The sequence below is a fragment of the Papilio machaon genome, chromosome 11 (assembly GCF_912999745.1).
Source record: "Papilio machaon chromosome 11, ilPapMach1.1, whole genome shotgun sequence".
In the NCBI taxonomy this organism is placed as follows: Eukaryota; Metazoa; Arthropoda; class Insecta; order Lepidoptera; family Papilionidae; genus Papilio; species Papilio machaon.
In genome coordinates, this window is record NC_059996.1 from 6,262,484 (window position 1) to 6,334,572 (window position 72,089).

A 72,089-nucleotide genomic window follows, 5' to 3' on the forward strand; every position below is an offset into this window, starting at 1 on the left:
TTTACCTTTAATTAACGAAGGAAGGACGCACAAAAAGAGAATATTTTCTCTTCCTATGAGTCTCCTTCCTCAAATCCATATTTTTTTAAGAAAATGGTGGAAAGGGAACGAGAATTAAAATTAGGCCTCTGCGCCACGCACAGTCATCAGACGAAACGCAGGATTGCTTCCACTTTACTGCCCTGTATTTTGTGTGGTCGTGATATTTAACCGGGCGTGCCGGCCTATTCGTGCAACAGATGTTGTTGCTGGCGTCTAACACTGTCAAAACTGATGTAGACAAGTATATCGCAATTTTATAGTAGAACTAGCTGTCGCCCGCGACTCCGTCCGCGCGCAGTTAAAAAAACTAAATGGGGGGGGGGGTTATGAAAAATAGATGTTGGCCGATTCTCAGACCTACTCAATATGCTCACAAAGTTTCATGAGAATCGGTCAAGCCGCTTCGGAGGAGTTCAAGTTCGGACCCCGTGACACGAGAATTTTATATATAAGACTAGCTGTCGCCCGCGACTCCGTCCGCGCGCAGTTAAAAATGGGGGTGTATGAAAAATAGATGTTGGCCGATTCTCAAACCTACTGAATATGCTCACAAAATTTCATGAGAATCGGTCAAGCCGTTTCGGAGGAGTACGGGAACGAAAACTGTGACACGAGAATTTTATATATTAGATTTGTGTAAGTACCTTGTGGTCTATTATAACTCAGCAATAGTTTTATTTCGCTTACACCAATTAAGTAATTAATTAAAATTTTCAATCTCATGACACATCACATTTCTAGATGGGTTGACCCGTTGAACATCTGCTATTAGATTAGAGTAATTGCTAAAATATGTTTTCCTCTAGCAATACAAAACATTTCAAACGTAAACGCATTATCAAAACAAATCGAACAAGTCGAATATGTCAAGATAAATCACATCAGATGAATGTTGGTATTGATTTATACACATGGCGTGTTATTGGATGAAGTTTTGTGTTTGTTCCACTTAATGTAAATTTCGATTTCTACAATACTAAATCGTATTATTTATTCTGTTTGTTTTTTGTATCGTAATTGGGTATCGTAAGTGTATTGTATCGTATATCTATAAAATCTATATATATAAAAGAAAGTCGTGTTAGTTACACTATTTATAACTCGAGAACGGCTGAATCGATTTGACTGAAAATTGGTGGGCAGGTAGCTTAGAACCAGGAAAAGGACATAGAATAATTTTTACCCCGTTTTCTATTTTTTATTCCGCGCGGACGGAGTCGCGGGTAAAAGCTAGTCTTATATAAAAAACGTTTTTTCACGTCACAACGTAAGTTACCATACTGCTCCGATACGGCTAGACCGATTTTGATGAAATTTTATTTGCATCTTCAGTAGGTCTGAGAATCGGCTACTATCTATTTTTTATACCTCTATTAAGTTTTTTTAACTGCGCGCGGACGGAGTCGAGGTCAAAAACTAATTTATACATAAGTATACGCCCATTTACATGTCTTTACACCATAGGAATATTTTTCTAGAGGTTAAAATGTAAACAGTTTTGCTTACCTTGTTATAAGAATAACCGAAACTTAAGTATAATGCAGTAGTAAATTTTATTCTAATATATTTCAATAAGTGTATAACATTAATAGCAAATTACACAAATAGTATCTAAGGTCTTACTTAACGTTCTACTTTGTTACAATCCTTGCAGTAAATGTGGGCAAAAATGAGTAAAACCAGTCGTTTATCGCATACAATATGTCTACGTTTGGGTACATTGCCTCGTTCCAATTTGAGGGACTTACACAAAGGGACGGAATGCAGCCGGTACTCACTGATATTTTATGATCGAAAAGGGATAGGAATTCTTATTACTTTGCATCTTCTAGATTGAATTATTTATAAGCAATGCATTTTCACCATCAGAATACATCACGATCAGAGAAACTAATCCAAATATAAGTATATTAATATGTGAGTCAAAAACTTGGGATACAAAATTTTCGTTTCACGTTTTCATTTTAAAAGAAATTGCGAAATCACGAACGCCTTTACGAATTTAAAGGTAACGTGGAGAAGAGCACAAACCTATTTTTTTTTATTAAAAATTGAATAAATATGAATTATAGTCGAATTTAGACTAATGGGCGACCACTGGCTTGAATGGACATCTCACAAACAAAAATAATATTGATGAAAAATCATAGAATTTATATTAATTTTCTGTGCTTATCGTGTGTGTAATTCAAATCTTGGAAAATTAAAATATTTAATAGATATTTGCGACATTACTTATACGAGTAGTATCAACTGTAGATTGCTGCTTCATTATTCAACAGTTATAATATAATTCTATGAGTCCAACTATGGTGATGTTTCCTTTGCCATCAGTTTTCTGCCTTTTGAATATTGATTGGCGTCGCTTTTCTAAAAATTCTATAGTTTCCCAAACAATCTAACATTTACTATTATATTTATATGTTTACTAATTTTATAAATGCGAAATTTTACGAAAGTTTATATGGATGGATGGATGTTTGTTAGAAGGTATCTCCGAAACGGCTCAACGGATCTTGATGAAATTTGGCACAGATGTAGATCATAGTATGGAAGAACACATAGGCTAAAGTTATAAAGTTAATTTTTAATTTAAGTTAATTAAATAGTTTTTTTTTTAAGTTTTTTTAATTTTTTTATTAATTTCGCGGGACCGGAGTCGCGGTTATCAGCTTTTATTTATATAAATACTGAGACTTTGGAAATAAAACTAAAAGTTTTGTCCGTCGAGGCAGTATGATAAAGATTATTAAAAGAATAATCATTTCAAGGGAATCGAAATTAAAAGAAATATTGAATAATGTTCAGATAATATTTATTGTGTAAAGTAGTCTAGAAATTGAAATCTAATGCTGCAGAAACTCATCAATTGGCACTCTATTGAAGAAGACTTTGAGGGCATTGAAAAGGTTCTTGACAATGCTGCTCTCGATGGGCTCGCCGATTTGCAAGATAGTCGTCTTATCCTTGCTGAAGTCATTCATTAATGATTGAACTGAAAATTAAAGTTTTAACTGTAAATCATCATTATCCCCAGACAACAGTGAGTTGGTCTAAACCTCATAATTTTTTTAAAGGTTTCTTAGAAGGTCATCTTCCAAGTAGGGTTGGCGACAGGCAGGCGGCCCGCCGTAAAAACTTAAGCCAAAACTTTAAGGTTTATAGAACCTTGTGTTCCTGACCCCATGCGAGTAAGAAAAGGCCCAGGAGACGATGATGTATGACAACATAGAAATCGTAATTCTTTACGTTGTTCCTGTAGCTCACATTTAAATTAATGACAATTGAATTAAAATTATAATCAAAATTACTTTTCCACTATGGAGCTTTAGTAAAAGTATGTCATTGAAGAAAACATTATCTATACTTATTCATTAATATCTTTGTTTTATTTTAAACTAACTTTTACCCGCGACTCCGTCCGCGCGGAATAAAAAAAATGCACACAAGATAAAAAAGTTCCAATGTCCGTCTCCTAGTTCTAAGCTACCTCCCCATAAATTTTCGGCTAAATCAGTGCGACCGATCTTAAGTTATAAATAGTGTAACTAACACGACTTTCTTTTATATATATAAATTGAAATTGAAATAAATTGTACCGTTCTCAAGGTCGCCAGAAAAGAGACCACCCAAGTCGAATTTCATGGATTCAGTTGGCTCACTGAAAAATTCATAAGTCAAAAGTTTCCAGTAGTTCTTTCCATTTATACGGGTGTTATCAAATTTAGCTGTAATCGTTGTCCTCATAGAATCTGTAATTAAAGATTAATTATGTTTTAGTATGTTTTTTTTTTACATGATAAGGTGGCAATCGAGCAAGCAGACATCTGAATTCGACGAAGTGGCGAAGCGAGCACTGTCTATTAACAACCTCACTCTCAAATGCATTTCCTATTTTTAATCGACGGAGGAGGAGACGCACAGATCTATTTTCCCCTTCCTTTGCGTACCCTCCATCAAATCCCCTTCCCCTTTCCTTATAAGAAAATGGTGGAAAGGAAAAGACGACTAAAATTACACACTCACGTCTCGTTACACGTGTTACGATGTTACACGTCACAATTACATTACATTTTACGCCTGTCTTCTGGGTTCGTGGTATTGCACCGGGCGGGCTATGCCATTCGTGCAACAGATGTTGTTAATGCTGGCGTCTACAACTGTTAAATTCTTTCATTTAATAATTAATGTTAATAAAAGAAAACGTACTTGTCTGCATTCTGTAGTCACCTTCCTTATCAACATTGAATATTAGCATTTTTCCATTTAATTTGTATGTACCAGTTCCTAGCAATGGACAATCAACGATGAGTTTTAAAGCCGATTGATCGCGGAGTTGTCTGTGTATAAAAGTAAAGGAAGTTTTAGCACATTTGTTTTTCTTGTTGTTCTTAAGAGCCTTAGGTAGCTCTAAGCAAGCAATATACTCATACACAAAAGCTTTACGTATGTTATTGGTTTATCTAAATATTTACCTAAACTCAACGACTTTACACCTTCTTCCACCGCGTATTTGCAAATAGGGCAATGTGAGTCTGAAACTATTTTGTTCTGTCCACATTGTGATGTTTTCGAAATTCATGGGATCAGTTCGTGGGACACCGATCTCGGGAATCCCATCGGCAATATACGGGAAAGCGATTTGCATGTTAGCGGTCAGGAGACAATCTTCATCGATCAAGTTGCAAGCTTTGATGAAAGGCACTTGAAAAAAAGAGTACAAAATCTCACATTATACGATGAAAAAAAAAATGTTCCTACCTTATGCATTGTATTCATCGTTTATACTTAATTTTGTGCAACCCCGAAGTAAAATGTTAATTAATTTTTTTCTAATCAATTAAATCTAATGATTTTGGTTTTATAATTAAACTAGCTTTTACCCGCAACTCCGTCCGCGCTGAATAAAAAAAATGCACACAAGATAAAAAAGTTCCTATGTCCGTCTCCTAGTTCTAAGCTACCTCTTGATCTTGAGTTATAAATAGTGTAACTAACACGACTTTCTTTTATATATATAAGATATATAGATAGATAGATTAGCATAATACATATTATTCAAGAAATTATTACAATATAATTAAATACCAATTGAGTTGCAGGAACAGTGTAGTGCAAAACTCAAAATGACAAGAAAGATGTACATTTTTGTCATCTTCAAGTATTTTTACGTAAACAAATCTTTCGATGTTTCTTCAAATGACACCAGTAAGCGACTGATACTGATTTACAAAAAATCTTCAGTATATATACTTATAATTATGTTCTATTTCATTGAGTCAAATAACTTAAATTCTGCCTAAAATAGTGATAAATTAATAGATAATATTCACGTGTTCATAATTATTAAATAATTCAAGCATCGTAAAAAGTTAATGATATACACATTTTTTACCTTACTTCTTACTTCATACTAATATTATAAATGCGAATGTTATACAATACTAGCTGTCGCCCGCGACACCGTCCGCGCGCAGTTAAAAAAAAATGAAAAATAGATTTTGGCCGATTCTCAGACCTACTGAATATGCTCACAAAATTTCATGAGAATCGGTCAAGCCGTTTCGGAGGAGTACGGTGACGAAAACTGTGACACGAGAATTTTATATCTATATATATAAAAGAAAGTCGTGTTAGTTACACCATGTATAACTCAAGAACGGCTGAATCGATTTGACTGAAAATTGGTGGGCAGGTAGCTTAGAACCAGGAAACGGACATAGGATAATTTTTACCCCGTTTTCTATTTTTTATTCCGCGCGGACGGAGTCGCGGGTAAAGGCTAGTTTTATATATATGGGAGCTTCGGTGGCTCAGAGAGCGTCGGTTGATAGGTGGTTAAGCACTTAACTTGCAATCTGCAGGACCTGGTTTCGAATCCCGCCATGTACCAATTTTTACGATGTGTAAATTTATCCTACGTTCTTACGATGAAGGAAACATCGTGATGGACCAGTTTAGTTGACTATGGCCTAGTCACCTCTAACTTAAGGTAGGCTCACCCGCTCATTGGGGACGTATTATGTCGTTCCTAACTTTTATGATCTCTTATATTTTTCCGGAAGATTTGATAAAAGGGGTAGGGGCATTTTGTCGGTAGGACTTATTCTACGATGAGGAGAATTTTAAGGACGGAAATGGGAAGACGTATTTTTTGGGATACTTAAAGTGAAAACTGGGCCGCAAAAGATTATTATAAGATTTAAATATAATGGATAGAAAAGAGTGTTTTTTCCTCCACAACTTGTACGTATATGAAAGTTTATAAAATATCAAAAGTTAAAGAAATAAAACTTTTAATAGAAGAACAAAATTTTAACTAAGAAATAATACTGATGATAATCATAATCATCACACTCGTAAAACCAAAAGGTACATTGTAGTTATTAAGAACTTTATAGTTGGAGAAAAATATATAAAAGAAAGTTGTGTTAGTTACACCATTTATAACTCAAGAACGGCTGAATCGATTTGACTGAAAATTGGTGGGCAGATAGCTTAGAACCAGGAAACGGACATAGGATAATTTTTACCCCGTTTTCTTTTTTTTATTCCGCGCGGACGGAGTCGCGGGAAAAAGCTAGTAATATATAAAAGAAAGTCGTGATAGTTACACTATTTATAACTCAAGAACGGCTGAATCAATTTGACTGAAAATTGGTGGGCAGGTAGCTTAGAACCAGGAAACGGACATAGGATAATTTTTACCCCGCTTTCTTTTTTTTATTCCGCGCGGACGGAGTCGCGGGAAAAAGCTAGTAATATATAAAAGAAAGTCGTGATAGTTACACTATTTATAACTCAAGAACGGCTGAATCGATTTGACTGAAAATTGGTGGGCAGGTAGCTTAGAACCAGGAAATGGACATAGGATAATTTTTACCCCGCTTTCTTTTTTTTATTCCGCGCGGACGGAGTCGCGGGAAAAAGCTAGTAATATATAAAAGAAAGTCGTGATAGTTACACTATTTATAACTCAAGAACGGCTGAATCAATTTGACTGAAAATTGGTGGGCAGGTAGCTTAGAACCAGGAAACGGACATAGGATAATTTTTACCCCGCTTTCTTTTTTTTATTCCGCGCGGACGGAGTCGCGGGAAAAAGCTAGTAATATATAAAAGAAAGTCGTGATAGTTACACTATTTATAACTCAAGAACGGCTGAATCGATTTGACTGAAAATTGGTGGGCAGGTAGCTTAGAACCAGGAAACGGACATAGGATAATTTTTACCCCGTTTTCTATTTTTTATATGCCGCGCGGACGGAGTCGCGGGTAAAAGCTAGTATCATATATTTATTGCTAAAAACGAACCACTGTTACGTTATAATCTGCAACTCTAAATAGCCTAGATATCTAATCTTAATATTTTTTATATTTACTGCGCTTATATAATTTTAATGTGGAAACTAAATGAATAATATATGAATGTATAATGGTATATATTAATCTCGTTAATGATAATTAGCTAAATAAAAGATATTAGAAGGATAAATTAATTTTATTTTTTATGTTCGTTAAAAATATGTGATTTCCTCGCTAAGTTACGTGTTTGATAAATTAGTTCAAAACAAACTGTAGCATTCAATAACTCAATAGTAATAATATTACTGATAATTGAAGTAATTTTGTCGCATAAACCACCTGTGTTAAAGAATCTGCAATGTGGTTTATAAGTAATTTCTTGTATTTTGATATAATAAAAATTAACAAAGTATTTTTGAAAATAAGTTTGCGTAAAGTATTTTTTTGTTCTTATTCGAAAGTAATTTACGTCTAAACGACTTGAAGGATTTTAAAGAAGTATCGTTAGAGTGATTTTATTCTCAGGAGTGTATTAGACTGACTAACATACTCAGATTCATTAGTTACCATTAAAGGTGTCTCTTAGTAAAGATTTCCCGTACTTTATGTACACTAAGGGAGACCAGGACACTAGAGTGCAGCAGTTAGTATGAAAAATCTGCATTACGGTTCCGCCTTAGTAATAAACTAGCAGTTGCCCGCGACTTCGTCCGCGCGAAATAAAAAAAATCTATTAATAAATATAGCCTATGCCACATGGGCATAGTGTTGCTTCCCAGCAGTGAAAATTTTTCTAAACGATTCAGTAGTTTCGGTGTCTACTCAATGCAAACAAACAAACTATCAAATATTTTCTTTTTACACATCCTTTCTTCCTCTCGAAGAGACATAAAGCGAACACGTTCAGGGGTAGGTTTATGAATTACATTTACGGCTGCTTAGCTCCTTATCAATATGCAAAATAATGGCGTTGGCTTATTTAAAAAGTCTCGCATACTACTTTTACAACAAAATATATGTCGGCGAACTCAAAAAACAACAGTTAGATACGAACTTTAACGTCCCTTTTAGAACTTTACACGATACATATAAAAAAACTTGAATAACATAGTAAATTATCTGTTCTCAAAACTGTTAATGTCAATTTTCAGCTAATTCTGTTGAAAAATAACGTCTCTCAATACAAACTTTGGATCCTACCCACTTTAGAAATCTCTTATAGTGTTCAATAACGAAGTAATAGAAACCAATGTGCAAAATTTCAAGTCACTAGGCCGAGCGGTTTCGGCTGTGCGTTGATAGTTGAGTCAGTTAGTTAACATATATATAAACTAGCGACCCGCCCCGGCTTCGCACGGGTGCAATGCAAAATATACCTACTACAGAATAAATGCACAATTTATTTAAGGTACTTAAATGGATAAGGATTAATGCTGTATTGTTTAAAATCACTTCGTAAAAGAATAAAAATGGTTATGCTGGGTTATCCCTAAGAGATAGACATATACCATCGCGGACTTTTTTGTTGAACTTTTTAAGGTGAACAATACTGTAGTACATTATTTTGGTCTATCTCGTAGGGTTCAGCCAGCGTTTGCAATATAAGCGCAAAAAAACGTGCTTATTTACGACATCACATTAGAAAACTTTAAATTTATCAGTGTTTCTCTACTATATTATGCATTTATTATACATACAAACCTTCCTTAAGAATCACTCTATCTATTAAAAAAAACCGCGTCAAAATCCGTTGCGTAGTTTTAAAGATCTAAGCATACATACGGACATACAGCGAAAGCGACTTTGTTTTATACTATGTATGTATTGATATACAGTTTATATACAACGAGTAGCCGGATTGACATTACGATACGTTCTTCAATAAGGCGGCCCACGTTTAGCCACATCGTACTAATGCTTAATCTGTAGAGTTACCATACTTACAAAATGAAAAAATGTTTAATAATTAAAATCAATTTTATTAATCAGAAAATAAGGTAAATCTTAAGACTAGGAATAAGCAATTCGGCGGCTGCAACTTTATGACGAAAAGAGTTATATCTAAGGACTTACTAGCCAAAGTTAAAAGTTGCGAATGAGCAGTCCCTCCGCCTTAGCGTACTAAGGCGCGGGTGCCTATACTCGCCTCCGCAGCTGAGGATTTTTGACCGGCCTCAGCCGCTACGGCTCGCACGGGCACTCGCGCCTTGTTACAGCAGGTGAGGGCTGCTCATCCTCCGTGCCTCTGGCTTTTCATAAACACTCTAGGGGTAGGTAAAGTACCACGTGGAGTCGGGGTTTACTGATTCGGTTCTGTGACTTGCGTTTTGCGTTCCGTTTCTTCAAAATTTTTTAAAAATAAACAATATAAATGTCACATTTTTATTATTTTTTAATCAATTTAAAATAACATTTCTCTATAAAAACTATTTTTATTTTTTATTCAGCCGCATTCAATCCGGCTAATCGTTGAACCGCCGCATTTTAAAACGGCCCGGTTTTTGATGACAGCTAGCCGTAATGTAATACGGCGGATTATACAATATGACTGCGACATATATATGATTATCTTACTAATTTTATGAATGCGAAAGTTTACGAAAGTTTATATGGATGGGTGGATGTTTGTTAGAAGGGATCTCCAAAATGGTTAAACGGATCTTGTTGAAATTTGGCACAGATGTATATAATATGAAAGAACACATAGGTTACGTATTAATTTTTTTGCAATTTCGCGGGACCGGAGTCGCGGTTATCAGCTATTATTTATATAAATACTGAGACTTTGGAAATTAAACTAAAAGCTTTGTCCGTCAATGCACTATGATTACGATTACTGAAAGAATAATCATTTTAAGGGAATCGAAATTAAAAGAAATATTAAATAATGTTCAGATAATATTTATTCTGTAAAGTAGTGTAGAAATTGAAATCTAATGCTGCAGAAACTCATCAATTGGCACTCTATTAAAGAAGACTTTGAGGGCATTGAAGACGTTCTTGACGATGCTGCTCTCGATGGGCTCGCCGATTTGCAAGATAGTCGTCTTATCCTTGTTGAAGACATTCATTAATGGTTGAACTGAAAATTAAAATTGTAACTGTAAACCATCATTTTTATCATCATTATCCCCAGACAACTGTGAGTTGGACTAAACCTCATAAAATTTTTCAAAGGTCTTTTAGAAGGTCAACCAAGAAATCGTTATTCTTTACGATGTTCCTGTACCTCACATTTAAATTATTTACACTTGAATTAAAACACTATGGAGCTTTAGTATAAGTATATCATTGTAGAAAACAATATGTATTCTTATTCATTAATATATTTGATTTATTTTAAATTGAAACTGAATTAAATTGTACCGTTCTCAAGGTCGCCAGAAAAGAGACCACCCAAGTCAATTTTCATGGTTTCAGTTGGCTCACTGAAAAATTCATAAGTCAAAAGTTTCCAGTAGTTCTTTCCATTTATAACGGTCTTATCAAATTTAGCTGTAATCGTAGTCCTCATAGAATCTGTAATTATAGATTATCTAAGTTTTAGTATGTTTTTTTACATTATTATCGAGCAAGCGCACATCTCAATTCGACGAAGTGGCGAAGCGACCACTGTCCATGAACAACCTCACTTACAAATGCATTTCCTATCTTTAATCGATGGAGGAGGAAACGCACAGAAATATAACATGAAATCTCCATTCCAAAGTTTCCTTATAAGAAAACTGTGTAAAGGAAAAGACAGTTAAAATTAGGCCTCTGACACGCACACTCATCAGTTAAAACGCTTAATAACTTCGTGGTATTGCACCGAGCGGGCAGTGCCATTCGTGCAACAGATATTGTTAATGCTGGCGTCTACCACTGTTAAATTCTTTTATTTAATAATTAATATTAATAAAAGGAAACTTACTCGTCTGCATTCTGTAATCACCTTCCTTATCAATATCGAATATAAGCATTTTTCCATTTAATTTGTATGTACCAGTTCCTAGCAATGGACAATCAACGATGAGTTTTAAAGCCGATTGATCGCGGAGTTGTCTGTGAATAAAAGTAAAGGAAGTTTTAATACATTTATTTTCTTCTTGTTAATCTTAAGAGACTAAGCTCTTCCAATCTGCTCATACATAAGTTTTAAGTGTTTTATTCTTTTATTCCAAATATTTACCTAAACTCAACGACTTTACACCTTCTTCCACCGCGTATTTGCAAATATGGCAATGTTAATCTGAAACTATTTTGTTCTGTCCACATTGTGATGTTTTCAAAATTCATGGGATCAGTTCGTGGGACACCGATCTCGGAAATCCCATCGGCGATGTACGGGAAAGCGATTTGCATGTTAGCGGTCATGAGACAATCCTCATCGTTCAAGTTGCAAGCTTTGATGAAAGGCACTTGAAAAAAAGATTACAAAATCTTATATTATATGATGAAATTTAATTTTCTTAACCTTAGGTACTGTCTTCATTATTTCTCCTTAAATATTGTTTTGTTTATTTACATATTGAAAATGTTTGCGTATTTATATTTTAACATTTAAATCTAAATATTTTTGTTTCATAAATCAGTTAACATAATACAGATTATGAAAGTAATAATTACAAGATAATACAATACCAATTGAGTTGCAGGAACAGTGTAGTGCAAAACTCAAAATGACAAGAAAGATGTACATTTTTGTCATCTTCAAGTATTTTTAGGTAAACAAATCTTTCGATGTTTCTTCAAATGACACCAGTAAGCGACTGATACAGATTTACCAAAAGTCTTCAGTATATATACTTATAATTATGTTCTATTTCATTGGGTCAAATGACTTAAATTCTGCCTAAAATTGTGATAAATTAATAGATAATATTCACGTGTTCATAATTATTAAATAATTCAAGCATCGTAAAAAGTTAATGATATACACATTTTTTACCTTACTTCTTACTTCATACTAATATTATAAATGTGAAACTCTATCTGTCTGTCTCGCTTTTACGCCAATACTACTGAACCGATTTAAATGAAATTTGGTACACAGATAGTCTAGAGTCTGAAGAACGATATAGGCTACTTAGGCTATACTTCGAGAGTAAACGATGGTACAATTCGTTCATGATGAAATGCATTGAAATTCTTCTTTAGGCTGAGTTTCCAATGGTACAATGAAATATAGAAATTTAAATTCAAATTATTTCCAACTACAGTTTATTGTTCTTTGATAGCATGATTTTATTTGATAGTACTCGTAACATTGTTTTCAAGTTAAGAGTTTGATTGTTTACGTAAATATATTAAAAAGAATAACTAGAAACGAAACTTACTTCTGTTCTCTGTTCTGTTCTTAGTTCTGTTCTATTATCTGTTCTTTGTTCTGTTCTTTGTTCTGTTCTTTGTTCTGTTCTCTTCTGTTCTTCGTTCTATTCTCTGGTCTGTTCTCTTCTCTGTCCTCTGTTCTTTATTCTGTTCTCTTTTCTGTTCTTTGTTCTGTTCTGTTCTGTTCTTTGTTCTGTTCTGTTCTGTTCTTTATTATGTTCTGTTCTTTGTTCTGTTCTCTGTTCTGTTCTTTGTTCTATTCTCTGTTATCTGTTCTTGTTCTGTTCTGTTCTGTTCTCTGTTTTGTTGTTTTTTGAAGATATCTCCGGAACGGCGCAACAGATGATGTCATTTTGCACAGACGTAAAACATAGTTTAAAAGAAAATATAAGCTACTAATCAGTTTTTTTTAAATTCCGCGTAGGGGAGTCGCGGGCGACAGCTAGTAGAATATAAATGCGATGGATGGATGCATGTTTGTTTGAAGATATCTCCGAAACGGGTCAACGGATCTTAACGAAATTTGGCCCAGATGTAGAACATATTATGGAAGAAAACATAGGCTACTTATTACTTTATTAATTCCGCGCGGACGGAGACGTGGGCGCCAGCTAGTAAATAATACTTTCGTAAGTTTAGATGGATGAATGAATCGATGGATGTTTGTTCGAAGGTATCTTCGGAAAGGGTTAACAGATCTTGATGATATTTAGCACAGCAGTAGTAAATAGTCTGGAAGAACACATAGGCTACCTATTACGATTTTTTTTAATTCCGCGCGACAGTGTCGCGAGAGACATCTAGTATTTTATATAAATATATGCGTGAGCGTCGGTGGCTCAGAGAGCGTCGATGGATAAGTGGTTAAGCACTTAACTTGCAATCTGCAGGACCTGGGTTCGAATCCCGCCATGTACCAATTTTTACGATGTGTTAATTTATCCTACGTTCTTACGATGAAGGAAACATCGTGATGGACCAGTTTAGTTGACTATGGCCTAGTCACCTCTAACTTAAGGTAGGCTCACCCACTCATTGGGGACGTATTATGTCCGTTCCTAACTTTTATGATCTCTTATATTTTTCCGGAAGATTTGATAAAAGGGGTAGGGGCATTTTGTCGGTAGGACTTATTCTACGATGAGGAGAATTTTAAGGACGGAAATAGGAAGACGTATTTTTTGGGATACTTAAAGTGAGAACTGGGCCGCAAAAGATTATTATAAGAAATTACGATTTAAATAGAATGTATAGAAAATAGTGTTTTTTTCCTCCACAATTTGTTGTACGTACATGAAAGTTTATAAAATATCAAAAGTTTAAGAAATAAAACTATATTAATAGAAGAATACTAATAGAAGAACAAAATTTTAACTAAGAAATAATACTGATCATAATCATAATCATCACACTCGTAAAACCAAAAGGTACATCGTAGTTATTGAGAACTTTATAGTTGGAAAAAAAATATACCTAACAATATCATATATTTATTGCTAAAAACAAACCACTATTACGTTATAATCTGCAAATCTAAACAACTAGGTATCTTAATCTTAATATTTTTTTATATTTATTGAGCTTATATAATTTTAATATGGAAACTAAATGAATAATATATGAATGAATAATGGTATATTTTAATCTCGTTAATGATAATTAGCTTGTAACGTATGATACAAAAATTCAATATGCTGACATTTCTGAACAGACTGATTACTCTGTGGCACGTGCTGTCAGTTGATTTTGACGACTTGTTCCTGTCACTTTTTACCTTGACCTCGATGCGAAGGGCATCGATCCTGTATAACCTATAATTATTTTTACGTCTCAATTTATTCTTTTACTAAATCATTATTTCTCATCAAAATAAGAATTGCTCCCCGTACTGGGTAAGTTATGCAAAGTATATTTTTAGTGTAAACGTATTATTTTTTGTTTTTGCTGTGTAGATTCATTGTTATTGTTTCACTTCTTTTCACCATGCTAATGTGCCTTCCTATTTATATTTTGTAAGACTGCAACGGCTCGAAACAGCTATACTACGTACCGTCCTTGTGTCGTTTTCGGTTAAAACTAGTAACGGCTGCCGGGCACAAATTTATAACAGTGCCTCAATTTGTGCCATGTCTATTACAAGGAGTAAGTCTGGAATTTAACCACATCGACATCCGTCTACCGACTTGCTTGATATAGCCTAACGACCACCGATCGTTACTCACTCCTGGCAACGCTTCGCATCCAGGCTCAGCGCGTTACAACGAGCAAGGAGCGTGCGGTACCTCAGGAACAGGGCCAGACCTTGGCGGAACCCCCTTTTTTAGCCGACTTCAAAAAGAAGGAGGTTATCTTATCAATTCGACTGTATTTTTTTATGTGTGTTACTGCGAAACTCCGCCCCCGGTGGTCTGATTTTGATAAAAATTATTTTAATCTAAAGAAAGTGCTTGCAGATGGGTCTCATTTTTTCTTTTTTTTTTTTAATAATTAGAAGACTAGTAGATTTTGTATATAGCTTCAAAATTTGTTGTGAAAATAAGGGACATTTTTGCTTTCAGCGCTGACGTAGGCTAAACTATAAGACCTACATAAAAATGATGTATGGCGAATTGTAGCTCTTTAAATGTGCTAAATCATCAGTTCGCTCGTTGACGTCGCGCCGCGCAGATGCGTGTCAAATAACCGACCTTTTGTTTAACTACCGTCATATACCGAAATAATAATGAATAAGTGTAATTATTGTGAAAAATCAATTTATAAAAGAGCTCCGGGTTTAGATTGCAAAAAATGCGAAGTAATGGTGCATGCCGCGTGTACCGGTCTCACGGCAAAACAGGTCGCCGCAATAAAGAACTCCGACAACTTAGCGTGGACATGCAAAGAATGTCAGCAATATACTCCCACAAGAAGATCTCTTATCATACCCGAAGATGAGGAAGAAGAACCAGAAGAGGCGCAATTCGAAAATAAGGATGTCAGCGCCATATCTTTAGACTTCAAGAAGTTACTCGAGGACATCTCCAAACAAGTGGAGATAACTATAAAAAAACACATCGAACCCCTCCAAGAGTCCATTAAGCATTCCCACCTCAAACTGGAGGAAGCCTTAAAAAATGTTGATGTTCTGCAAAAGAAAGTATCCGATTTGGAAAATATAAACATTGCTTTGAATAACATGAACAAAAATTTAGAACATAGAATAAGTACATTAGAACGAAAAATGTGTGAAATAGACCAAAACCAATTAAAAAATAAAATAGAAATAGCTGGTATTCCGCTAAATGACAACATCAACATTCACCAAATATGTTCTTCTGTGTGTTCCAAATTGGACATGAACTGCAAACTAATTAAGGATATTAAACTTATCAAAGAAACTAAAAAAAACAATGGATACATATTACTTGAATTAAAAGACGAAAACGAGTGTATCAAGTGGGTTCAAGCGACAAAAAATAAAAAAATAGACATCTGTAGTAACGAAATTCTAGGAAAAAATCAAACTTACACAAGCATCACAGTAAGACACGCGCTGACAAAAGCATATAAAACTATTCTGTGGAACGCTAAAAAACTTTTACGCCCACAATATAAGTATGTCTGGTACAAAAATGGTCACATCTTTGTGCGTAAAGAAGACAAGCATAAAATCATTGTTATACGTTGCCTTGAGGACATCAAAAAACTATCAAATGACCAGTAATAAAAATGAACAAGAATCATCAACCGAAGACATGGATAAAAAAATAAATAAACAGAAGATGTCACGATTAAGGAGATATATAATATTATTTTATGTCAATTTCACGATTGTTTCGGAACGGAAGTGTAATTGGTGAAAAATTTAAATTATTACTTTTTATATCAAAATCGAACTTAATCTTCCTTCTAAGGAATTTGTTATTTTCAAAAGGCCCGAGTTGTAACTTGCACGAGAACATAATTTTTAGTTTGAACTCCGTTTCAGATGATATTGTTCTAACGGCCTATTGCTATATTGCTCATACCGGCGTAGGTTGGGTGACGTACACACTGGGTGAAATCTTGAGCACTATTTTTATGATATATATATTATGACGTAATGACTTATTGCACAATCTAAAAATATATTTTGATTATGATATTACCATAAAAATTTGTTTATTTTGCAAAATGAAATAAGAACGGTATTTATTTCTATTTCTTTTAGTTAGTTTAAGTTCCAAAATATGGTGCACTTGATTTGTTTCTATTTGTCTCATATTTCAAATTCAGAATAAAAACATATGAATAATTTACAATTAATCTAATGTAAGCCCAGTGTGTCTCGCGCGTTATTAAATGAACTTTAATAAACGGCAAACTACCCAGCTATAATTTTGTAAAAAAAAAAAACGGAAGAATAACACTACCACTAGTTTATTTTGTTAACATATTATTTTTATATACTCCGGTAGTTCATATTTACATAATGTTTTTCTTGTTAAATTAAGACGGGATATACTCGTATATAATGTATTCTGCGTGGCTAAATTGTATGCAACTTTAATTGTATCAGTGAACTGTGCAGTGCCAATACAAACATTATATGTTTAATGGTACTAAGTATACAATATATAAATGTAAAAATGTAATAAGTTGAAATTAAATAAAAAAAAAAAAAAAAAAAGTCCGCGATAGCATATATCTATCTTTTATAGTTTTCTCACAATAACCATTTTTTTCTTCAGAAACATCAATTAAATTCATGCCCTATTTCCGACGCTATTATTCGAGTTCAGTATTAACCCTTATGTAAATAAACATGTTCATTATCAAAAGAATTTAATGTAGATTATATTTGCAATTGAAACTATATCATTCTGTCTAATAGTTTAGGAGATATCGTAAGAATAAAATTACGCGGAAACGAAAAATGCTACACGAAACTTTGCTTTCTGGGCTTACGTAGGTCAAACTATATGACTTGCATAAAAATGATGTATGGAGTAATTATAGATCCTTAAATTTGCTAAATAAAAGTCTTCGGTGGCATATATCTATCATCTATGGATGTCTCACAAAAACCATGTTATTGTGAACAAACTTCGATTAAAATGCACACGAAAAACAGCGTCGTAAGCTTACGGCGCTATTATATTATATTCGATATGAATCCTTATCCAAATAAATATGTTTGAAGGCTAGAGTATTAAATGCAGATTACATTAGCCTTTCAAACTGTATAATTCTGACCAATAGTTTGGAAGATATTAAATAATTAAAAACTACGCGCATCCGAAAAATGCTACTGCGGCGCGCGGTTGGACAAAATTAAAGGCACGCTACGATGTATTAGTTCGTTAATTTTCAATTAGTATACCGATTTTGATAATTATTTCATTGTTTAAAGGTTGAGAGGTTATCTGCTGCATTCTAAATTAGATTTTGAATTAATGTACACATATTAAAAAGGAAAGTCCTTTTCTTTATTTGTCTTATTTCCGTCCTCATACGTATTAAGGAAATTTATAATCGAACTTCAAATTCACTAAAAAACGAGAAATAAAATCATTTTTAAGAAAAAAAACAAAGCCGACTTCATAAAAAAACAATCTCAAACAAAATGCACTAAAAAGTAACATAAAAACAATCAAACAAAACGCATTAAAAAGTAACATAAACAACAATCTCAAACAAAATGCACTAAAAATGCAAAAAGAAACAAAATATTGTCATGAAAAACCTCTAAACTCTAAAGAAAGTTCTCTTCTTTCTTGTAACATGTCTATTTTGTATAATTATTGTTATTTTGGAGTCGGTTTCGGCCTAAGTAGGGACATAAACGTAAGTATGTCTAATACATCTCAAATATAAAATGTCACCGGTGCATTTTGTTTTTATTAATATATTAATTATTATTTTATTAATTTCTTTATATAACTGAATTATGTTTTTTCTTTATTATTTATTTCATTTACTAATATAACTTATTTTCTTTTCTAATTTTTTTTACTTTTGTTTTTATTTTCTTTTTCCCACAAAAAATAACGTGACAAGCTAAATAAAACATAATAGAGGTTTAAATTAATTTTGTTTTTTATGTTCATAAAAAATATGTAATTTCCTCGCTAGGTAAGGTGTTTGGTACATTAGTTCAAAACAAAATGTAACATTTAATAATTCAATAGTAATAATATTGCTGAGAGTTGAAGTAATTTTGTCGCATAAAGCGCCTGTGTTAAAGAATCTGCAATGTGGTTTATAAGTAATTTCTTGTACTTTGATATAATAAAAATTAACAAAGTATTTTTGACATAGCCTGCTAGTGCACTGAAAATACGTTTGTGTAAAGTACTTTTTTGTCCTTATTCGAAAGTAATTTACTTTTAAACGGCTTGAAGGATTTTAAAGAAGTATCATTTGAGTGATTTTATTCTCATAGTCAAAGGTGGGCATTAACTCGTTAATCCGGTAATCGTTAATTAACGAAGTTAAAATTTTCCTTAACGGATTAACTTTTAAGTTAAATTCAAAAAGTGTTAACGCTCTTGTTAACTTCCGTTAAATTCTACTTCCGTTAATTTAGTCCGTTAATTGTTACAATAGACACTTATTGACGTGTTGTCATTTTATTTAAATTATGCGTCAGGCTACATTCGTAAGTTCGGCTATGTTCGGCGACCGTCGGCGAGTCGAATGGTGAACGAGAACGAGAGAGAACGAGAGCGAGCGAGAGCGAGCGAGTGTGATGCATGTTATACAATACACCGAGCGGCCGGGATAGACGTGATCAAAAGAGTACCACAGAATCCTTGTTAGAAAATAGTGACGATTTAAACAAACTTACCTCTATCAAATATTGCGAAGTTAAGGCGCTAGACACCTTCAAAGTTTAATAATTATTTCACATTTACACAAATATCTCTAAAAGTCTTTATTACATTTTATTCACATTAAAACTGGTTTTCATTTATTTAAAATCACTTTTTTTAGAAAAAGACTTTGTTATAAAATCAACATAAGGTTCGAAAACACTTTACTCTTAATACAATAATTGTTATACGTGAGACGCAAAATCTATTAAAAGAGATAAACTCTGCGTTGAATTGCAATCAAAATAATCGAGATTACTCTTCAACGTCGTACCTAAAATACAACTAAACTTTGTTGCAGACAAAAATGTTTATTTTAATGTTGGAGTTTAAAGACAACAAAAAATATAAAAAAAATAGTTTATGGTTCATTTGAAAAAGCGTACAAATAGGATTTTTTTGTCATTGCGTAGATAAGAAACAAACAATGAAAAATAAATTTAAAAATTCGAAAGACGAAATGTGGACGCAATAAACGTTCCTCAAAAACAAAAGGGATTTAGGTGTTTATTACCGTCGTTTGTTTTTTTGGGGCTTCTTCATAGTCAACGAAAAATAATTTTAAAAACAACAAAAATATGAACTAAGGATCAAATGGACAGCCGCACAAAGAATGTGATAACGAACTCGATGGATTTATGGCCCCAACCCTTCTAATGGTCGGGGATGCACGTGCGCTGCACAAAGACAATAGCGAAGATAATTTGTTTGTTTACAAAAAAAAGTATACGACAAAACGAGAAAGAATGAGGAAAAAGATAAAATAATTATGTTAGTGAAATAATGTTAAACTGTGTTATACTAAATTTAATATATGAAATGTTGCCACAAGTGTGTGTTGCCTTTACAAAAAGACATCGATTTTATTACGTATATCGAAAGTTTATTTTAAAACTAATCGAATGTCGTTGAAAATAATTCAAAACCATATTCTTACTAATTAACTATAACGATTTTATAGGTGATAAGAAAGAGAGAAGACATCACCCGCGATCGGTTGTTTTCGTTATGTCATGAGAGTAAGTATGAGTATATGTTATGAGAGTAATTTAACTTGATTTAACATATTATATAACAATAGATCGGACGATAGATCATTAGATGATAGAAGTTATCGAAGGCATCTCAGTTGTATAGTTTGATGCGTTGAGATGTATCACTGGATTGGTTTTATAGTTTATTTATCAATGTAATAATAAGTTTCCTCTGATGATAGAAGTTTTATTAATAAATCTATATTAATAAATAAAAAGTACGTAAAAAATGATAAGTCTGTTCGTGGGTCCTTAGCTAAAATAAAATAAAAAAATGTTATCAAATTATACATAAAAATAAATGTTCAGTTGTTGGAGTATGAGCAAATGAATATCCGGGTGCAAATAGTAACAGATAAATGTAAATACTGCACAAAAGTTTTGATTGTTTTCTTTTGAATATTATCACAAGTCTTACTGTTTAATAGAAAATTAGTGTTGTCTAAATTTAGTTAGCTCTCTAATTCAGTGACGTCGGATTGTCGATAAAAAAATTGACTGAAAAAGTCAATTGTCCATCATTGTCAGTGTAGTATATAAGTGTGTGTAACTAGTGCATGCTATGTCATTATTATGGTACAGGCTTTGTTTACATCTGGTAGGTACATCCCTCCTATTGTCTAAATTATTTTTTAGTATTATATAACTAAATTATAGATAGGATTAGCGATCTCCCGAGAATTCGTAAGGGTAGTAAAAAAATAGCCTAAGTTCTATTGAAAGTCTCGACAAAATTGGTCCATACGATTCGGAGATTATACATATGGCCATTTACCGCTTCCGCCTTATACTCGTAATATAAACAAAAATTAACTTTAACTGTTAACTTTAACTTGCGTTAAATTTTCGTAAATTAAACGCTTTAACGATTAACGAAGTTAAATTTTTATTTAACGAATTAACGATTAACGAAGTTAACTTTTTGATTAACTGTGCCCACCTATGCTCATAGTGTATTAGACTGACTAACATACTTAGATTCATTAGTTACCATTAAAGGTGTCTCTTAGTAAATATTTCCCATACTTTATGTACACTAAGGGAGAACAGGACACAAGAGTGCACTATGAAAATCTGCAGTAAGGTTCTGCCTTAGTAATAAACTACCAGTTGCCCGCGACTTCGTCCGCGCGAAATAAAAAGAAATCTATTAATAAATTTAGCCTATGTCAAATGGGGATCCAATATAGACTTAAATATTGTTTTGTTTAGTTACATATTGAAAATGTTTGCTGATTTATATTTGTGCTATACTTGTGTTAGTATTTTGTGCAACCCCGAAGGAAAAATGTATTTTTTTTTCTAATCAAGTTGAAAAAGATTTTTGTTTTATAAATCAATTAACATAATACAGATTATTAAAGTAATTATAACAAGATAATACAATACCAATTGAGTTGCAGGAACAGTGTAGTGCAAAACTCAAAATGACAAGAAAGATGTACATTTTTGTCATCTTCAAGTATTTTTACGTAAACAAATCTTTCGATGTTTCTTCAAATGACACCAGTAAGCGACTGATACTGATTTACCAAAAGTTTTCAGTATGTATACTTATAATTACGTTCTATTTCATTGGGTCAAATGACTTAAATTCTGATTAAAAAAGTAATAAATTAATCGATAATATTCTCGTGTTCCTAATTATTAAGTAATTCAAGCATCATAAAAAATTAATGATATTCATTTATTTATATTTTATGTTATATATATGAGAGAGTCGATGACTCAGGATCTAAGCACTTGACTTTAAAAAAGACCACTATTACAATATAATCTGCAACTCCGAATTAACAGCTAAGTATCGTAATCTTAATAGATTTTTGATATTTACTGCGCTAATATATGAATGGATAATGGTATTTATTAATCTCGTTAATGATAATTAGTCCAAAAAAACATATTGGAAATAAAAATGAATTTTCTTTTTCATGTTTGTTATAAAATACGTGATTTTTATTATTGCTCGTTTTTGTGTTTGGTAAGTTAGTTCAAATCAAAATGTAGCATTTTATAACTCAAGTGCAATACTATAGATACTGCTGATAGTTGAAGTAATTTTGTCAAATATAGCGCCTGTGTTAAAGTAGCTGCAATGTGGTTTTTAACTAATTTCGCATACATTTTGTGTGATGCAAACAAAATTAATAAATTATTTTTGAAAAAAACCTATTACAGCACTGCAAATATACCGGCGTAAAGTACTTTTTGTCCTAGTTCAGAAGTAACTTACGCCTAAACCTCGTGAAGGATTTTAAGGAAGTACAATTTGAATGATTTAATCTCAGGAATGTATTAGACTGACTACCGTACTCACACTCCTTAGCTACCGAGTAAAACACTCGGACTGCACCAGTTAGAATGAAAAATCTGCAGGAAAGGTCTGCTTAAGTAATCAATTAACGGGTTTTAGTGTCGGAGTTTTAATTTAAAAACATTTTAAGTTGTGTTGAAGTGGGTATATATCTTATACATATATAAAATATTTCGCGTCACAAAGTTTGTTACCATACTCCACCGATACGGCTTGACTTATATGCACTTATATGCATATTCAGTAGGTTTGAATATCGGCTATAATCTAATTTTCATACCACTGTTAAGTTTTTTTTACTGTGTGCGGACGGCGTCGCGGGTGACAGCTAGTTTGGATATAAATACGCCCATTTATATGTCTTAACACTTTAAGAATATTTTCCTAGTAGGTACATAAATAGTTTTGGTAACAATATTAAAGAATACCAGAAATTTAAGCATATTACATAAGTAAATTTTAGTATAATATACCTCAATAACACACACTAGTGTGTTAAAGAGTATGCAATTCGTTATTAGTGACACTAGTAGCGAATTACATAAATAGTACCTAAGGTCATATATTACGTTCTTCTCTGTTACAATATTTGCTGTCAATGTGAACAAAAATTAGTAAAACCAGGTATTAATCGCATGCACTATGTTTGTACATTAGAAAAAATTTCCTCGTTCCAATTTGAGGTACGTACATAATACAGGGACGGAATGCAGTCTTTACTCACTGACATTTTATGATCGAAAAGGGATAGGAATTCTTATTACTTCGCATCTTCGACTATAAGAATACATCACTATAAGATAAATTAATCCAATTTCCAATAGGTGAGCAAAAGCTTGGAGTACAACATTTTGATATTACGTATTCATTTATAAGGAAATTTAAAGTTAATGTGGAGAAGAGCACAACGCTATTTTTTATTAAAAAAAAAATATGTTTGAAATTAGACCAACGGGCAATCACTATCTTGAATGGATAATGGACACTCGCAAAAAAAATCATATTGATGGAAAATCATAGAATTTGTATAATTTTTTTACGATTATCGTGTGTGTATATCAAACTTGCATTATTAAAATCTTTAATATATAATTCCTACATCACTTAGTATATATATATATATATATATATTATTTTATTGATATTATAAAAGTTTAGATGGATGGATGGATGTTTGTTTGAAGGTATCTCCGGAACGGATCTTGATGAAATTTGGCACATATTTAGATCATAATCTGGAAGAACCCATAGGCTACCAACTAAGTTTTTTTTAAATTTCGTGCGACCTGAGTCACGATTAACAGCTAGTATATATATAAATACTGAGACTTTGGAAATTAAACTAAAAGTTTTGTTCCGTCAAGACAGTATGATTAAGATTACTAAAAGAATAATCATTTTAAGGGAATCAAAATTAAAAGAAATATTAAATAATATTCAGATAATATTTATTCTGTAAAGTTGTGTAGAAATTTAAATCTAATGCTGCAGAAACTCATCAATTGGCACTCTATTAAAGAAGATTTTGAGGGCATTGAAGACGTTCTTGACGATGCCGCTGTCGATGGCCTCGCCGACTTGCCAAATAGTCGTCTTTTCCTTGTTGAAAACATTCATTAATGGTTGAACTGAAAATAAAAATTGTAATTGTAAACCATAATTATTATCATCATTATCCCCAGACAACTGTGAGTTGGACTAAAGCTCATAAAAATTTTCAAAGGTCGTAATCTTTACTAATATCGTAATTCTTCACGTTATACCTGTTCGTCACATTCAAACTGATTACAATTTAATTAAAAGACTATGGAGATATAGTAAAAGTATGTCATTGAAGAAAACAGTATGTATTCATTAATATCTTCGCTTTATTTTAAACTAGCTGTCGACCGCGACTCTGTCCGCGTGGAATAAAAAAGAACTAAATGTTCTTCCAGAATATGATCTACATCTGTGCCAAATAACATCAAGATCCATGGAGCCGTTCCAGAGATACCTTCAAACAAACATCCATACATCCATTCTTCCTCATCTTTCGCATTTATAATGTTAGTAAGAAGTAAGATTGAAATTGAAATAAATTGTACCGCTTTCAAGGTCACCAGAAAAGAGACCACCCAAGTCAATTTTCATGGTTTCAGTTGGCTCACTGAAAAATTCATAAGTCAAAAGTTTCCAGTAGTTCTTTCCATTTTTAACGGTTTTCTCGAATTTAGCTGTTATAGTAGTCCTCAAAGAATCTGCAAAAATAGATTAACTATGTTTTTAGTATGTTTTATTTAAATTATGAGGTGGCAAACGAGCCGAAGCTACCACTGTCCATAGACAACCGCAATTGCAGATACGCTTGCTACCTTTAATCCACGGAGGATGAGACATACAGAAAGATAATATTTCCCCTTGCTATCCACCCCCTCCATCCAATTCCCCTCACTTTCCCATACTTTTCTTATAAGTTATGGGTGGAAAGGGTAAGAGGACTAAAATAAGGCCTCCGGAGAGCAGACTCATCAGTCGAAATGCGGAATTACTTCCACTTCACGTCTATTCACAAGGCGATTGGTGGTATTGCACCAGGCGGGCTGATCCATTCTTGCAACGGATTTTGTTGTTGTTGCTGACGTCGGCCACTGTTTAATTCTGTTATTTAATAATTAATGTTAATAAAAGGAAACGTACTTGTTTGCATTCTGAAATCACCTTCCTTGTCAATATCGAATATTAGCATTTTTCCATTGAATTTGTATGTACCAGTTCCTACCATTGGACAATCAACAACGAGTTTTAAAGCCGATTCATCGCGGAGTTGTCTGTGAATAAAAGTAAAGGAAGTTTTAGTACATTTATTTTCTTCTTGTTAATCTTAAGAGTTAGTCTCTTAGGTAGCTCTTCCAATCTGCTCATACATAAGTTTTACATATTTTATTGGTTTATTTCAAATAATTACCTAAACTCAACGACTTTACACCTTCTTCCACCGCGTATTTGCAGATATGGCAATATGAATCTGAAATTATTTTGTTCTGCCCACATTGTGATGTTTTCAAAATTCATGGGATCAGTTCGTGGGACACCGATCTCGTAAATCCCATCGGCGATGAACGGGAAAGCAATTTGCATGTTAGCGGTCAGGAGACAATCTTCATCGTTCAAGTTGCAAGCTTTGATGAAAGGCACTTGAAAAAAAGAGTACAAAATCTTAGATTATATGATGAAATAAATTTTTCCATATGTATTCTTTTATACTACAAATATTGCTTCGTTTAGTTACATATTGAAAAATATATATACGTGAGTGTTTTAGCCGTTTCTATATAATTTAATGATAATGTCTCACGAAAGTTTGAATAATTCAATATTGAAAATGTTTGCGTACTTTACTCGTATTTATTAGCTTACTATTTTGTGCAACTCCGCAGAAAAAAATTTTTTTTCTAATCAACTTGAAAAAGATTTTTGTTTTATAAATCAATTAACATAATACAGATTATTAAAGTAATTATAACAAGATAATACAATACCAATTGAGTTGCAGGAACAGTGTAGTGCAAAACTCAAAATGACAAGAAAGATGTACATTTTTGTCATCTTCAAGTATTTTTACGTAAACAAATCTTTCGATGTTTTTTCAAATGACACCAGTAAGCGACTGATACAGATTTACCAAAAATCTTCAGTATATATACTTATAATTATGTTCTATTTCATTGGGTCAAATGACTTAAATTATTATTAAGAAAGTAATAAATTAATAGATAATAATCACGTGTTTTGTTCATAATAATTGAGTAATTCAAGCTTCATAAAAAACTAATGATATTCATTTATTTATATCTAATATATAAAATTCTCGTGTCACAGTTTTCGTTCCCGTACTCCTCCGAAACGGCTTGACCGATTCTCATGAAATTTTGTGAGCATATTCAGTAGGTCTGAGAATCGGCCAACATCTATTTTTCATAACCCCCCCCCATTTAGTTTTTTTTTAAATGCGCGCGGACGGAGTCGCGGGCGACAGCTAGTTTTATATATATATGAGAGCATCGATGGCTCAGGACCTAAGCACTTGACTTAATAAAGGTGACTACTATTACGATATAATTTGCAACTCTGAATTAACAGCTAAGTATCGTAATCTTATTAGATTTTTTTATATTAATTGCGCGTACATAATTTTAATGTGGAAATAAATAAATAATCTATTAATCTAGTTAATGATAATAAGTCAATAAAACACATTGGAAATAAAAATGAATTTTCTTTTTCATGTTTGTTAAAAAACACGTGATTTTTATTATTGTTCGTTTATGTGTTTAGTAAGTTAGTTCAAATCAAAATGTAGCATTTTATAACTCAAGTGCAATACTAAGGATACTGCTGATAGTTAAAGTAATTTTGTCAAATATAGCGCCTGTGTTAAAGTATCTGCAATATGGTTTTAAGGTAATTTCTCATACATTTTGTGTGATACAAATAAAATTAACAAATTATTTTTGACATTCACTATTACAGCACTGCAAATATACCGGCGTAAAGTACTTTTTGTCCTAGTTCGGAAGTAATTTACGCCTAAACCTCGTGAAGGATTTTAAGGAAGTACAATTTGAATGATTTAATCTTAGGAGTGTATTAGACTGACTACCGTACTCACACTCCTTAGTTACCGAGTAAAACACTCGGACTGCACCAGTTAGAATGAAAAATCTGCAGGAAAGGTCTGCTTAAGTAATCAATTAACGGGTTTTAGTGTCGGAGTTTTAATTTAAAAACATTTTAAGTTGTGTTGAAGTGGGTATATATCTTATACATATATAAAATATTTCGCGTCACAAAGTTTGTTACCATACTCCACCGATACGGCTTGACTTATATGCACTTATATGCATATTCAGTAGGTTTGAATATCGGCTATAATCTAATTTTCATACCACTGTTAAGTTTTTTTTACTGTGTGCGGACGGCGTCGCGGGTGACAGCTAGTTTGGATATAAATACGCCCATTTATATGTCTTAACACTTTAAGAATATTTTCCTAGTAGGTACATAAATAGTTTTGGTAACAATATTAAAGAATACCAGAAATTTAAGCATATTACATAAGTAAATTTTAGTATAATATACCTCAATAACACACACTAGTGTGTTAAAGAGTATGCAATTCGTTATTAGTGACACTAGTAGCGAATTACATAAATAGTACCTAAGGTCATATATTACGTTCTTCTCTGTTACAATATTTGCAGTCAATGTGAACAAAAATTAGTAAAACCAGGCATTAATCGTATGCACTATGTTTGTACATTAGGAAAAATTTCCTCGTTCCAATTTGAGGTACGTACATAATACAGGGACGGAATGCAGTCTTTACTCACTGACATTTTATGATCGAAAATTGATAGGAATTCTTATTACTTCGCATATTCCACTACCAGAATACATCACTGTAAGATATATTAATCCAATTTCCAATAGGTGAGCAAAAGCTTGGAGTACAACACTTTAGTTTTACGTATTCGTTTATAAGGAAATTTAAAGTTAATGTGGAGAAGAGCACAACGCTATTTTTTATTGCAAAAATAAATATGGGCAATCACTATCTTGAATGGATAATGGACACTCTCAAAAAAAATCATTTTGATGGAGAATCATAGAATTTGTATTATTTTTTTTACGATTATCACGTGTGTGTAGTGTATCACACTTGCATTATTAAAACCACTGTGCCGCGGCACTTTTGTGTGCTGCCGAATTTCAAAAGTGTACCGCCAAATTTTGCAAATATGTATATAGTAATGTTAATATTATTAAATTATATCATTTAAAAAGAAAAACATTTTAAACATGAATAAATATTTAAATCCAAAAAAAAAATATTATTTGCTTTGCAACGCGGTTTTTCTTAGTGCCAAATTATGATGAAGCGGCGTGCATGTCAATAGGAATATGTCTCAAGTCGGCGAACACTTGCCACTTCTGCGTACAAAACGTGTTGTTTTAGTGATAGTTGGGATTCACAATGTGTTGCATAGTAGTTACTGCACCTTTTCTTTCGTTAAAATTGGCAAATGTATGTGATTCGGTTTAATATTAATTTAATTGCATGTAGTGTCAATTTATAAATTTGTAAACTTATTAACTTTGCAGTACACAAATCCAAAGATTTACACGGTACTTGTTTTACACGTTTTCCACGGCTTTTACAGTTTGCCAAAAATTTTTTTTTGTTTTTATCGCATTCTACTAAATGCTACTGTGAACACGTGCGCTGTGAACACATCTCACGGGGAATCCCGAGCTTATGTGCTGACTTACTGCACACGCACACTGTGTCTGTATTTCTTCGCATAAAACTTCGCATAAAAGACAGCTAGTATTTATATAAATACTGAGACTTTGGAAATTAAACTAAAAGTTTTGTTCCGTCAAGACAGTATGATTAAGATTACTAAAAGAATAATCATTTTAAGGGAATCGAAATTAAAAGAAATATTAAATAATGTTCAGATAATATTTATTCTGTAAAGTAGTGTAGAAATTGAAATCTAATGCTGCAGAAACTCGTCAATTGGCACTCTATTAAAGAAGATTTTGAGGCCATTGAAGACGTTCTTGACGATGCCGCTGTCGATGGCCTCGCCGACTTGCCAAATAGTCGTCTTTTCCTTGTTGAAAACATTCATTAATGGTTGAACTGAAAATAAAAATTGTAATTGTAAACCATCATTTTTAAAATGATTACCCCCAGCCAACAGTTAGTTGTACTAAACCTCATAAAAATTTTCAAAGGTTTACGACCTTTGAAAATTTTTATCTTTACTAATATCGTAATTATTTACTTTATACCTGTACCTCACATTTAAACTGATTACAATTGAACTAAAACACTATGGAGATTTAGTAAAAGTATGTCATTGAAGAACAGCATGTATTCATTAATATCTTCGCTTTATTCTAAACTAGCTGTCGCCCGCGACTCTGTCCGCGTGGAATAAAAAAAAACTTAATGTTCTTCCAGAATATGTTCCACATCTATGCCATAAAACATCAAGATCCGTTCCGGAGATACCTTCAAACAAACATCCATCCATCCATTCATCCATCTTATCTTTCGCATTTATAATATTAGTAAGAACTAAGATTGAAATTGAAATAAATTTTACCGCTTTCAAGGTCACCAGAAAAGAGACCACCCAAGTCAATTTTCATGGTTTCAGTTGGCTCACTGAAAAATTCATAAGTCAAAAGTTTCCAGTAGTTCTTTCCATTTTTAACGGTTTTCTCGAATTTAGCTGTTATAGTAGTCCTCAAAGAATCTGTAAAAATAGATTACCTATGTTTTTAGTATGTTTTATTTAAATTAAGACGTGGCAAACGAGCCGAAGCTACCACTGTCCATAGACAACCACAATTGCAGACACGCTTGCTTCCTTTAATCCACGAAGGAGGAGACATACAGAAAGATAATATTTCCCCTTGCTATGCATCCCCTCCATCTAATTCCCCTCACCTTCCCATACTTTTCTTATAAGTTATGGGTGGAAAGGGTAAGAGGACTAAAATTAGGCCTCCGGAGAGCAGACTCATCAGTCGAAATGCGGAATTACTTCCACTTCACGTCTATCCACTAGGCGATTGGTGGTATTGCACCAGGCGGGCTGATCCATTCTTGCAACGGATTTTGTTGTTGTTGCTGACGTCGGCCACTGTTTAATTCTGTTATTTAATAATTAATGTTAATAAAAGGAAACGTACTTGTTTGTATTCTGAAATCACCTTCCTTGTCAATATCGAATATTAGCATTTTTCCATTGAATTTGTATGTACCAGTTCCTACCATTGGACAATCAACAACGAGTTTTAAAGCCGATTGATCGCGGAGTTGTCTGTGAATAAAAGTAAAGGAAGTTTTAGTACATTTATTTTCTTCTTGTTTATCTTAAGAGATTAAAGTAGCTCTTCCAATCTGCTCATACATAAGTTATACGTATTTTATTGGTTTATTTCAAATATTTACCTAAACTCAACGACTTTACACCTTCTTCCACCGCGTATTTGCAAATATGGCAATATGAATCTGAAATTATTTTGTTCTGCCCCCATTGTAATGTTTTCGAAATTCATGGGATCAGTTCGTGGGACACCGATCTCGTAAATCCCATCGGCGATGTATGGGAAAGCGATTTGCATGTTAGCGGTCAGGAGACAATCTTCATCGTTCAAGTTGCAAGCTTTGATGAAAGGCACTTGAAAAAAAGAGTACAAAATCTTAGATTAAACGATGAAATAAAATTTTCCATAAGTATTCTTATATACTACAAATATTGCTTTGTTTAGTTACATATTGAAAATGTTGGCGTACTTTAATAATAATAATAATAATGTTTATTTAATTCAGATTACAAAGATCCATATTTTATACTAGGGTTAGTAAAGGCTTAATAAGTAATGTTAGTAACAGCAATAAAGAGAAAAAATAAAACAAAATAAAATAAACTATAAACTATTCGTGACCGGGATAGACTCAGCGATACAAGAATACGCTAGTCTACATGTATATGTATCCAGCGAGCCAGCATCACTGAGTCCCACCTATCCAACAAAGCATTCAGGATAACGTTATGGCTGTCACGCATTTGGCGCAGTAAGGAGGCGCAGCGCTTTCGCATGATGGCATCGAACCCAGCTGTACGAGCCTCCGCGAACATGCCGGAGGCGCTGCAGTAACGCGGCAGCCCCATTAACACCCTGAACCCGTTGTTATACTTTACTCGTATTTATTTTCTTACTATTTTGTGCAACTCCGAAGAAAAATAATGTTATTTTTTTCTAATCAATTATTAAAAAGATTTTTGTTTTATAAATCAATTAACATAATACAGATTATTAAATTAATTATAACAAGATAATACAATACCAATTGTGTTGCAGGAACAGTGTAGTGCAAAACTCAAAATGACAAGAAAGATGTACATTTTTGTCATCTTCAAGTATTTTTACGTAAACAAATCTTTCGATGTTTCTTCAAATGACACCAGTAAGCGACTGATACTGATTTACCAAAAGTCTTCAGTATATATACTTATAATTATGTTCTATTTCATTGGGTCAAATGACTTAAATTATTATTAAGAAAGTAATAAATTAATAGATAATAATCACGTGTTTTGTTCATAATAATTGAGTAATTCAAGCTTCATAAAAAACTAATGATATTCATTTATTTATATCTAATATATAAAATTCTCGTGTCACAGTTTTCGTCACCGTACTCCTCCGAAACGGCTTGACCGATTCTCATGAAATTTTGTGAGCATATTCAGTAGGTCTGAGAATCGGCCAACATCTATTTTTCATAACCCCCCCCCATTTAGTTTTTTTTTAAATGCGCGCGGACGGAGTCGCGGGCGACAGCTAGTTTTATATATATATGAGAGCATCGATGGCTCAGGACCTAAGCACTTGACTTAATAAAGGTGACTACTATTACGATATAATTTGCAACTCTGAATTAACAGCTAAGTATCGTAATCTTATTAGATTTTTTTATATTAATTGCGCGTACATAATTTTAATGTGGAAACTAAATAAATAATCTATTAATCTAGTTAATGATAATAAGTCAATAAAACACATTGGAAATAAAAATGAATTTTCTTTTTCATGTTTGTTAAAAAATACGTGATTTTTATTATTGTTCGTTTATGTGTTTAGTAAGTTAGTTCAAATCAAAATGTAGCATTTTATAACTCAAGTGCAATACTATAGATACTGCTGATAGTTAAAGTAATTTTGTCAAATATAGCGCCTGTGTTAAAGTATCTGCAATATGGTTTTAAGGTAATTTCTCATACATTTTGTGTGATACAAATAAAATTAACAAATTATTTTTGACATTCACTATTACAGCACTGCAAATATACCGGCGTAAAGTACTTTTTGTCCTAGTTCGGAAGTAATTTACGCCTAAACCTCGTGAAGGATTTTAAGGAAGTACAATTTGAATGATTTAATCTTAGGAGTGTATTAGACTGACTACCGTACTCACACTCCTTAGTTACCGAGTAAAACACTCGGACTGCACCAGTTAGAATGAAAAATCTGCAGGAAAGGTCTGCTTAAGTAATCAATTAACGGGTTTTAGTGTCGGAGTTTTAATTTAAAAACATTTTAAGTTGTGTTGAAGTGGGTATATATCTTATACATATATAAAATATTTCGCGTCACAAAGTTTGTTACCATACTCCACCGATACGGCTTGACTTATATGCACTTATATGCATATTCAGTAGGTTTGAATATCGGCTATAATCTAATTTTCATACCACTGTTAAGTTTTTTTTACTGTGTGCGGACGGCGTCGCGGGTGACAGCTAGTTTGGATATAAATACGCCCATTTATATGTCTTAACACTTTAAGAATATTTTCCTAGTAGGTACATAAATAGTTTTGGTAACAATATTAAAGAATACCAGAAATTTAAGCATATTACATAAGTAAATTTTAGTATAATATACCTCAATAACACACACTAGTGTGTTAAAGAGTATGCAATTCGTTATTAGTGACACTAGTAGCGAATTACATAAATAGTACCTAAGGTCATATATTACGTTCTTCTCTGTTACAATATTTGCAGTCAATGTGAACAAAAATTAGTAAAACCAGGCATTAATCGTATGCACTATGTTTGTACATTAGGAAAAATTTCCTCGTTCCAATTTGAGGTACGTACATAATACAGGGACGGAATGCAGTCTTTACTCACTGACATTTTATGATCGAAAATTGATAGGAATTCTTATTACTTCGCATATTCCACTACCAGAATACATCACTGTAAGATATATTAATCCAATTTCCAATAGGTGAGCAAAAGCTTGGAGTACAACACTTTAGTTTTACGTATTCGTTTATAAGGAAATTTAAAGTTAATGTGGAGAAGAGCACAACGCTATTTTTTATTGCAAAAATAAATATGGGCAATCACTATCTTGAATGGATAATGGACACTCTCAAAAAAAATCATTTTGATGGAGAATCATAGAATTTGTATTATTTTTTTTACGATTATCACGTGTGTGTAGTGTATCACACTTGCATTATTAAAACCACTGTGCCGCGGCACTTTTGTGTGCTGCCGAATTTCAAAAGTGTACCGCCAAATTTTGCAAATATGTATATAGTAATGTTAATATTATTAAATTATATCATTTAAAAAGAAAAACATTTTAAACATGAATAAATATTTAAATCCAAAAAAAAAATATTATTTGCTTTGCAACGCGGTTTTTCTTAGTGCCAAATTATGATGAAGCGGCGTGCATGTCAATAGGAATATGTCTCAAGTCGGCGAACACTTGCCACTTCTGCGTACAAAACGTGTTGTTTTAGTGATAGTTGGGATTCACAATGTGTTGCATAGTAGTTACTGCACCTTTTCTTTCGTTAAAATTGGCAAATGTATGTGATTCGGTTTAATATTAATTTAATTGCATGTAGTGTCAATTTATAAATTTGTAAACTTATTAACTTTGCAGTACACAAATCCAAAGATTTACACGGTACTTGTTTTACACGTTTTCCACGGCTTTTACAGTTTGCCAAAAATTTTTTTTTGTTTTTATCGCATTCTACTAAATGCTACTGTGAACACGTGCGCTGTGAACACATCTCACGGGGAATCCCGAGCTTATGTGCTGACTTACTGCACACGCACACTGTGTCTGTATTTCTTCGCATAAAACTTCGCATAAAAGACAGCTAGTATTTATATAAATACTGAGACTTTGGAAATTAAACTAAAAGTTTTGTTCCGTCAAGACAGTATGATTAAGATTACTAAAAGAATAATCATTTTAAGGGAATCGAAATTAAAAGAAATATTAAATAATGTTCAGATAATATTTATTCTGTAAAGTAGTGTAGAAATTGAAATCTAATGCTGCAGAAACTCGTCAATTGGCACTCTATTAAAGAAGATTTTGAGGCCATTGAAGACGTTCTTGACGATGCCGCTGTCGATGGCCTCGCCGACTTGCCAAATAGTCGTCTTTTCCTTGTTGAAAACATTCATTAATGGTTGAACTGAAAATAAAAATTGTAATTGTAAACCATCATTTTTAAAATGATTACCCCCAGCCAACAGTTAGTTGTACTAAACCTCATAAAAATTTTCAAAGGTTTACGACCTTTGAAAATTTTTATCTTTACTAATATCGTAATTATTTACTTTATACCTGTACCTCACATTTAAACTGATTACAATTGAACTAAAACACTATGGAGATTTAGTAAAAGTATGTCATTGAAGAACAGCATGTATTCATTAATATCTTCGCTTTATTCTAAACTAGCTGTCGCCCGCGACTCTGTCCGCGTGGAATAAAAAAAAACTTAATGTTCTTCCAGAATATGTTCCACATCTATGCCATAAAACATCAAGATCCGTTCCGGAGATACCTTCAAACAAACATCCATCCATCCATTCATCCATCTTATCTTTCGCATTTATAATATTAGTAAGAACTAAGATTGAAATTGAAATAAATTTTACCGCTTTCAAGGTCACCAGAAAAGAGACCACCCAAGTCAATTTTCATGGTTTCAGTTGGCTCACTGAAAAATTCATAAGTCAAAAGTTTCCAGTAGTTCTTTCCATTTTTAACGGTTTTCTCGAATTTAGCTGTTATAGTAGTCCTCAAAGAATCTGTAAAAATAGATTACCTATGTTTTTAGTATGTTTTATTTAAATTAAGACGTGGCAAACGAGCCGAAGCTACCACTGTCCATAGACAACCACAATTGCAGACACGCTTGCTTCCTTTAATCCACGAAGGAGGAGACATACAGAAAGATAATATTTCCCCTTGCTATGCATCCCCTCCATCTAATTCCCCTCACCTTCCCATACTTTTCTTATAAGTTATGGGTGGAAAGGGTAAGAGGACTAAAATTAGGCCTCCGGAGAGCAGACTCATCAGTCGAAATGCGGAATTACTTCCACTTCACGTCTATCCACTAGGCGATTGGTGGTATTGCACCAGGCGGGCTGATCCATTCTTGCAACGGATTTTGTTGTTGTTGCTGACGTCGGCCACTGTTTAATTCTGTTATTTAATAATTAATGTTAATAAAAGGAAACGTACTTGTTTGTATTCTGAAATCACCTTCCTTGTCAATATCGAATATTAGCATTTTTCCATTGAATTTGTATGTACCAGTTCCTACCATTGGACAATCAACAACGAGTTTTAAAGCCGATTGATCGCGGAGTTGTCTGTGAATAAAAGTAAAGGAAGTTTTAGTACATTTATTTTCTTCTTGTTTATCTTAAGAGATTAAAGTAGCTCTTCCAATCTGCTCATACATAAGTTATACGTATTTTATTGGTTTATTTCAAATATTTACCTAAACTCAACGACTTTACACCTTCTTCCACCGCGTATTTGCAAATATGGCAATATGAATCTGAAATTATTTTGTTCTGCCCCCATTGTAATGTTTTCGAAATTCATGGGATCAGTTCGTGGGACACCGATCTCGTAAATCCCATCGGCGATGTATGGGAAAGCGATTTGCATGTTAGCGGTCAGGAGACAATCTTCATCGTTCAAGTTGCAAGCTTTGATGAAAGGCACTTGAAAAAAAGAGTACAAAATCTTAGATTAAACGATGAAATAAAATTTTCCATAAGTATTCTTATATACTACAAATATTGCTTTGTTTAGTTACATATTGAAAATGTTGGCGTACTTTAATAATAATAATAATAATGTTTATTTAATTCAGATTACAAAGATCCATATTTTATACTAGGGTTAGTAAAGGCTTAATAAGTAATGTTAGTAACAGCAATAAAGAGAAAAAATAAAACAAAATAAAATAAACTATAAACTATTCGTGACCGGGATAGACTCAGCGATACAAGAATACGCTAGTCTACATGTATATGTATCCAGCGAGCCAGCATCACTGAGTCCCACCTATCCAACAAAGCATTCAGGATAACGTTATGGCTGTCACGCATTTGGCGCAGTAAGGAGGCGCAGCGCTTTCGCATGATGGCATCGAACCCAGCTGTACGAGCCTCCGCGAACATGCCGGAGGCGCTGCAGTAACGCGGCAGCCCCATTAACACCCTGAACCCGTTGTTATACTTTACTCGTATTTATTTTCTTACTATTTTGTGCAACTCCGAAGAAAAATAATGTTATTTTTTTCTAATCAATTATTAAAAAGATTTTTGTTTTATAAATCAATTAACATAATACAGATTATTAAATTAATTATAACAAGATAATACAATACCAATTGTGTTGCAGGAACAGTGTAGTGCAAAACTCAAAATGACAAGAAATATGTACATTTTTGTCATCTCCAAGTATTTTTACGTAAACAAATCTTTCGATGTTTCTTCAAATGACACCAGTAAGCGACTGATACAGATTTACCAAAAATCTTCAGTATATATACTTATAATTATGTTCTATTTCATTGGGTCAAATGACTTTAATTCTGATTATATATGTAATAAATTGATAGATAGTATTTTATTAAGTAATTCAAGCTTATAATAAGTTAATGATATTATTTTTTTATCTTACTTATTACTTCATATACTAATATTATAAATGCGAATGTTTAGTTGGATGGATGGATGTTGGTTCGAAGGTATCTCCGAAACGGGTCAACGGATCTTGATGATATTTGGCACAGCTGTAGAAAGTAATCTGGAAGAACACATAAGCTACCTATTACGTTTTTTTTTAATTCCGCGTGGACGAAGTCGGGAGCGTCATCTAGTATTTTATATATATGTGAGCGTTTGTGGATACGTGGTTAAGTACTTGACTTGCAATATTTTATACCTTATATCTTTCTAACCTTTATGATCTCTGATATTTTTCCAGAAAATTTATTAAAAATTTTAGGGGTATTTTGTCGTTAGGATCTATTTTACGATAGGAAAGATTTTAAGGACGGAAATATAAAGATGTATTTTTGGGGAAACTTAAAGTGAGAAATCGAGCCGCAAAAGATTATTATAAGATATTAAAATTAAATGAGAATGGATATAATAGAACAGAGTGTTTTTTTCCACCACAACCTATGTATGAGCATGAATGTTAAAAAAAAATCAAAAGTTTAATAATTAAAACTAATAATAGAAGAACAAAATGTTCACTAAGAAATAATACTGATCATTCATTATATTTGTAAAACGAAAACGTATATCGACGCCCTCGCCGAATAACCCCGTAATAGGAAAAATCTATTTTTTCAGGAGAAGCAAAAAACCGTATTTATTTAATAACTTCATCAATAATTATTGCAGATACCAATCTTTTAGATACCAAAACAAAGCTAATTTTTATAGCTACATTGTAATTAATTTTCATTCATGTATTCCGGGCGTATTCTGTGCTATGAAGGAAAAATGATAATACCGGAAATAAAAAAAATCTGTTTCAATAATGACTTTTTATCTTCGTAATTAACATTAAGAAAAATATAAAAAAATCACAACGTGTAATAGGATCTTTGGATACCGAATTCGACGGAAAAGCAAGAACTCGGAAAGAGTGTATTACAGGATTATTCGATGGGGGCGTCGATATCGTAGGTTTTAAGAACTTTAAAGTTGGAGAAAAAACATTACAAAATATAGCTCAATATTCAATCAAATATTTATTGTAAAATACGGACAGTATTACGTTATAATCTGCAACTCTCAACAGCTATGTATCATAATCTTAATACATATTTAATGCGCTTTAATAATTTTAATGTGGAAACTAAATGGATAATATATCAATGCATAATGGTATTTATTAATCTCGTTAATGATAATTAGTCAAAAAAAACATATTAGATGCATAAGTGAATTTTGTTTTTATGTTCTTTTAAAAATATGTGATTTTCTTATTGCAAGGTTAGATGTTTGGTAACTTAATTCAAAACAAAATGTAGCATTTAATAACTCAATAGCAATAGCAAAATTAGTGTTGAAAGTTGAAATAATATTGTCGATTAAAGCGTCTGTGTTAAAGAATCTGCAACGTGGTATATAAGTAATTTCTTGTACTTTTTGCGTGAAATAATAAAACTTAACAAAGAATTTTTGACATAGCCTGTTAGTGCACTAAAGAGAAGAGTGAGTCGAAACCCAGAGGCCGCTCTGGGTCTCGTCCAGCTTTTTCCAGCCTTTTCGGCCATTATTATAAAACATTTTAAAATTTTCTTTTTCACGTTTTTTTTTACATCTTGTTATCCACATTTATTAAATTGTGTCTTTTTAAATTAAATTTAGTGAAAAAGTTCATTGTGCATATTTATTCAGTTTCCGCACCATTCGTTGGTCCTTCACCCAGATTCGCATCTGCTGTCTTCAAGAGCACGGGGATCGGCATTGATTTTGGCATATGGCGCCTGCGAGACCCATGCCCAAAATCATCAGTGGACATGGGCGCCTGCGAAGTCGCGGCATTGGCGTCGACATGGGACGCCTGCGAGGCCAGTTCCACCCCTCCAAACTCTACCATCATTGATTGTTGAAAATTACTTCAACCCCGGGTAGGGGGTGTTGCGGCCTAAGGGTTGCATCCAGCCTTTTTGGACATTTTTTATAAAATATTTTTCTTTTTGAAGTTCATTCATTTTTGACGTTTTGGTTTTGTTCTTACATTTTGTACATTTTTATATCACTTTATCTTATGCCTTTTTGTTGTAAAATTCATAGTGAAAAATATGAATTTTACGTAACTATTAACATTATCGCGCAACATTCAGGTGTCTCTTAGTAAAGATTTCACGTACTTAATGTACACTAAGGGAGACCAGGACACTAGAGTGCAACAGTTAGTATGAAAAATCTGTAGTAAGGTTCTCGGTCCAGTTAAGTGTTTAATTACTGCACTTCTTTTAAGTTAAAAATATTTTACATTTTTAGACTTGTTTCATTTTCCTACATTATTTTATTCCAGCTCTTTACTAAGGTTAAAAAAGGGTTCCCCATTAATAGCCTCACAAAACGATTCGATTGCATCAATAGTAGTTCATTTTGTTGACCAAAGATATCGATTATTTATTATATTATATCTATATTTCTATTACTATAGTGATCTTTAGGTACCTAGGTTTAATTTAAAATTTGTAACTTAAAAAAAATTGGGTTAAAACCCAACAGGTGAAACTTGTTAATTGAAATATCGCGGATAAGCACGAATGGTTCGAGATCGATTATTGATATTAAGGTGAGAGATATTAATGTAGTGCAATGGTATTTTAAAGAGTTAACCCTTAATCAGGCATAGTACGATTTATCGACCACCTAGGTAATTGGAGTTTTATAGTGATCTTTGTCTTTTTTTTTAATTTATTAACCTTTATTTGATTACCAATATTTGTATATGTCGTATGAAGCTAAATATTTTTTACTAAACAATTTTGGGAAAAATAATTATTCAAAGAAATTGGTCATTATATGCCCTATACCCGTCCGGCGGTAGTATGATATAGCCACTGTTTCCATTATACAAGAGATGATTTTGAAATAAAAATATAATTGTAAATTATTAGGTTTTTTATAACAAAAATAATATTCTACTTTTTTTAAAAAAAAATGACATTCTTCTAGTAGCGTAAAAAATTAATTTAATTATTGATTAAAAAAATTTGACCGCCATAGTTTTTACAAAATAGTCATTTATTGTCGCAGTACCACGTTGACACTAAAAAAATCCGTTGCAGGACTACATTTCAAACATCTATCAATTTGTGCTATGTTTTCATTCAGTAAAGATATCAAAGTTCAAACTATGTAGTTCCTAATTAAGAATAAGGATATTGGAAACAAATTATAAAACGACAGAGAGCTCCTTAACAGGCATAGTGCATAATGCGACCACTTTTTTGTTTTCATATTAATATTTTTTTAAGAAGCAGATCTTAGGTATACACTGTACAGGTAAAAATTAAGAAACCACTATATTTAAAAATATGTTTTCCAGTTTTCTTGATTTTATTAATTACAAATTTATTATCATGTTAATAATGTAAGCATAAGAAAATTATTATCGTAGCACATGTTTATTAACCATTGCGCAAGTGGCTTTCCTTGACCTTTATTGAGTATTTTGTATTTTTGATGCACGTTTTTTGCATTATATAAAACGCGTACGTATCTAATGAAATATTAATCCGAGATAAGTGTTGACATTTTGCCTTTTGGAATAACAGCATTAAAATAATCTGGTGATTGTAAACATTTAAAATTTCTAAAATATAATATATTTCTAGCTGTCGCCCACGGCTCCATCACCGCGGAAATAAAAAAATCTCAATTTGTAGCCAATGTGTTCTTGCAGACTATGTACATTTATTTTTGCCAAATTTCATCGAGATCCATGGAGCCGAGATTCCGAGATTCCGGAGATACCTTCAAACAAACATCCATCTAAAAATCCGCATTTATAATATTAGTATGATGGAAATGTCATAAAATATTTTGATAAATAGCCAGCGTTTGATAAATAGGAAGTAATTCTGGTCTTCGTCTGATGAGCACGATGACGGAGAGAATTTAACGGAGTTGAAGAAAAATTTTCAACTTTTTTTAACCTTATTTCTTATATAACTTTTCGTATTTGTTACAAATTTTGTTGTAGATATCAATGGGTACCGGTCACTTAAAACCTTGCTCGTTTGTCGTCTGTATGACTTAAAGTAGAGTTTATCTTGTCTTATCGACTTTTTTTTAAATTATACTTGTATTGAAGTATTTATTATTATTTATTTATTTATAATACAACGTTAACCTTGGAAATACAACTATGTCCCACAAAATTATTTAAAATAATTATTAATTTATTATTAATTTTGTTATTCGTTGTAAGTTTCAAGATTCATAGAGCCACTCGACACTACTGAAGTAGAACCGGTGAACCGGAGTCACCTTAGTGCCGGCGACGGACCTACAGCGCAGAAGTCGCATACAGACGCAATATAGATCCGTCATTTGCGAACTCCATCAGCAATGGTTGAATTAACATTGGTAGACGCCAGCAATAACAATATCTGATGCATAAATTTGTCAGCTCGCCCTGTAAAATACCACGGCCATTCAGAAGACAGGCATGAAGTGGAATCAATTCCGCGTTTCGTCTATTGAGTGTGGTGCCGGAGGCCTAATTTCAATCCTCTTTCCCTTTTGTTATAAAGGAAGGGGAAGTGGATTTGACGGCCAAAGGGACGCATGATAAGAGGATATATTATCTTTCTGTGCGTCCCATCCTCAGTCTATTAAAGGCAGACAACGCATTTGTAATTGCGGATGTCTATGGGCGATGATTGACTATGGCCTAATCATCCCTTACTTGGGGAGGCTCCGAGCCCCTCGGTGGGGACGTATCGTGAGCTGATGATGATGGGTGACGGTCTCTTCACTATTTAGGCGTACTCATGTAGGCATTATAATGAAACTTTGTAAAGTTGATCTAAATTCTTTATTATGTAAAAAATGATGTCTTATGTTACATAATTTAGGCTAGAAGATCATCAATTGGCACTCTAAGGAAAAATGCTTTTAGGTTTTTAAAGGTATTTTTGACTATGGCGTCAGCAATAGGTTTTCCGATTTGGAGCGTGCTGTCCCAGTCTTTGTTTACGGCGGTCAGGAATGATCGCGCTGAAAGATAATATAGGTTTAAATGTTTCATATAATACAAGTGTGCTATCAAAATATCTAAGCAGTCGAGTGGTAGGAGATTGCGCAAGATAGACGGCGCTGGTGATCTTTTATGTCGGAGTGTTACGTCTGTGTAATGTGCGTGCCGGATGTTAAATTCTAGAACTCTTCCCTTTCCTACGATTTTCTTAGGTAGGTAAATGATGTTAAGGAAAATTGACTCGGTGGGATAGGGGATGTATTCCTATACGGGCAATATCCTCGTTCTGTGCATCCCTACCTCTGTCCATTTAAGGTAGCAACGCATCGAGTTGTTGATGTCTATGAGAAGCGTTCGCTTCGCTATTTTAGCGAAACCAGATGACCACTTGATCGTGTGTCATCTTTTTTTTTTTAATAAAAAATCAACAAATACCTCTATTCAATTCACCGGAGAAGAGTCCGTCAATTTCCATATGCAAAGATTCAGAGGGCTCGCTTGAGTATTCGTAACTCAAAAGGTTCCAATATTTCTTTCCGTTGACAGTAGTTTTCTCCATCTTGATTGTCATGCTGGTCCTCATTGAATCTTAAATTAATATTTTTTTAATGTACTACCTTTGCGATAAAAAATTAGTTTTCATTGCGAATGTTTTAAAATCAAAACGAGACAGAACAGAAGAGAATTTTAGAACACCGAATTGAATTTATTTGTGAACTAGCACAATAATGTATATTATGTTAAAAGAAAAAATGAATAGAAGAAGAAGTTTCTAATTCGTAGAGAATGTAATTGTAGTTTAAATCATAAATCAACAAATTGACATGGCATAATTCGCATATGGGTAACGTGAAATCTAAGATTAACATTACGTTTTGTTGTTGTATGTTGTTTTATCGTATTCCGGTTAAAATTAGGTATTGATGGAGAAATATTATGAAACCCAATGATTCGTAGTTTGTGTGAAATAAGAGCGTCGGTGGCTCAGGGGTTAAGCACATGACTTGCAATCTGCAGGTCCTGGGTTCGAATCCCGCCATGTACCAATGTGTTTTTCGATTTTCGATTTACATACGTACATTTGTCCGACGTTCTTACGGTGAAGGAAAACATCGTGATACAACCTGCACATATCTGAGATGAAATTCAATGATATGTGTGAAGTCAACCAACCCGCACTGGGCCTGCGTAGTTTACTATGGCCTAGTCACCCCTAACTTGCTTAGATCCTATGCAGTTGTTTTTAAATAAAAAAACTTGAGAGGTGTCAAGGGACACCCGGATGGAACGAAGTTCCTTTCAATTAATTAGTGAAGGAACCAATGTTTATTCTATGCATAAAAAACTTAAGTCTTCACAAGAAGTACATTTTATTTCTATGAATTTTCGTTATATATTGTCACGTCGTTGCCATGGTGATATAGCAAAAAGTGTCGTGACAACTTTTCGTAAGAATTTTTTCCGACTAGCCTCCTTTCACAACGCGCGATAAGGAACTTCGTTCCAAAAATAACTTGGAGTAGGCTCCGAGCCCCTCAGTGGGGTCGTATAGTGAGTTGATGATGAAATAGGTTAATTACCTGTATGCATTTTGAAGTCTCCTTCCCTTTCTATATGAAATATACTCATTTCTCCGGAAAATTTGTATGTGCCTGTTCCTAACAATGGACAGTCAAGTGTCAATTTCATAGTAGACTCCTGAGGATTTTGCCTGTTTAAAAATATAATCGATTTAATTATTTTTTATACTAACAAAAACTGCAATACCTTGTAGTTTTAGGATTTTGGAATGTTAATCGGAATTTTTAACATTACTCAATAGCATTATCAATGCTAATGTTTGGATAGATGGACGAAGGTAAGCAGGTTAGTCAAAAACAGCTGAACGGAACGGATATACGAGTAGGTAACACAGATATAGATTACAGGGTGGAATAGTACAGCTTCAACTTATCGCGAAAAACTTCACTTTTTGTGGGTAAAAAAAATTTGTTTTAATGATTGTCTTTGATTAAGATTCCACGAGGACGAAATTGCAGAAAACAGGTTATTATTTAAAATAAAAGATATTTAAAAATTGTTTGATCTCAAGTAGAGTCAAACCTGGATAAGCGAGAGTCCAAGGGACGGCGATATTTCTCTCGCTTATAGAGGTTTCTCTCTAGCCTGAGTTACTCACTTCGCCCGAGGACGCCTGACGGGACCGGACAAAGCTTCTCGCTTATAGAAGTTTCTTGCTTATACAATTCTGTTTTATCCAGGTTGGACTGCATTAATTAAATAGATAGTCACTCCTGGAGTAGTCTCCTAGCCTCTCGGTGAGGACGTGAATGAACTGATTGATAAAGTATAATAATAGGACTTACATAAAATCAGTCACCTTGCACTTTCTACCACCTTGCACCTTTAAAGTCGGCAAGACAAATTTAAATACAGTTTCATCTGTGTCCATGATTATATTTTCCAAAATCATTGGGTCCGTGGTAGATATGCCGATCTCTTGAATTCCTTCAGCGATGTATGGCATTGCAATCTGCAGGTTGGACGACAACAGGCACTCGTTGTCGTTCAATTTACATTTTTTCAGAAAAGGGGCTTAAAAATAAAAAAGAGTAAACATAAAATAAAATAAAAAATTAAACAAAACTTAAAAGAGAAAAAAAAAATGTTTAACTCATTAGAACTTTCATTAAATACCATAAAAATCATACCCTTGTAAGTACTGGAGTCGCTGACCACATAAGAAAAAAGAAGTATAAATATGCAAGCGTTTCGCAACATTTTAATTATTGCTAAAAATTATGGTCCTTCGTAAAGCGCTTCCAAAAATCGTCTGATTGCAAACTATCCAATACCACACAATATATAGCAAATGTATTTATAGATTCATTATATCAGCATATATTATGCGATAGACACGATTGATATAAGAGTTATAATAGATAATATGTTTTAAGTGATTTTTTAGAAGATTTGTATATTATTAATGTTTTGATTATTAAAGATTTGTATATTATGAATTTTCTAAGCGAAATTTTCTCTGTGTTGGTTTCTAAACACTCTCAAAATCATAACTAGAGTAACAAAAAAATAAACTAAATTATTAAATACTAGGTTACAACCGCGACTCCGTCTGTGCCAAATTAAAATAAAATAGTAAGTAACCTATGTGTTCTTTATGACTATGTACAACATCTAAATACTCGTATATGGCACTTTTCCAATTAGACTAAATCTAGAATTCTGTGATCGATATTTTAAAAGACAGCAATATAATCTTTAGTGTGAAAATCTCTCTTCCCCTATCTATAGTTTCAATGCACAAATGCACATCGATGAGTCTAGCGACTTTTAAAGTACGACGGTTTAAAAATTATTACTCATATTAGTATAGACACCACATAATAATAAACAAATTTGTTTCTAAGTATATTTAATAGATAAAGAAAAACTAAATAATGAAATTTAATTAAAGATTTATTTCCATAATGCAATAAATATGCATATAATACAGGTACTAATTAGTTCATTCTTTTATTTTATGTCCCTTCCTTAGCGGATACTGTGCCTAGCAATTATTATGGGCTTCGGCTGCATACACATTTGTATTACCTATACATATAATATATTGTTGTCTCTGTTTTTTGTATGTTTATGTAAGGGATAACAATATGTATTTAAACAACTGTCACTGCAGTGGAGTTCTAGGGTTATTTTACCCGAATCCGGGTGGGATTGAGGTCAAGCGGTTGTTTATTTATTCATTATATGTATAAAAAAAAGAAATCGTATAGTTGCGAACTTAATGATACTACTAGCTATTGACTTCGTTAGCGCAGAATTAAAAAAAAACAGAAGCCTATATAGTCTTGTCCCGTGATAATCCAGTCAAAATTTGCCCAGCCGTTTCAGAGATTACCCGGAACAAACGCGGCCTTACGGCCAAACATACAGACAGACATCATCTCCTTGACCTTGGGATAAAGACATAGATATACCTACATAGACAGACAAAAAAATTTACAAATCGCTATTTCGTTATCAACAACGCGAATACATCATGTATATGAAGAATGACTATTTTTTCGTATTAAATACAGACATTCCAATTTTATTAATATGCATGTACTAGGTGTTGCCCGCGACTCCGTCTGCGCGCAATTAAAAAACATATTAGATAGCCCATGTGTTCTTCCAGACTATGATCTACATCTATGCCAAATTTCATCGTGATCCGTTAAGCTGTTCTGGAGATAAATTCAAACAAATATCCATCCATCCATCCAAACATTCCATTTATAATATTAGTAAGATAGATATAGATTAAAATCTCAGTAGGCGTAATTTTATTCTCTGCTAATCTCAGAATTAAGAACTAGTTTAACCGATATTGAGAAGTTGTTAAATAAAAAATTAACATATTCCTATTAGATTAGGGTTATTTCCTATTGAAATTATTTGTTGCAATTAAAAAAAATCGTAATTTTTATACTGTGCTTGGGTAAAAAACTTCGATTCCCAGAAACATATAATATAGGTACAGACAGTCAGTAATAATTGTTTGAAAATTGAAAACATAGACATCTTTTTTTTAAAATATAAATGAAGCATTCGACAAACGCAAATATTAAAAGCCATTAAGAAAAATCGTTTTAATAACTAAATTGAAAGTTGTAACTACGCTATAAACCAATAAAAAAGTTCGACGAGTTCGTGATGAAGTATTTTGTAAGTTATTTATGGAACAAAAGAATGCATATAAGTACGTAATAATTTATTTTTATATCACTGTAAAAAATGTTATCATGATTATGTTTTTTATTATCATCTTATTATAAGAACTCTCGTATTACAGCTATTACATTTTTTTACATTGATCCTAAAATTTGTAAATTTTACATTTCCAATTCAAATACAAAATAGTGTAATGTCGCAAAAATGATATTACGTGTGCTTGATAGATATTGTTAATTAGTTGGATTTAACTATTATAAAGTCTTTTATAATAAAAGAGATCTGCCTCGACTTTAATCATGTAACAGTGTTATATGCGATCCATTGTACGCTGTAATATACAATGTCAATTCATCTAAACAATTAGCTTTTGTCTGCTAATCCGCGACCGCACGGAATTAAAAAAACTGCCTATTTATTATTTCAGGCAGTTCTATTATGCCCATTTCCTATCGTGACATCTAAACCAAATTTCAGCGAAATCCGTTTAACCGTTCTGGAGATATGTAATAACAAACATCCATCCATCCATCCAAAGTTTCGCATTTATAATATCAGTAAGATAAGATAGGTATTCAATGTTGTACGGTTAACTAAGTGTAACTCATACTGCATTTGACATTTCAGGTTTAAAGCCGATGTTAAATGTCAATGTTTAGATGAATGGATGGATGTTTGTTTGAAGGTATCACCGAAACGACTAGACGGATCTTGATGAAATTTGGCATATATGTACATAGTCTGGAAAAACACATAGGCCACTAGTAAAGTTTTTTTTTTCATTCCTCGCGGACGGAGACACGGGCGACAGGTAGTAACAAATAAAAACAATACCAGCTTCAAGGCTAAAAGGGAGGCCGTAAACCATAAATCATCATTTACAATCAATTAGTGTTTGATATTTAAGTTCTGCGTGAGACAAAGGCGTTTGACATTATGCCTACGATGTCAGTTATTGTTTGTTTTCAAATTGTTTTCTGGAAATTTCCGTTTCATTGCAATCCATTAGAACATAAAATTTGAAAAGGTTAAACAGAAATGTATCTTTTGTATACACATATCTTTACATTCTATTAATTCAATATTTATACATTTATGTTAAATAACCGGTAATTAATTTAAAAAAAACGCCCAATCGACAGTATTTTTACATATCGGGGAAAACAACAAATCAAATAACATCTTTTATTTTAAAATCGGTGAAACCGTTAAGCATACGGATATATTGGAACAGACATATCTATAGATACACACATAGCAAAAAAAAAGAAATAAAATGAACATGAGGATTATTTTTCCTCTTGCATAACATTATGTTATGCAAGAGCAAAAAGCTGTTCTTGGTAATTGTTTTAACCAACTTTTGTATTTAAACATTTTCAAATCTCCACAACATAGCAAGTTTAGCTCCTAGAAGAGTTGGATTAAAGGTTATGTATAATATAATGAAATATATTATTAAAATGTAAATTATGCATGACATACTGTATGGTTATAAGGTGTTTGTCTTTCTTTTAATAAAAAAAAAAAACTCCACCATTCAAAACGTTGATACATCTTTTTAACAATAACAGAATTTTCAACTAAATAATAAAATTTAAATAAACAGCTAATTTCGTACACATATTTGATTATTATTTGAAAGCGTTAATCCATTAGGATTGGAAATTAACATAACTAAAATCTGATTTTTTAGCCAACATTTGAAATCATTCTTTGTACTCTTGGTTTAGTTCAAAAGTGCGTTTTCTGTGCAGTAATATAGATGAAATAAGAATAAATTAATGCAAACGTTAAACATATCGAATTATAAATATTCATAAAAACTCAAATATTCGATGTTTTTCTGATTGAGAGGTGGGCCTTACCTACGGCTCTATTTAGGTATATATTTATTAAAAAGGTACACCAATTACATATTCAACAAGCAAGAACAGGTAAAAACAACACACAGATAATAAAAATAGAGGAAAAAACAGATGTCAGGAGTACACAACATACACAAGACAAGGTTGAGATATAAAGATTGTATCCAATAATTTAGATTCCAACTATGTATGTTATAAAATAAAATAAAAATATTCGGGTCCAATGTAACCTAAACAACTTGACCGATTTTTGAAACTGAGATATTTTAGGATTCCTTGTCGTCACCAAAATAACATCGAGCAAGGTCAGTCGTCCTTATTTTTTTTTAATATCTATTAGTGGAATAAACAAATTTTGGTATTTAAAATCTCGGAGCACCAATTTATTTCAGATAATCTGTTCCATAATTAAGTATTTAATATGCTAATCAATATAATATCACAAAACATCCGTATTTATTTGAATCCTATTAAAATGTATAAGCTCATCTTTTTAATACATTATCTATCTGTATATATTTGTATGCGGCTCTATATGGAGACTTCTATGTTTGAGTACTTGATTATTTTATTGCCACGACGAAATCCCAAAATCCATGCTTCGCTTCCCCCTACTATTATGATTGAAGTGACAATTACTGGTGATGTCATCAATTTTTTATTTTTAGATGTCATAGTTAAATTTATTTGTATTGTTATTTTATAATCTATCTATCGGAATTATAATGGATGGGACTATATTTAAGATAATTGTAGATAATTTGGCATGCTTAATAACCGTAACAACCGTAGAAATTGTAAAATCGCAAGCACCATTGAGTATATAATTAATTTTTTAATCTAATAAAAACAAGTATTTACTAAATAATCTTCAGATTTCAATAATGAAGCGTGCATTATGTTGAAAAACAAAGATTTTCATAATGATACTATATCTCATTTACATAAGATAAAATATAGTTAGCAAACACAAACGGTCCTGTGTTTGAATCTCGCTATGTACCAATGTGTTTTTCGATTTTCGATTTACATATGTACATCTATCCGACATTCTTACAGTGAAGGAAAACATCGTGATACAACCTGTACATATCTGAGATCTGTGTGAAGTCAACCAACCCGCACTGGGCCAGCGTGGTTGACTATGGCCTAGTCACTCTTGACTTAGGGTAGGCTCCGAGCCCCTCGGTGGGGACGTATAGTGAGCTGACGATGATGATGATGGTGATAAAACGCAAACGACCATTGTGAGTGCTACAATAAACGACAGTTTTCACTGAGCATTGCAGATCTCTGTTCCGTCTGCAGAACCACGCGCCGTGGAAATGCATCTTAATTTGTAAATAAAAATTATTATGCAACCGGTGGTGATTTTGTTGTTGTTGTAAGATATTGTGATTCATATAACCTGACACTTGCATAAGAAATAAATTAAGTATGTAAATATGTTTGTTTTTACAAATATATGTATTTCAACTTTTTTATTTAAATCTATTCATGCACTACAATTTCAACTCAGAACTCGAAATGGTTGCTCATACCTTAAGCATAAACCTTTGAGTTGTTGACGTTGTTACAAAGCAGAAATTGTGCTTGTTCTTGGAGTTACTTTATCTTATTTTAAATTTAGTTTATCTTTCTATTGTGTAGCATTTTCCATATCCTTAGTTTGTTTATGACATGCATATATTTTTGAAGAGAATATATTTTTGAGACTACGTATTTTTCAGCGATTATAGTAGTATTCTTCTAACGTGGAAAACAATAGAGTGACATGAACATGTTAATAGAGTACATACAATCTTGAAGATTAGATTTTATTTCACCTTTTCATTTTAATCTTAAATATCACAGCCTAAATTGAAGCTTTTACGAGACCCAATTGTACATTGTTAAATATCCAAATGTTTGAAACTAAGATTTTCACGAAATTACTCAACTCTTCAATAAAGGTATAAAAATTGTTTTCTTTCTTATCAACCGATACATAGTTATTACATAGTTATTTTATACGAATATATTTCGACAGCGGAACATTAACTCGGTAACAAAAAATACAAACATGTCATTGGGTTGTTAACCCTAGAGGCTATAACCTTGGAGATGAGAAGATGCCTGAGAAGATTTAATGATAAAAGTTAATATTAATTACCTATTTTATTTTTATAACAACTGAACGGATATTTAATAGAAAAATATTTTTGCCGGTCAGTAGTGATGAGATCCCGTAAAATTCTAATAGTCTTTCATTATAGCAAATGCAATACAACAAATTGTGTGTAACAGTAACAGTACAAATACGAAAATGTACACCGTTGCTCTCAATCTCTTTAAAACAAGAAAGATAAAAAAATATCTTTTTTATATATTAAGGTGGCAAACGAACAAGCGGACACTTAAATTTGTTGAAGTAGCGAGGCGACCAATGCCCATAGACATGCGCAATTGCATATTGCTCAGCCTACCATTAATCGACGACTGAAAAAGGATAGTTTCCCTTTCTAGACGTCCCCTTCTTCGCCGCATCCACTTCACCTTCCAATTATTTCTTAATAAGAAAAGCGTGGGGTGAGAATGGGGACTAAAATTAGGTCTTCAGCACGCACAATCATCAGAGGAAACGCTTCCAAGAAGGAAGATTGCTTCCACTTCATGACTGTCTCCTGTGTGGTCGTGGCATTTCACAGGTCGACCTGGCCCATTCGTGTACCCAACAAATATTGTGATTGCGGGATCTCTCACTGACAAGTCTTTTTAAATGAAAACATGCTGTTAACGTTTTCACGTCGCAAAGGTTCTAATGAATCGATTCAATCATTGCCCGCTTTGTTTTGTGAACCATTCACTTTTCAACGTGAAATAAGAATAAAAAAATAATAAGAAAAGCGGCTCACGCTCTAAGAGATAATCGGTGATGAGATCTCGGCTGTCGGGATGATTACATTGTTTGTAAATGAGAGAGCCCGCAAATAAAACGAAATGTGTATTCAGTATTGCTTTCTGTATTGTAAGGGCCGCTAGAACCTTGTCTTTGCAGAAACAGTATTATTGAAACAATCTTAAAATCTCCTCACAAACATTCATTGCGTAGTTTTCATTGTGTTTTTTTTTTATATCAAAAGGTGGCAAACGAACAAACGGCCATCTGAATTCGCCGTAATAGCGAGGTGACCGTTGCCAATAGACATCCGTTCCATTCTACGTCTTAAATTTCTCATCTTTCACTTTATCCCACAATTAAAAAAAATGAAATAACGTAATAGTGTATGAAAGTTTACTTAATTTGGGCGTTGGATTAAAATACATTGTATTATTTCTCACTCTTACATCCATGTTCACTGCAAAAACTTTGTCGGGCATTTTGTATCTTGGGGATGTTAAACGGCAGATATTAACAGTCAAGAGACTGCCTTGCGGCGTTAACGAGCATCTCTAACCCCTTGGATTGTGGGGATTGTGCTTGTAATCTTTATCCCCCTTCGTTCCTTCCCAATGCTTTTATTTAATGATAAGATGATATTAAAATAATGAGGATAGACAGAGAGATAAATACTGAAAATTAATTAATTTTAATTTTTTTAAACATAACTTGAACGAGTTGTTAGACAAGTTTAAAAGAAGGAGTTTTGTATGTCTAGGTAGACTATTGGATGTCTAGGGAAATATCGACTAAGTTTTAATGGCGTATATTGAATGTTAAGAAAATTAAAACTTGCTCTTAGCAATACACATTTTAGCAAGTTAGCTTAGAAAATATATCGTTTTAATTCATAAAAAATGTTCTTCCAGTATTTGTAGCATTGAAAAGTTGCGTATGCTATTCCGACAGGCGCTATAAAAATTGTGAAATTGGACATTTCTTTGATAAATTTTGTGAGTATATTTGTTTAGCATTTTAGACTTAAGTTATTTTCACTGTAAAGTACTCTGTTAGTATCCTAATAATGTCAAACTAACACAAAATAGAACAAAACACTGTAAGAAAAATTATTCATTCTTCAATCTCTGAAAATTTAATCAATCTTTGTAAGTATACAAAGTTAGTTTAACAATTCAAACTTTAGTGTTATATTACCCGAATGTTGTATAGAACTGATGTATGCAAAGCGTGTTAAACGTTGCATATCATTCGCCCATTCGAATGCGCAGTGCGATGGTTGCAGACCATTTACATTGCTCTTTGGTAATTGATTACCTTCATTATGTAATAAATGAACAGTTATGCTTATATCTTATACCATTTCACGGTGTATTTGTGTGAACTTCTCAGATTACATCTGAGTACTGTTCCTTTGTAAGATTAAAGAAGAAGATAAGTCCTTAGTAGATTATGTTAACCACGATTCCATTTTGTTTAACTGATTGGTTATATATGTAGACATAGCGTTGGAAGAAAGAAAACATATTTAATTGTACATACAAAGATTAATAGACTACGGTGCGATTAGTATAAACAGAAAATATAATGTTACAGTTATTATTGTCTATTCATAATGCGAAAGTTTGGATTAAAAATGTATGTTTGTAAGATCTCGCTGAAATTTGGCATATATATAGAACACAATCTGGAAAAACACATAGGATCCTTATTTTTTTTTATTCCGCACGGACGAAGTCGCGGGCACAAGCTAGTATTACCATAAAAGTCAATCAGTTGCATTTCTTCTTCGTTCACTGCACTTCTGAAACCAACACCATCATAGTTTTTTTCATTTGTTAGTGTCAAACAACTGGCGCGCAAATCGAACTTTTCAATTATAAAAGGGTGTTAACAAATCCGTAACATTATAACAATACGAATAATATCATAGTATCAAATATGGTAGTACATACAACTATGTTATCTTGTCTATTTCAGTTGGACAGCAATTCGCTGTAGCTGGTAGTTCATAATTCATCACGTCGGCGACGCCATTATTGGAATGAAGAGCATTTCATTGCAAGCGTCCGCGCCTCGTTCCAAATTCCAACTCCGCTCTATGTTTTGTCAAAGTTTAACCTGAATCATTCATTCCATCTAATAATTCTGCCACGAATGAAACCCAACTCTAATTATATAATAATTCCGTCTTAACCCAGAATTCAACTGTTCTCACACTTGTATACATATGTATTAGTAATACATATTGTTATCTCTAACATTTTCTTTGACAAAATAGAGACAATAATATGTAGTAATTAAATTGTAACTACAGTCAAAACCAACTGTTATTCATTTACAAGTATACGGTAAGTATTTAAGTTCTTCAAGCGATAATATTTGTTTTATTATTCTTAAGTACAGAGCTCAAAAATAAAACTATAGACAATTTTTTTTTAATTTAAAATTGAGAATGTTGTAACAGAACTTGTATGTAGGCGTTTTGTTACTTCCTAGATTGTTTCCGTATATCTTAGAAGCTGCCATATTGTTACATATGAAAGACATAAATAATGAAGGATTGCCACAGAAACCTTACATTTCTAAGGAACCAAACATTCTACTCACGTTCCACGTAAATTGGTAGGCTTTGACATAAAAAGAAGAAAAACAAAACGGCTCGTTCCATTTGTCACTGTGTACCATCATACTTAGATATTTGATTTGTTGCCCCCGACTGAAGTTGTCAGTGTTATTGATGTGTAGCGAAATTGGAAAGTTGAAACGCACTTATCTGGCAGATTTAGATAGCGGGGTAATTTATAAGGCGGGGGATTCCTCCCCTAAAGTGCGCTCTTGACAGCACGCTAGAGGCCGACGGCTCTGTCGCCTTCAGACATTTTGATGCGTAATGGTTGCGACTCATAAAATAAATGAAAGTCACTAAAAAACAAAAGAAACTCTATGAATTAAACTTATATGTAAACAAAGAGAATTTAAGGGACCAAACCGACCAGATTGCAATTATAAATGTCACTTTATCTGTAAGATATTCAATCAAAATGTCAGTCTTTATATTCAATTATCTTGTCTTTATATTTAATAAGTTGTTTCAATTTTGATAAACGACTCATAATTTACAACCATAACAACACGGATATTTGTAGAATGTTTAGATATTGGTCCATAGCCACACAAGTAGCATTGGACGCGATTCACGTTAAGTCTGCTATTCCAACGATTTTAACAACTTGCAGCGCCATTCTGCCATCGGAACGCAGTGATATTGAGCACTTCTGTTTAGCTGTAGAGCAGACGTCACTTTAACCATATGTACATACTATAAGACTATTGTAATATTATATCGCGTACCAAATACTCAAAAAGAGATGTATATACTTTCTGGCCCCAGACTTTCCTGATAAATCCTCACTTCGATTGGACTCTTGACTTCATCTAGTGGTCTTCCGTAACTTCGATCAGATCAAAGGACCTTATTTTGAAATTTTCTTATTTTTATAAAAAGGTTGCAAACAAGCAAGCTGCCACCTAAATTTGCCGAAATAGTGAAGCGACCGTTATCCATAGACATCCGCAATTGCAGATTGCGTTGTCTAACCTTAATTGGCTGAGGAGGGGACCCACAGAAAGAGGATATTTTCCTTTCCTAGGTTTGAATTCCACTCATCAGCATACACTCATCAGACGAAACGCGGAATTGCTTCCACTTCACGCCTGTCTTCTGTCTGGTCGTGGTATTTCACCGGGCGAGCTGGCTCATTCGTGCAACTGATGTTGTTGCTGCTGGCGTCTACCACTGTGGAACTGTCTATACTGTATCGTTAATTGCCTTGTAGACGTATTGTATCAATCTTCGTCAACACAGTAATAGTTAACTGATGTGTCCACACCGGTTTCTATGTAAATAGATAATTGTGTTTCCTTATTAACGCATTTAAAGCTAAAACATTTAATTAACCCAACCAATAACAAAGACGAGCGATAAGTAATAATGTTATTGATGTTTGATAGCATTTCATCTTAACCATGATGACATCGTATCAATGGAATGGATAGAGACAATAAACCGAATCGATTTAATTAAGATCAATCAATTGTAAGGGCGATGGATCGCGGTGCGGATTTCTAGGAATGCTTCCAATTCCGCTCAGCCAGTCGGCAAGATGAATATTTATGTGCAAAGACCTGTCCGGGATAATTGCTGCTCCCTTGCGATATATTACTGATACTGTTATGGCTTACTGTATTTTTCGATCAGCAATTATTTTCTTCAATATTGCTTTTAAATACTGAATACCCTAATTGATTGGGTGTTTTCTTTTCTACATTGCTTTTTCGTTAAATTTCGTCGTCTTTTGTCCATTATTAACATTTAAATTATTAATACTTTATTATTGTAAACTATAATAATAATGCATGGTACGAACAGCTGCATATATGACAATACAACCATGTAGGTTTGTTTGTTTAATATAAAATTACCGGTTTGTAACATAAACACCGCAGACAAAATATCAAGCGCACGAGGAAGCGTTAAAACTTATTTTCCGCGGCCAACCGCATTTAAGAACTTAAAAATTTCCAGTAGTTTACAACAGTTTATGAGTTCTCTAGCCTGACTCAAAGTTCGCTGCAGCAATGAAAGTGAACAAGTTTATGTTACTTAACCGAATAATTATAGTAACGGACGCTACATGGAACAAGTTTAGTTGCTATTTGTTGTTATAATACAATATTTCAGTACATATTTGGTTTAATAGTTGTTTATCTTAAATTTTATTTTCAGATTACCAACTATGGAATGGAATATTAACTGTCTTAATTTTTTTGTTTCTTAATGCCATATTATACATATGGAAACGGTTAGGATTCAGATCTCATGTGTTTTTAGGCATTTTCTCGTTACATTTGGTATTAATTTTTTCAATGAAGCGCCTACAATTTTAAATATAAACAATTACATATTAGAAATTAAAATAAGTTAAATTATATAGTTTTACAATTTGTTACTAGATGGTGTTATACGCAATTATTATTGTTTAATTGTGATTATCCATAATGGATATGAAGACAGGGGTGTTAACACCATATTAGATCTTTTTTAACAACTGCATGAATTAACAATGTAATTTGTTTGAAGAAAATAAAATTCCAATAAAATATACAGGTTATTAAAGCATATTACAAATTTATACTTAAACAATCAATTAGGAAGCGGGTAATAAAAATTCTCATTAAATATGCGGTGGAGCTTCTGCTACAGACACTGTAAAATTAAATCGTTATTGTATAAATAAATCACGTCTTTATTAAGTAATAAAATGTGGTTGCTTAATTTTATTTTTCAATTTCTACTTTTAGTTAGTCTATTTTTCAGGAGAAGTGATTAAATATATAATGAACATATTATAGGAAGTTTTAAAGTTGCGCGGGGGATGGAGAAATTGGAAAGATAAAGGTTAACGTGGTATGAAAATATTATGCGAAGAGATGGTGGGTATATAAATAAGAAATTAATAACGTTGCATTTAGATGGTTACAAAGGTGGAGGAAGACTGAAAAAGGTATGGATGGATTGTGTGAAAGAGTATATGGTTAAGAAGAGAGTATATTCAGTTATGACGGCTGATAGAGATGCATGGAAGAGTGGTCCATCCTGTGTTGACCCTTCATAGGGACAAACTACTATATTAGGGAGAGCTCACACTCCTGTGTGAACTATTAAAATTTTCAATTAATAATAAAATATTTTATTTTTTATTATTAAGTTCAAAAACATTTTTTTCACTTGTAATAGATGCCAATTGAGAGTATTACAGTTTTTTGTTTTAATTATTTAAATACATATACGTTATTTAGTCCAATTAAGATAAGGTAATTTTTATTCAATTTTTTCAGACTATTTGCGGGTGTTTTAATGCTAGTTTTATATAAAATTATGATTGCACAAGTTCAGAAAGAGGTACAGCAAGGAAGAACTTCTTCACACGTTCAACTGCGCTTTTGACTACGTCTTTTATTATAGGTGCTCCTATTTCTGTTATCAACTCCTTCCAGCTGTGATCAAACAGTTCCAAAACTGGCTTGGCTGTAGACAAGAAAATTGTGCTTTAGTAAATTGTCGAACTAGTTCTCCCAAGATCTTTAAAGATGTTGGAGAATATTTCGTTATTATTTCATTCTATATTTTATAATCTTTTTTTAAAATATAATTTTAAAGTTTAATTCAATTGTTTTTTTATAACACCAGCATGCAACTGTTCAGTATATCAATTCAACTTACCTCTAGTAGCATCTCCACCAAATAGATTTTCAGGCACAAAATAGACTTTGTTGATAAGATCATATGTATAGTCGTAGCCCGTGATCTTCCAATGCTTATCACCCTTTTCGTCCGTGATTGTTGTATATTTAGCATCAATGATTACCCGAACTTTATCTGAATTTTTAAAAGTGTTAAAATAATGACAAATTTAAGAAATTTAAAAAGTAAATATGACAGACCAAATTATATTATACTATAGTATTCTTGTGCAAATAATTAGGCTAATTTTAATATTTTTGAAAGGATTTTAATAATAGTTTCTTTAATTCTGCACAGATGAATTGTTTTAATTACCTGTTTTGATTTCAATGTTTCCTTCACCTTCGGCGGGGATGAAAAGAATTTTCCCCGTCAATTTATAAGTACCCTTAGCGGATAGAGGAGTTTCTAAGTCTACGTGTAAAATTGATTTCGCTTCATCAACTCTGTAAAAATTAATATATTTCATGATATATATATTATTGTGTTTTGCCTTCCAATAAGAGGAGGCACGAACCTAATCTTTTTCAAAATACAAATAGTCTGGTCAGTTTTTAATTTTTCAATTTTACATTTAAATTTAAACATATATTGTATTTCTTAAAATGGACGTTAAGAATAATGATAATAATGAAACTTACTCTACATTTTTAAACTGGCTCTTGCTTAAACCATATATGTTCAAGTCCTTGAAAGTCAGTTTCATTTCATCCTGGTCAGATTTGGCTTCCTGTATGTGCAAGGGTTCACTGGGAGGGATGCCAAGGGCAGGTATGCCCGGCACAATAAAAGGTATCGCCGCCGTAGCACTGGATTTTATGCATTCAACATCATTAAGCTTGCATGGCTTTATAAATGGTGCTGGAAAGATATGAAATGGAAGTTTTTTAAAATATTACATAGCCACCTCAAAATCGTATTAAGAATATTCGCTAATCTGGAATCATCTAATTCATTTTGTTTTCTACTTTTGACTTTTTTTTATTTATAAACTAGCTTTTACCCGCGACTTCGTCCGAGCGGAATAAAAGAAATGCACACAAGATAAAAAAGTTCCTATGTCCGTCTCCTAGTTCTAAGCTACCTCCCCATCAATTTTCAGCTAAATCAGTTCGACCGATCTTGAGTTATAAATAGTGTAACTAACACGACTTTCTTTTATATATATAGAAGCACTAGTAACCGTGGATTTCTGAGACCAAAATTCCCGTTTAAAACATATTTTTATCTCTGTTTTATCAAAGATAATGACAGGGATGACGATATGTTTTATATAGAGATTTTGGTCTCAGAAATGTAACTGAAGTTAGGAATTAAAAATTTAGTTTCATTTACATGGATTACATTTTACGACACTTATAATTGTTATATGATGGTTCAGTTAGATACGTCGTAGAATTATTTAATAACTGTTATTCCTGTTAGGTTGTAATAGTACAAAATTAGACTAACCTGAAGCACCATTAGCTCCCGATAACACAAATGTTAGAAATGCAAATAAATAAGTCTTCATTGTTGTTATGTCTTTACGTTACGAAAATGAAATGAACACTGCTGTAACTTGGATAACATTTGACTATTATATATGATATTTTTGTAAACATGCTTAAGAACTTTTTTTACGAAGTCAGGTTATAACAGCGAAGAATACGATATAAGCGTTGATCCAAAAAAAACTCTCATAACTTAAAAGCATTCATAGCAGGTAGCCTTGCCTGCCTTGCCTTGCCTTTCTATTGAATGCACTTAAATGTCCTCTTATTTGATTCATTCTTAAATTAAATCTTACTAATATTATAAATGCTTAAGTTTAGATGGATGTTTGTTGCAAGGTATCTCCGAAACGGTCCAACGGATCTCGATGAAACTGTCACAGATGTAGAACATAGTCTGGAATCTTATTAAGTTTTTTTTTTATTTCGTGCGTCCAGAGTCGCGGGCGACAGCTAGTAATAAATAAATTGTAAAGTTCATAATACGTCGATCAAAATTATATACTTGATTTATAGTTGTTTTAAAACTTTAATCGCCTATAAATCCAATACATCATTTTGATCGACGTATTATTAACTTCACAATTTATTTATTTTTATTTTCAACTAATAATAAATACAATTTATGTTCATCGCTAACAGACAAAGACTAGTGTCAAATACTACACTTTTGTTTTTGATCACGCCTTGTTGGTAAAATATATATGTATAGTTTGGTTCGTGTTGTTATGTCATCATATTTAATCTCAGTTATATTAAAAAAATACGAAAGTTTAGATGGATGGATGTATAAGCAAGATATTCCAAAACGGCTAAACAGATCTGGATGAAATTAACCATAGATGTAAATGTCTGGAATAGCGCAACTATTATTTTCTTTTTAAATGGGCAATGTCGAGAGTAAAAGCTAGTCTAATATATAAAATTCTCGTGTCACAGTTTTCGTTCCCGTACTCCTCCGAAACGGCTTGACCGATTCTCATGAAATTTTGTGAGCATATTCAGTAGGTCTCAGAATCGGCCAACATCTATTTTTAATTTTTTTTTTTTTAACTGCGCGCGGACGGAGTCGCGGGCGACAGCTAGTTGATATATAATGTTAAGATAAAGAATTTTAAATTAAATTAAATTATTATTTTGATAATAAAGTAAAGTTGCTGTATAATAAAATTACCGTCTTTAAATTCTTAAAGGAAGATAAGATCATTAGGAAATACCTTGTAAATATATCATTATAATTAAATTAATTTTATTCGGTTCCGCTAGAGTTACGGAGATACATATTTTGTTTGATTTAAATTTATGATGAATTATTATAACTTCAATTAAGTATATCAAAACAAAAAGATGCGTAAAGGTCACATTCATGTTTGTTTACTTGTATAACTTTAGACGTTTAAAAGGTGACTTTTAAGGACGAACAGGGGACAAAGGTTTTTTTTGCACTTGATGTTGGCCAGTGAGAGGGTTATCCTTCTCCGAAAAAAAAAAATATACTTGCAAATACTGATTTTTACTTCAATACTAACTTACTTTTTAATATCAACTTTTTACTACATTTTACTTTGCAATATTTTGCAACCGCTTTGTAGTGAATTTATAGTCATAAGAACACACGTATTAAACATATTGTCGTCTCTTTATTTTAAGTACAACGAAAAGGAAGGTAATATATGTCTTTGGACGCAAAAGGTAATTTTAAGTCAATGTTAATAATGTTCAACCTCAAATAGCTATCGCCCGCAACTTCTACCTAAATAGTATCCCATGTGTTATTCCAGACTTTGTTCTACATCTATGCTAAATTTCAATGAGATTCATGTAGCCGTTTTGGAGATACCTTCAAACAGACATCCATCCATCTATCCATCCAAAAGTTTACATTTATAATATTAGTAAGATTTACTTTATTAGTTTAATTCCACTTATGTACAAATACAATATAATCTTCTTAAACTTGTAGAATTTTAAGAACCCTGCACATTGTCTTGATTTAGGTAATTCACAATAACATTTTAATCTGCTACAACTAATGTAAGAAATTCTAATAATTTTATGGGAAGTTTTATAATTACGATTCTAAAGAGCGAACAACTCGCAAGTCAATCGAATACTTTGAGTAGAAGCAGTTGAATTTTGTATGAAACAGATGCACTTGGTATACCAGTGAAGACAGATGATATTCCATTTCAAACCAACATCTCTGGGTTGGGATAAAATATGTACGAGCTATTTTCACATAAATTACGTACTTGTGTACAATTTACGAGAGTTTTGTTATATTGAAATATATTTCATATTGCCTAAATATTTGTAAGATTTTATACCATTATTGGATTAGTCCTGTATACCTTTTATTATTACTATTATTGTTGATATTTTTTAAGTCTGTACGTTCTTTTTGTTGTTTTACTAATTTTTTTATTCAGTTTTGTAATTTTTGCCGTAAGTTTAAGTCTCTCGAGTGACTAAGTGTTTAGTTTAGATATTTATTTAAAGCTTTTATTTTAATGTCATTTACTGCTACTTTAGGGGTTTTTTTTTAATCGGTAATCGGCGCTGTGGTATCCGCCGCAGCATATGCCGAATGAACAAACACCTTTCCTTTTGAATAATAGAATTTCTATTTTTTTTTTCAACAGAATAAATAAAAATGCGCTGAACTGTACTAGTGTGTAATTCCATAAAAATATATCTCCACTTCCGAAACTTATGTTCAAAAATATATAGCACGTATTTAAGAAGGACATCGTATGAGATTACAGTAAATGCGGTATGAGAAAGAGAAATGTACAACTAATCAATTAAAGTGTTTGAGTAAGGCAATTTTAATTAATTAGCAACAAAAACATATAAATGTTTTTATGTATCAAGGGTTCGATAGCTACAATGTATAAATTCAACAGTAACTGGTTTTGAAATAAGAGACCTAAAAAACAACAATATTCTGTTTCGTGATTCATCGGTATTATATAAAAAAAGAACCAAAACCAAAATTTAAATAAAATATTCCACTGATTTTAATTACACTAGATAATACTCGTAATACGGTATATATAAATTAGTAGGATACATATGGCCTAGCAACTCCGGTCTGGCAATTTAGCAGCGTAATAATGAGTCTGTTTTGTTTAGAACTTTGTTTCTTATTTAAATCTTAATTTAATTAAATAACATACCAACTAGCTATCCGAACAAAACATATTGTTTATCAACCGCCTCCCAAAGCAACAAAATTGATGTGAAAATATTCAATTCTTATCCTTATAAACAACTAATTTATTTTATCGGCGTAAAAGAGTCAATTTTTTTTGGACCCATGGAGAATAAGAGTATAATAATATCTTACTAATATTAAAAATGCGAATGTTTGTATGGATGGATGTTTGTTTGAAGGTACCTTCGGAACGCCTCAATAGGTCTTGATGTAATTTCGCTTAGATGTAGAACATAGTCTGGAAGAACACATAAGCTACTTACTACATATTTTTTTTTAATTCCTCGCGGACGGTGTCGCGGTCGACGGCTAGTAATAAATAGTTAAAAGAAAATAACTTTTTTAAAACAAGCCTTTATTATGCTTTCGTTAATTAAAAGAACTAAAAAAAAGACTAACTACTCTACCGTGGTTTATGTCACTTTACGTATATTAAGGATATAAATGGATGGATAGATGAATTAATGGATGGATGTATGTTAGAAAGTATGTCCAGAACGGCTGAACGGGTCATAGTCTGGAAGAACACAGGCTACCAATTAAGTTTTTTTTTTAATCCGCATGGACGGAGTTGCGGGTCGGAGCTAGTATTCATATAAATTTATCGGCATTAATGTTTTTTTTTTAAATTTTAGTTTTATTTTAGTTTGGATAAAATAAAATAATTGTTATATGCAACGAAATCTCGGACATAAACGGAATAAAAAAAAATAGTAGTTTGTCTCCTGCGTTCCAAAAGCAGGACCAGTTTTGTTAAGGTACAATTAGACTACGACATAAATGCCGACATAAATGTCCGACATTATTGTCTATACTGTCCAACGGTACAAGACTAACCCGACAATAATTATCAAGTATTAAATTTAGCAATCAGGGACACTCATGTTTATACAGAGACATTCGATGCATATGCAGAGGCTGCCGTGCTGTATAGTGTTGTAGTGTAATCGTACCTTAACAAAATTATTTATTTGTCCTAAATTATAAAAAATAAAAAAAATGTGCATCAGGTTAAATGAAACATTAATTATAAAAAATAGGAAAAGAAAACTTTGCAAGAACAGTTTCATCAAATTAATTAACATCTTTATAACCCTCATTAAAATTTGTAGTAATTGGAAATTAAAATAAAAGAATAAAAAGTTAAGCATTTTTTTAATTAAAAGGTATATAAGCAAGTTTTTTATGAATCATAATGTTTCTTTGTAGAACCACTGAGTTTTAGCGTCGCATTGAAGTTTGCATGTTTTCAGATCGCGCTTTTACGTTGACGATAAGGGAAATGTGTGTCATTTTAAAAGGCACTGAAGTAAAACGGTGTTGATGTTTTATTTCGTAGATGGGGTTTGTATTATGTAAAACCAACCACTGATGAATGACTATTTTTTCAAGATACGACTTTCTACTGATTACTATTTGTCTGATTTAGAGGAGTGTAATATTTCGTGGGTATGTAAATGTGTTGTTTATGACTGCCTGTAGCCTCGCTGGACTAATTTCACGGTATGTTTTGTCATTTGCTTTGTTTTTTCGTCTCGAAATTGAAGGTCAGTAAAAGTTTTTTTTTTAATTAACGGCCAGTTTACTATATTGAGTGTAATGCCACTATTGTTGATGGATGGGATTTGGACAGTGTTATTTTGCTATAGCTTTATAGTTTTACAATAAAGTGATGAATGTCACAAATACTTTATATATTCTGATAATATTACAGATTATTTATACAAATTGTAGTATCTTTCAATTGCTTGTACTTACATATTGTTCTACTTTTTACTTCCATACACAGAAGGCACAATTCTTTTAACGTTGGCACGGTTTTCGGATCCATTGTTTTTAAGCAATTGTTCACTATATTTTTCTGCTGTCGTACTTTCCGTAACATGTTTTCCGTAAGTACATTATTGATTTTAAACTAGCATATGTAGCTAAATATCTTATTTGATAAGAAATATTAATGCATTAAAATATCTTATCTTTTTTTATCGGGGGGAAATCTTTGTAAGATACCCTGCCTTTTGAGGGAAAGACAGGGTTTATGAGAAATATCTATTCTATTAGTTTTAAATATGCGTTAAATTTTATCATTGCGTTTTTTTTAAATCAATCTGTTTTCGTAAGAAAGAATACATTGTATTGTCAATATCTTATTGTTGAAAGATCTAAATACAATATTTAGTATTATAATATGTAATTCTACGCATTTCGATAAATGTCACTTAACATTCACAATAATCGATTTGTCGTAGTAACATACATCTATATATATAAAAGAAAGTCGTGTTAGTTACACTATTTATAACACAAGAACGGCTGAATTGAGTTGACTGAAAATTGGTGGGCAGGTAGCTTAGAACCAGGAAACGGACATAGGATAATTTTTACCCCGTTTTCTATTTTTTATTCCGCGCGGACGGAGTCGCGGGTAAAAGCTAGCAAGGTATAAATTAAACTAACTATAGTTCTTTAGGTGACAATTTGCTATATGATATTTAATCTTAAGTGGTAAAGGAATTCTTTGACTGTAGTTTGACTCTGGAACTTTTTACGTAGGGCTTCATTACAGCGAAGTACACTCAATGCTCGCTCACTGGCTCACATTATAATTATTTAGAAAGTTTTCTCTCTATTTATGTTGAGAAGGCGGCGAATGTTACGAGGGTACGATATCAAAGAGATCTTTTGTAAGTCATGTTTACAGCTGACTGACATTACTTTATAAGAAAATTTTGTATTAAATCTTAATTTTTTAATTGCAAAGTTGAATTAATTAAATATTATATTTCTAAGAAATGGCTCTTTTGAACATATTTTATATCAGAAAGTTTAAAATGGATTCTTAAAAATGTTTAAAAAAGGATATCTTTCTTAATATTATAAATGCGAATGTTTGGATGGATGGATGTTTGTTTGAAGTTATCTCCAAAACAGCTGAACCGATCTCGATGAAAGTTGGCATAGATGTAGATCATAGTCTGGAAGAATACATAGGTTACTTATTATGTTTGTTTACTCCGTCCACGAGGAATTTAAAAAAATAATTCCCCGTGGACGGAGTCGCGGGCGACAGCTAGTATGAAATAAATTTTAAATTAGTGATTTTAACGAAATAAATGAAAACACAATAAACAATCAAAACGTTATCGTAGCAAATTGGCTCAAACGTTTTTTTTTATAAATATTTTTTCAAAGAACAGAGTAGGTATGTTAACATGTTATTCTTAGGGCAATATATATACCAATATTTTAATACGCTGTAACTGTGTACTTATAAATTCATCAGAGCTTTTCTAATTTCAAGTTTCTTAAGTGTTTGGGGGGTAGGGGGGAGTTAAAAATTTACACTTATAATATAATATTAAACATGCAAAACGAAAGTGCACTTTATATGAGTTTCAAGATAGCAAATAATGCTTTAAAGTTTCGTATGCAATACGCTCCCTAGAGGCTAGAATATATTCAAAGTACATCTTGTGCGGTGAACTTGCCACATCATTTTAATTACAGGCACGGTTGCTGTTTGAAAGGAAAACTTTTATCTACTTAATGCAACACCTGTTCGGTTAAAATCATTTTGAAAATAGTAAATTTTGAACATTTGCCTTTTCGTGTTAAAATTGCGACCGCATTTTAGATATGAATTTACTGATTGCACTACATTTTAGAACGATTTCGAAATTTGGATTTCGACATAATATTTTATCTATGTTATATCGTATTTCTCAAGCATATAATATTATCTTAATCTTACTAATATTATAAATGCGAATGTTTGGATGGATGGAAGGAGGGATGAATGTTTGTTGAAAGGTATCTCCAGTACAGCTGCATGGATCTCGATGTTTTAGGTATAGATTGGTAAATTTGGTGTAGATGTAGAAAACAGTCTGGAAGAGTTCCGCGCAGACGGAGTTGTGGGCGTCAGCTAGTTAAAAAACAATTACAAATTGATTTGAAAAAAAAAAACTTTACAAAAGAACTTCTATCAACGGATAATGGTTTTTAAAATAGAAATATGCCATTTGAAATTCACATAGAAAATACTTTGCGTTAAAAGTTTTCCTATGAAACGTGCATTTACTCTGAATGCCAAGGCATAGCTCTTTTATGATCATCTTTTAGAGTGGCTTTAGCGTTTGTTCGCCGAGGTGTTTACCTCAACGAGTGATCGCGGCTTTCACCTGCATGCGCTGACATTTCAAATACTCTTACTGTTAACTGTATGTTTTGTGTACTCATTTACGTGTTATTAAACAGTATTTTGTCTATTGCAGGTATAAAGATATGAAAAGCGTATTTAAATATTAAGGTAGGGTAGGCTCCGAACCCATCAGTGGGGACGTATAGTGCGCTGCAAACAATTTAGAAAATTACACAAAATTACATGTAACGCTTTACATGTGTAAAACGAGTGCGAAGTGATTCATCTTCGCACCTATAGCGAGGCTTTTATGAGTCAATTTCTTTTTGTAATAATGTTGTACCAGGCTACGAAGCGTAGGTACCACAGCCTACCAAATCTGCTACGCCGTAGGCATTTCTCTCTTTTCTCAATGGACAGGCATCACTCTGTGCAGTCAATATTTCACAATGCATTTACTTATCTCCTTTACTCTGTGTCATAATTTCATCTAGTAAATCCTTTAAAATGAAATTTGTACGGCGTTTTTAAACAATGAGCCTTTAATTGCTATTTTGTCTTCGAAATGTCGCGTTACAATGTATCAGTGAAACAGTTCATGTTTACCATTGTTACAGATATAATACGTAGAAACATTTGAAAATAAAGACACTTACAACAATTAACATTAAAAAGTGCAAATACATTTTTTGGTTGACCTTCACTGAATGGCTTCTTGGGGTTCTCACATGTATGCAGATTTCATACCTGGCAAAATTCCAGAGAGCGCCACAACATGTTTTAATTGTGCGTGTAATTGTCATAGCGAGATTATAAATGTAGGTTTCCATTGTCTAATCGTAAAACATCTTGTCACCCCATGTGATGTGTTTTGTACTAGTCAGCAGCTTCTGCTCGTGGAAAAGCAAAATTATGTTTTACATACGTTATAATTTTTTTTATACATGTATACATACCATTTCGTTTCAGTTATTTTCTATTTTCCGATGCCACCAAATGTGTTCGAAAGAAGGTACTAACTCTAATAGACATTATATGTATTTTTTCCGTAATTGACGATTCAAAGGATGGCGTGGAAAGTTCACATTTTCTTATGTTAAAAGTTATGATTTTATATAAAACGGAAAAGATTTCAACTTATATCGCACATGCAAATACGTCAAAGAAAACTTTATTCGCCCGGTGCAAGGAAGACTTAACGAGCCAACAAAGCTGTTACGAGTAAAGACTTGGGGTATGGTATAACTTAAAAGCGTTAAGTTAATTATATATTATTTACATGTTGCCCATTACATATCTTCAACAAGTAATAGTAATAGAATGAGAAGGAAAGAGAGAGAGAGAGAAAAGTGGTAGACGCCGGCTCAACCAGTGCAATACCACGACTGTACGGAAGACATGCGTGAGATAGCAATGGCAATTCCACTTTTCATCAGATTAGTATAAGGATATGAGGATGCCTAATTTAAGCCCTCTTTACCTGCAATGGCGGATTACAATGGACAGCGGTCGTTTCGCCATTACAGAGAATTCAAATCGTCGCTTGCTCGTTTGCTAATTTACAATATAATAATAAAATATTGTCTGTTTATCTTTAAGAGTAAAATGCTTAGTTATGTACAAAAATGCACACATGTATGTTTAATACATTCTACTATTTTACAAGTTAAGTTTTTTAATAAAACTTAAAACAAAAGACGCTTCAGCTTATAGCTTCCACCACAATGATGAAGCACAGAGCTATTCTCTGCCGCAAGCTGCGAGCTTCCTTCAGAACCGCAGCTACTCTGACTAAGCGCTTTATCGTTCACAGCCAGTATTCTACTTCTACGCGAATTGGTTTTAATGAACGCTAACTGTTAACTAAATTAAAAAATAAACCACCATAAACGCTACCGAAATATATAATAATTTATTAAAGAAAAGCACCTATTTTTTCTTTTGTTTGTCATTTTTTGAATTCGTTTGTTTTTTTTATGATGCTGATTTCAATAGCTTTTTCCCACTTTCTAACGTATTTTTGCCTTTGGCATCCCCCATCATCTCCCATCGATCTCACTGATCTCTGTTCCCAGCAGCCTTTGTAACCATATGTGTATACTTAGTAATAAATAAAATCAATTTACAAATCCGTTCCGAATTTCTGACTTTAAAGTAATATTTTTGCCCATAACAATGGATAAATGAAGTATTTGAAAGCAAATTAAATTACATTTTAATTCTTTGTTTAAATTTATCATAGAAACCTTAATAAACAAAGGAATGTTATATTTTAGTACAAAGGAAAGTTGAATATTATTTCTGTGTATAACCACATACCTCTGAAATGCTCTTTGTTGTCACTGACCACATGATTTAAAACGGAATGCTGTTATGGGTTTTGCGGTCATATGTATACCAAATGAGTCCGAGAAAGGATAACAGAAAAGATTTTTAAACTGGATATAAACCCTTTGTTAGCTGACTCAAACCACATCTTAAAATCTGCAATTGTAAAATATTTAAGTCGCTTAGAGTCATGGATGTTTTTAACATGGTTTTGAAATTACTTGTAATGCCAAATGTTAATTAACATTTTAATTTATTTCTACTAATTACTTTAAAAAAAATTAAAAGTTTTTTACTCAATAAATAAAAAAACTAGGTCGCCGATACAGATATTATAGCATTAATAGTAACACTTCTTCTTCAGTATTTTTACTATGTCATTTTTTTCAACAGTATTTACTCTACTTTGCCTCCATATGTCATGGAACATCCTGTATGCATGTAGTATGTACCATTAGGTAACTACCATGAATATGTAACTTTTAATAAATTAACCAGACTGGTTACAAGAAGTTGAACTAAATGCTCGATTTGTTATGAAAGAAGCAATTATTATGCATTGTGTAGAGTTGGCTCAGTTGAATAGCTCGAGATCAATTTGATGGCCCAGTTTCTGAGCCGCCTTGCATAGGTCAGCGGCTGCTTATAATGCATGAGCAACACAGTATTGGAATACAATCAAATCATCGAAAATCCATTCAGTTCGCTACCAACATGCATTATGGAAGCTTAGACTATATAGGATGTTGTATTTACATACAGTGAAACTACAATTTTTCCTTTCGAGACACAATACTTTTTTTTTTTTGCACAAAGAGCTTTTTCGAAGAAAACAAAACAGGTAGAATTGTATGACCGATCGATCTGAAGAAAAAACGATACAAACACTTGCGAATTGAGGTTCGAGTATGGTTAACGTCTACTACTGATTGCCCAATTCCGAGAGAAATAGTTCGTGTACGTTGGCCCTAAGTTTAATTATTAATACAAATATTTACAACAAAATAAATAAGAGATTATTATTGGAGCTGTAATATTCTTTTCATGTAATCTAATCTCAGTATTCAGTATTCTGTTTATGTTTTTATTTAATACAAATAACCTCATTAGTAAGCTTTATGTAGACCACAGTGGAGAAAAAGTTAAAAAAGTACACGCTATTGGAAGAAATAAATTGTCTAAGTGCAAGCTAGAAAATTTTCATTACGTTCGAAGTCACTTGACCGAGTTTAACTACAAAGGAATCTGACTTACTTTTATCTCTTTAGTGAGGCATTTATTGCGGTCAGCAAAAAGGTCCCCGGATCAAAGGCGATTTCTACAAATATATTGTTGAAAACTGAAGGACTCTAGAGACTTTGTTGTTTTATTTGTTCCGATAGACAAATAATATTACTTTTATTTTTATACAGATTTTTTTTTACAATTTGTATTTGTAATTTTTACAATTGTGTTTTTCCTTATTTTATAAAAGCAAACAGTTTGGCTTGTGGGAATCTATAACTGACGTGAGTGAATTCATTAGATATTTCTAATGAATAACTGTAATTAAATATGTTTTTAAACATATACCATGGGTTTACACTGTCGAAACATTTGTTCATAAACATATTGTGATCACTCTCTTCGATGAAATACAGAAAATTGAACTATTTTTTTTTCTCTTCATTTAAATTTTGCAACGGTATTATTTGAAATAACAAGATATTTTAATTATTACGATCCGTAGTTACCTGTGATTACTGCGGGATTATAATACCAGCCTGTTGCAAAAATAAAAGTACATAGAAACATTGAAAGTAAATACTGTTCTTGGAAGCCAAGTACATGCCTCGCCTTAGTTTTATAGTATGCAGGCTCGATGGTGCCTCTCGTGTCGTAAACTAAAGATTTACATCGGACTCGGCTAGTGAAGGAAAATACCGTGAGAAAATTTGCATATGTTTGCAAACTAGCTCCACTGTGACGTGGCAATTCTTCCGTTCTACCGATTTGAGACAAAACAAAATAAAAAAAAATAATTATGTTATTTTTTTATTTAACTACATAGGAGGAGAAATGAAAATTTCTTCAAATCTAAATACTAGCGGTCGCCCGCAGCTTCGTCTGCGCTGAATTAAAATGAATAATATCGGTCCTGTATAATCAGTCCAGCCGTTCTGTGAATCCGAAATAAATGCGGCCTTACGGAAAGACATACAAACACACAGACAACAATTTAAAAAAATGTTTTTTCCTTATCGGCTAATACATAATTAGTGCGAAATATGATTTTTTTTCGAGATTACAACACATAGACACTCCAATTTTATTAACATGAGATAAATTACATTCCAATGGAATTCCGAAAACTGAAGCTAAGATACATTTGTGAGATATGTTCCTGGAATTCAGTTATGAATATATTTAGATTTCTCATTAAATTACTCTCAAACAAACATTCGTTATTTTATGTAAGTTTCTAAGACTTTAGTTTCGTTTTATACATATATATTAGGGATAGGGTTAAGTACAAAATTAAATCTCCCCGATGAGTCCTAAAGTGCTGCACAGATTGTTATAAAACTTTGGGTTGTGTGTTCTGAGAACGCAAGCCGTTTGTTTGGGCGTAAACCGACGA

The 72,089-nt window shown here is 32.5% G+C and overlaps 7 protein-coding genes across 8 annotated transcripts; all 7 read right to left on the minus strand.

The window, feature by feature from the left end:
- Positions 1–2,840: 2,840 nt before the first annotated feature.
- LOC106711472 lies at positions 2,841–5,266 on the minus strand. The gene is made up of 5 exons (XM_014503789.2): positions 5,131–5,266; positions 4,518–4,746; positions 4,252–4,382; positions 3,642–3,794; positions 2,841–3,037 (listed from the first exon to the last, which is right to left on the minus strand). The coding sequence occupies exons 1-5, from the start codon at positions 5,195–5,197 to the stop codon at positions 2,889–2,891; spliced, it is 729 nt and encodes a 242-aa protein (XP_014359275.2). The 5' UTR covers positions 5,198–5,266; the 3' UTR covers positions 2,841–2,888.
- A 4,975-nt stretch (positions 5,267–10,241) lies between these two features.
- On the minus strand, positions 10,242–26,469 carry LOC123721379. 2 transcript variants are annotated; one of them, XM_045679964.1, is made up of 5 exons: positions 26,360–26,469; positions 25,786–26,014; positions 25,518–25,648; positions 24,926–25,078; positions 24,318–24,466 (listed from the first exon to the last, which is right to left on the minus strand). In XM_045679964.1, exons 1-5 carry the CDS (start codon positions 26,424–26,426, stop codon positions 24,318–24,320), a joined length of 729 nt encoding a protein of 242 aa, XP_045535920.1. In that variant the 5' UTR covers positions 26,427–26,469. The 2 variants fall into 2 exon arrangements, 1 of the variants encoding a protein (XP_045535920.1); XR_006756224.1 differs by lacking the exons at positions 24,318–24,466; positions 25,518–25,648; positions 25,786–26,014; positions 26,360–26,469 and adding an exon at positions 10,242–10,429 and having other exon boundaries at positions 24,926–24,996.
- On the minus strand, positions 11,215–12,092 carry LOC106711479. The gene is made up of 3 exons (XM_014503798.2): positions 11,971–12,092; positions 11,519–11,747; positions 11,215–11,391 (listed from the first exon to the last, which is right to left on the minus strand). The coding sequence occupies exons 1-3, from the start codon at positions 12,035–12,037 to the stop codon at positions 11,229–11,231; spliced, it is 459 nt and encodes a 152-aa protein (XP_014359284.2). The 5' UTR covers positions 12,038–12,092; the 3' UTR covers positions 11,215–11,228.
- A 2,911-nt stretch (positions 26,470–29,380) lies between the features above and the next one.
- LOC123721397 lies at positions 29,381–31,895 on the minus strand. Its single transcript, XM_045680038.1, has 5 exons — positions 31,753–31,895; positions 30,853–31,081; positions 30,591–30,721; positions 29,999–30,151; positions 29,381–29,529 (listed from the first exon to the last, which is right to left on the minus strand). The coding sequence occupies exons 1-5, from the start codon at positions 31,817–31,819 to the stop codon at positions 29,381–29,383; spliced, it is 729 nt and encodes a 242-aa protein (XP_045535994.1). The 5' UTR covers positions 31,820–31,895.
- A 2,879-nt stretch (positions 31,896–34,774) lies between these two features.
- Positions 34,775–37,269, minus strand: LOC123721399. Its single transcript, XM_045680040.1, has 5 exons — positions 37,147–37,269; positions 36,247–36,475; positions 35,985–36,115; positions 35,393–35,545; positions 34,775–34,923 (listed from the first exon to the last, which is right to left on the minus strand). The coding sequence occupies exons 1-5, from the start codon at positions 37,211–37,213 to the stop codon at positions 34,775–34,777; spliced, it is 729 nt and encodes a 242-aa protein (XP_045535996.1). The 5' UTR covers positions 37,214–37,269.
- A 5,097-nt stretch (positions 37,270–42,366) lies between these two features.
- LOC106711482 lies at positions 42,367–45,348 on the minus strand. The gene is made up of 5 exons (XM_014503803.2): positions 45,215–45,348; positions 44,870–45,098; positions 44,084–44,214; positions 42,939–43,091; positions 42,367–42,523 (listed from the first exon to the last, which is right to left on the minus strand). The coding sequence occupies exons 1-5, from the start codon at positions 45,282–45,284 to the stop codon at positions 42,378–42,380; spliced, it is 729 nt and encodes a 242-aa protein (XP_014359289.2). The 5' UTR covers positions 45,285–45,348; the 3' UTR covers positions 42,367–42,377.
- Positions 45,349–57,857: 12,509 nt separating this feature from the next.
- On the minus strand, positions 57,858–59,839 carry LOC106711484. Its single transcript, XM_014503805.2, has 5 exons — positions 59,743–59,839; positions 58,932–59,151; positions 58,606–58,736; positions 58,270–58,425; positions 57,858–58,074 (listed from the first exon to the last, which is right to left on the minus strand). Exons 1-5 carry the CDS (start codon positions 59,801–59,803, stop codon positions 57,923–57,925), a joined length of 720 nt encoding a protein of 239 aa, XP_014359291.2. The 5' UTR covers positions 59,804–59,839; the 3' UTR covers positions 57,858–57,922.
- Between the last annotated feature and the right edge of the window lie 12,250 nt (positions 59,840–72,089).

Bases quoted from the DNA above. Each gene is read 5' to 3' on its own strand.
- LOC123721379 (XM_045679964.1), bottom strand. From the start codon at position 26,426: ATGACAAAAATGTACATCTTTCTTGTCATTTTGAGTTTTGCACTACAC. The intron at 26,015-26,359 runs GTATTGTATTAT...CTTTTTTTCAAG, and splicing joins CTGTTCCTGCAACTCAATTG to TGCCTTTCATCAAAGCTTGC. The intron at 25,649-25,785 runs GTAATTATTTGA...TTTTATTCACAG, and splicing joins TGTAAAGTCGTTGAGTTTAG to ACAACTCCGCGATGAATCGG.
- LOC106711482 (XM_014503803.2), bottom strand. From the start codon at position 45,284: ATGTTGCGAAACGCTTGCATATTTATACTTCTTTTTTCTTATGTGGTC. The intron at 43,092-44,083 runs GTAATTAACCTA...TATTAATTTAAG, and splicing joins AGACTTCAAAATGCATACAG to ATTCAATGAGGACCAGCATG. The intron at 42,524-42,938 runs GTATTTGTTGAT...ATTATCTTTCAG, and splicing joins CTCCGGTGAATTGAATAGAG to CGCGATCATTCCTGACCGCC.
- LOC123721399 (XM_045680040.1), bottom strand. From the start codon at position 37,213: ATGACAAAAATGTACATATTTCTTGTCATTTTGAGTTTTGCACTACAC. The intron at 36,476-37,146 runs GTATTGTATTAT...CTTTTTTTCAAG, and splicing joins CTGTTCCTGCAACACAATTG to TGCCTTTCATCAAAGCTTGC. The intron at 36,116-36,246 runs GTAAATATTTGA...TTTTATTCACAG, and splicing joins TGTAAAGTCGTTGAGTTTAG to ACAACTCCGCGATCAATCGG.
- LOC106711479 (XM_014503798.2), bottom strand. From the start codon at position 12,037: ATGACAAAAATGTACATCTTTCTTGTCATTTTGAGTTTTGCACTACAC. The intron at 11,748-11,970 runs GTATTGTATTAT...CTTTTTTTCAAG, and splicing joins CTGTTCCTGCAACTCAATTG to TGCCTTTCATCAAAGCTTGC. The intron at 11,392-11,518 runs GTAAATATTTGG...TTTTATTCACAG, and splicing joins TGTAAAGTCGTTGAGTTTAG to ACAACTCCGCGATCAATCGG.
- LOC123721397 (XM_045680038.1), bottom strand. From the start codon at position 31,819: ATGACAAAAATGTACATCTTTCTTGTCATTTTGAGTTTTGCACTACAC. The intron at 31,082-31,752 runs GTATTGTATTAT...CTTTTTTTCAAG, and splicing joins CTGTTCCTGCAACACAATTG to TGCCTTTCATCAAAGCTTGC. The intron at 29,530-29,998 runs GTAAAATTTATT...TTTTATTTTCAG, and splicing joins TTCTGGTGACCTTGAAAGCG to TTCAACCATTAATGAATGTT.
- LOC106711472 (XM_014503789.2), bottom strand. From the start codon at position 5,197: ATGACAAAAATGTACATCTTTCTTGTCATTTTGAGTTTTGCACTACAC. The intron at 3,795-4,251 runs GTACGTTTTCTT...CTTTAATTACAG, and splicing joins TGACTACAGAATGCAGACAA to ATTCTATGAGGACAACGATT. The intron at 3,038-3,641 runs GTACAATTTATT...TTTAATTTTCAG, and splicing joins TTCTGGCGACCTTGAGAACG to TTCAATCATTAATGAATGAC.
- LOC106711484 (XM_014503805.2), bottom strand. From the start codon at position 59,803: ATGAAGACTTATTTATTTGCATTTCTAACATTTGTGTTATCGGGAGCT. The intron at 59,152-59,742 runs GTTAGTCTAATT...ATATCTTTCCAG, and splicing joins GGGAGCTAATGGTGCTTCAG to CACCATTTATAAAGCCATGC. The intron at 58,737-58,931 runs GTAAGTTTCATT...TAATTTTTACAG, and splicing joins AGCCAGTTTAAAAATGTAGA to AGTTGATGAAGCGAAATCAA.